Here is a 71230-nt window from a genome sequence, read left to right as displayed (position 1 = left end):
AGAGGTTTGCTCTCACATGACTCCCTCTTTTCCTGGATATTCCCTTCAATTTTCAGCCGTTCTAGCAGCCCTAAACTCCAACCTCCGCAGCCTCAGTCCATTTGGAATTCTGCATGAGCTCTAATACATTAAGCAGTGTGGAAAGTGCTCTCAAGGGGGAAAAAAAAAAACACAGATAAATGGGGATCTCACCTGGGATGTTCACCTTTTTTTTAATGGGTAGTAGCCCCTCTAGTTTCTGCCTGCTTTTGGTCACTCTATGGTGCCTTCAAACAATTATTTTTTGTATTTTCCAAAAATTTTAAATTATTGTCACTGGGAAAGTTAGTCTGATATAAGGTCCTCTGCCAGTATTTGAAGCCAGAAATCTCTTGAAATATTTATACAAACTGAGCAATATCTTAGTCAGTTGTCTATATATCTCACCACTTAAAACCCAGTCTTCCATATATCTGTCATTTATTTGGTGAGCATCCCAATATCCTTCCGGGTAAATCCATTTTGGTTTGAATTAGCCAGATTAAGTTCTGTTGTTTACAGTCGAGGGCTGGGACTAATACCTAGGGTTTATAGTGATTGCACACTGCTCAAATCTTGCCTACATGAGTGGCTTCAAAGACTTCTCTACAACCACTGGCTGTTCATGTCTCTCTGAAAATATCATCCCAGATCACTACCACCTTTAATTTTCTTTCAATTTTTCACTCTTTAGTTAACAGTTTGACATAAAGTATTTTATTTTTTTAAATATTTTATTTACTTCTTTGAGAGAGAAAGAGAGAGAGAGAGTGAGAGAGAGTATGAGAGGGGAGAAGGTCAGAGGGAGAAGCAGACTCCCCATGGAGCTGAGAGCCCAATGCAGGACTCAATCCCAGGACTCCGGGATCATGACCTAAGCTGAAGGTAGTGGTTCAACCAACTGAGCCACCCAGGAACCCCAAGTATTTTATTTTTATAATAATTCTATTTCTGCATATTACTAAATTTATTTCTTCTCAATACCATGAAATCCTTTTATGTCCTGGTTTGGACACTGCTTCACTAACCCCTTCAATCTGCACCCTATTGGTCGGAATTCCTCTCCTCTACATGAGTTCTAACATCCTCAACAACCCATCTGCTTTGCTCTCCACTCATGAATACACATGCACACGTGCCCACACACAGACACATACGTCAGATGTGTACGTAAAGGCAGATGTTCCAAACTTTCACACCCTTTCCTCCCAGTGACAGGCAGAGAAGAATTCCAGAAAATGAGTAAAAGAGAAAACGAGATGTATATTTGGAACATGGCGTATGACACCAAAGGCAGAAGTCAGGGAGAGAGAACATTGTAAGTGTAAGGAAGCTGATCTAGGAAATTTCAAGAAGTCCTCATGAGCTCATTTGGTTCTGCACTGTCCAATCATTTTCAGAACTCCAAAGTGCTACACTTGTTAATGAGTATGTTAATGACCCTCCAATTTACTCAGTAAAGACCAATTTCTAAAACACTCATGCTCCATTAGGCAGAATTTCCTCTGTATCTCTGAGGTGACTCTTTCTCTCCTGAGAGAGACCAAGAATGGGAATGGGCAAAGTCTTAACAACTGAGTTCCTGGATCACTTCCTGCTAAAGTCAAGAAGGGATGAAGAAAAGGAGAGATTTGGGTAGTACCTGCTCACTGGTTTTGTGGCCTTGGGCAAGTCAGTTATGAATAATAATAGCTAACGTCTTCAGAACATTAAGAGCTGTGTGTTATTCAAATACTTGAAAAGCTTTATTTCACTTCATCCTTCTAACTATTACTATTCCTATTTCACAGATGAGAAAACAGCATCTTAATAATGCGTCGTCTGGGCCCTGCCCTAGTGGACAGCTTTTATTCGTGGTGTTTGATCCTCGGTTTCATAAATGCTGTGCATCAGATGAAAGAACCAGCAGGACTGCAGCTGGAACAGTTTCATGGTAGGACAGATGGACAGAGCTCTTGGTTGTGTCAATTCTGGCTTTGTGGCTTTCAAGGTTAGGTCCCCGACCTTGAAAAATTCTGTAAGCTCATTAGTGTACTGCACTTGTTTTTCTCTGCTGGGTAATACATTGCCGCAAAGTTAGTGGCTTAAAACAGCCACTCATATTAAAACATTAATTATCAAAAAAAAAAAAAAACATTAATTATCTCATAATTTCCATAAAGCAAGAGTCCACCACATTTCACCAAGATCCTCTGCTCAGGACATCATGGAGATCAAGGTGACAGCCAGCTATGTCCTGTTCGGGAGCCTTGACTTGAAAGATCCACTTCTAAACCCTCTCAGGTTATTGGCAGAATTAATTTCCCCATGGCCATGTGATAAGGTTTCTCTTTTCATAACTGTCAGCCAGGGACCACAACCAGCTCCTAGAGACTGCTTTTGTGTCCTTGCCACATGGTCCTCTTTACAATATGTCAGTTTCCTTCTTCAAGGCTGATAGGAGGGCATCTGCTAATTCTTCTCGTATCTTTTAAGGGGCTAAAGAATTGGGTGAACTGTTTTGGTTTTGTTTTGGTTTGAATAAGATTTTTAAAACACTCAATGGATGGCCCATGGCAGAATTGGAAGACAATAATATAAAGATACCAATTCTCATCAAGTTGATCTATAGTTTAATACAATTCCATTCAAAATCCCAGCAGGAATTTTTATAGATATAGACAAGTTAGTTCTAGGGTTTATATGGAAGGCAAAGGAATTAGAATAGCCAAAACAATTTTGGAAAGGAAGAATAAAGTTGTAGGAATGACACTATCCAATTTAAAGGCCTAATATAAAGCTTTGGTAATCAAGGCAGTATAATAATAGTAAAAGGACAGACAGGTCAGCACAACAGAACAGGGAGATGAGAAATCAGCACACATATAGGGACAACTGATTTTTACAAGGGTGCAAAACTAATTCAATAAAGAAAGTATCTCATGCAACAAATTTTGTTAAAACAACTGGACATTCATGCTAAAAAAAAAAAAAAATTTAACTTCATTCTAAACCTCACCACATACCCACCCCCAATTTTTTTTAATGGATCAGAAAGCTCAACGTAAAACTTAATACTATAAAACTTTTAGAGGAAAACATCAGAGAAAACCTGGGTTAGACAAAGCTTTCTTAGACCTGACACCAAAAGCATGATCCGTAAAGAGCAATTTAGTTCATCTAAATTACAAACATTTGCTCTTTGGAAGGTATTGTTGGGAGACTGAAAATACAAGCTACAGACTGGGAAAAAATATGTGAAATCATGTGTCTGACAAAGGACTTCTTTCCAGAATACAGACAGCGTTAAAAACTCAATAGTAAGAAACCAGACAACTCAATTTTAAAATGGGCAAAACATCTGGACAAAGAAAACATATGGATGACAAACATGCACACAAAAAGATGAATATCATTGGCCCTTAAGGAAACACAAATTAAGACACACCTATTGGGGCACCTGGGTGGCTCAGTGGGTTAAGCCTCTGCCTTTGGCTCAGGTCATGATCTCAGGGTCCTGGGATCGAGCCCCACATTGGGCTCTCTGCTCAGCCCGGAGCCTGCTCCCCCCCACCCGCCTTTGCCTGCCTCTCTGCTTACTTGTGATCTTTCTCTCTCTCAAATAAATGAATAAAATCTTTAAAAATAAATAAATAAAACACACCTATTACAAAGGCTAATGTAAAATTCTTAAAAAACTGACAGTATCAAGCATTGGCAAGTGTGGGGAAGAAGTGAAATTTTCATATGTTGTAGGCAGAAATGCAAAATAGTGTATTGACTCCAGAAAACACTTCGGCAGTTTCTTATAAAATTAAACCTATATCTACCATGTGACCCAGCAACCCCACTTCTCAGGTATTTAACCTAAAGAAATGAAAATATACGTCCACACAGAAACCCTCGTGTAAATGTTTAGACGCGCTCTCCTAGTAATTGCCAAAATCTAAAAACAGCCAGAATGTCCTTCAGAGGTGAGTGGGCAAACAAGCTGTGCTACACCTACACAATGGAAATTCGTCAATAAAAAGGAACAGACGATTGATACATACCAACAATGCAGATGAATCTCAAGCATTAAGGTAAAGAAGCCAGTCTCTAAAAGTCAGATACTATATGATTTCATATAGATGACATCAGCAAATAACAAAACCACTGTGACAGAGAGCAAATCTATGGCTTCCAGGAGTTTGGCATGGAGGAAAGGTCAGACTATACAGGGACGTTACAAAGATTTTGGGGGTGATGGAATTATTCTATAACCTGACGGTGGCGGTATTTAAATGAATCTATGTATGTTAAAACTCACAGAATTATATACCCATAAAAATCAATTTTACTGTATGTTAGTTTTAAAATTTTTTTTAAATATTTATGACGAATATGTGTGGGAATGGAATTTCATGGACCTGGAACAGAGAGAGAGGAACATAATTTTAGATTAGGTTAAATTTTCAATGTGTGAACACCTACCAGAGATTCTGGATGCAAAATATTGACTCAAGCAACTGGGAAAGATTCCATTTATTTGCTTGGTTGATGGACTAAAACTAGAGTCAACAGTAGCCTATATGAGTTTGAAATGCCAGAAAGAACTTGATATAATATAGAGGAAAGAACCCAAAAAGCTGTAGGAGATAAGAACATAAGAGCAGATCTATCAGACGTTCACAATTCCTACCCCAAAAATAATCCACAAGAGGGTTCAGAAGGCAATCTCTTTACCATGATACTGAAAAATACATTGTCAATGAAAAGCAGCAACATCCTTTAAAATCACATTAGTTAGTAGCTATCCACTGTAGGTAAAATATAAAAGTAGGAAATGATGCCATTATGAGTTCCTTGATTTAAGTGACAGGATGGACATTTAGAATGACGAAGACCTAGCAGATGTACTCAACTACCAGAAAAAAACATAGACATGTTACCAAAATAGGCAGCAGAGCCAAAATAACAAACAGAATGGTTTTGCCCATAGATATGTTTGGAGGCAAATTAGACTTCTATGGCTGAAATAAATGGGCTATTTCCTGAAGTTTTACTTCATGTATATGACAAAAACAACAACAACAACAACCCTAGGCTTAGGGGCTTAGTAAACCCTAGGCTTAGTAAAAGCAGAAAATATTGACTTGAGCCACAATTATTGAGACTCACTATTTCACTACTATAGAGACTCTCCCAATTCCCAGACCCAAGTTAGTTCAAGGAATCAAAGCTTCCTGATTGAAAAGGAGATTGGGTACCTTCAAGAAAGAGTTATGTAGTAACATCACAAGCACGTACCGTCAAACTCTCACCAGACTATTGTCAAAGGGACATAAAATACATTTCGGGGTAACTATGCACTGGGGGAGGAAAAAAAAAGAAACTCCCAGGACTTTGGAGGATTATTTGACCCTGACTTCGAGCTAATACTAACCCCCAGCAACACAGAATATTGCTGTGGACCACTGCTACGGTAGGGGCTTGAAGAGGTAAGGGTGACTGGAGTGGGATGTCAGTCCTACCTGGGCTACTTCCCCAGGACATGACCGTGTAGATGAAATAGGTCATATCTATCCAGAAGGCTGCCTGCTTGGTGTGGGACACAAAGCAAGAGAAGGCTCTGTACACAGCATAAAACCACCACGAGGCCTACGTGACTTGGCAGACCTGGCTGACTGAGAGCGACATGGAGCCTATGGCCAGCTCCAAGAAGAGAACCACAGTTGAGGCAAAGCCATGCCCTTTCAGTGGGCAAATGAGCAGATCCCAGCTTGGTCTACACAGCTTCCGTGTGTTCTTGCCAGCCCTTCTGCTCAGACGGGAGGGCTACAGGTGCCTGGCCAGATGGCATCACTGACTTGGTTCTGCAGATGAGCAGAGTGCTGGTTGGGAGGAACCTAGTCTGCTTAGATCCCAGGGCAGGTTGCTGCCAGCCCCTTGCCACTTCTCAGCACTGTCAGATTCCCCAGGGGAGGCCTGAGGTTCCCCTATCATCTCTGTGGGACACACCTAGAGTAGGGACTTCCAAGAGGCAACCCATTATGCTGGGGAAACTGGGTGTCCCCTGGGGGCTCTCCTCCCCCACTGGAAGGACCCTGGGCTCCAGGGGACCTCTCTGTGGGGTGCTGAGCTGGTCTCTGCAGCTGCTCCACTTCCCCTCCTGCAATGTGGCTTGGTCTCTGTGATCCAGGGGTGCCTCACTCTCACCCCATGTCCTAGGATTCTCTCAGGGGCATCTTGCCCATGAAGTGTTGTTAGTTCATCTCATGAGGGAAAGCAAAGTCAGAACCTGTGACGCCATCTTGTTGACGTCACCTCAATAGCTCAGAGCTTGCTACTGGCAGAGGCAGAAAGTCCAACCATGAGAAAATTGGAGGCTTTCTAATGAAGCTGCTCATTGTGAACTAGAGATGGCCAAGCAGCATTAGAGTGTATTCAAAAACACTTCATGATCAGATAGAAGTGATAGGCAATGTCTAACCTCAGCTGATCCAAAAGGCACAAGAAATTTGCACAATTCCCAGGGTGTCCACCCCCTCCACATTCCCATCCTTTCTTCCACTGATGCGGTGGTCTTAAGAGGTGTTCCAAAGGACCAGGTGAGTGGAAAGGTAAAAACTAGAGCCCCACTTTAGGTAGCTCCACACACTCTGCAGGCATCAGATGAAAATGGGCTATTGCCCCATGTAGAGATAGTCTGAGGAAAAGAAATCTATCCCATTGGACAGACTTTTAAGGGCCCATCTAAGGCTCTGCCTTAGATGGAAAGAGATGCCCTGGGGTCTGGTCTTTAAGGCAGGAACTAATGGTTTGAGCAGACTTGGAGGGACTGGTGATGATGAGTACTAGAGAAGAGGTAAGTGGATGGACCTCTCAGAATGGACAGAGTGAGAGCACTTCGCAGTTCCTACGGGGGAGGAAGCTCATCATATAGGGGTGAACCGAATAAGCCTTTGTGTGGATGTCAAGGCCTCTTTCTTCAGCCACTCATGATGGCTCCACAGCTCACAGAAAACCTGGCCATGGTGACACAGATGGATATTATCCATGCACTCAATGACAAGGACTCCCTCTGATGGGGAAAGTGACACTGGTAAGCACACACAGTGGTAATAACCACCTGGGGTCTCAGGACAATCACACACCTTGGCAAACAGCCAACCACAGCTAGGCAGCCCCACTGCATTGCAATATCTTCTCCATGGAGAGGACAGTAATTTCTTCTTACTGGAACAGACACGTATTCTGGGTATGGGTCTCTTTGGGCGGAACTGTGTCTCTCCAAAATTCGCATGTTGAACCTGTAATGACAGCTACCTCAGCGTGTGACTCTATCTTGCAGATAACGTCTGTTAAAAGATGCTGAAGTTAAAATGAGGCTGTTGGGATGGGCTCTAATCTAATCTGACTGCTGTCCTTATAAGAAGAGGAAATTCAGACACACAAAGAGGCCCCAGAGCTATGTGAGCACAGAAGAAAAGCCATGAGAGGACACATTGAGAAGATGGCCATCTGCAAGCCATAGAGAGAGGCCTCAGGAGAAACGAAACTGGCTGACACTTAGGCTTTAGACATCCAGCCTCCAGAACTCTGAGAGAACATGTTTCCATTGTTTTAAGCCACCCAGTCTGTGGTATGTTGTTATGGTAGCCCTGGCAGATGCATGCATCTTCCTTGCCTACTATGCTTCTAAAAATCACATAATTCGTGAAATTACTGCATGCCTTATTCAAAATCCGGACATTGTTTAAGCACAGCTTAACTCTCTTAATTCCTTACCAGGGAATTCATGTACAGCAAGTTCATTGCGGTGATAGGGCTCATGTGTATAACATTCACTGCTCTGTCCAGATATTCCATCATCCAAAAGGAACCGGCCTCATAGAGTAGAGGGTGACCTGTTGAAGTGATGGCACCAGCAGACATCTGGTGAGGCTGGGGGTTTGCCCTACAAAATGTAGTCTGTTCTTTAAGTTAATGAGCATTGTCTCACCCCATGAAACAAAGGGTAAAAGGAAGAGTAGCTCCCTTCATTATGATGCCTGATGAACCACTTGTTAAATTTTTGCTGTCCATGACTTTAGGCTCTGTTGGTTGAAAGGTCTTTGAGCCAATGGGAGGGATACTTTGACCAGGAGACACAATAATGGATCCACTGAATTAGAGCCGGAGACTTCCACCCGGACATTTGAGACTTACCATGCCCTGTCGGACGAAATGACTGATCCAGATTATCAAAGTAGACTGCTGCCACCCATGTAGGCAGAAAGGACTATTTCTGTAAACCATGAGGGAATCCCTGGGGTACCTCTCAAATTGTCATGTCCAGTGATAAAAGGTTAACAGAAGGTAAATTCTAACCCCATTCAGGCAAAGCCAGGAAGCATTCAGCTTCCCCAAGAATGAAGATTGGGTCACCCCACCAGATAAAGAACCATAGCCAAAGGACACTTTTGCAGAGGACAAAGAGAGCAGGGATGGGTAGCAGAGAAAGGACATTATGAAGACCAGCTGCTGCCTCGTGGCCAGTTGCAGAAGTTAGGTCTGCGGTAGTACCCACATTTGCTTCTCTGTCCGCCGTGTCATATGCATATCTACGTATATTCAGTAAATTTTCTTCTTTTTTCTTCCTTCTCCCTTTCTCTATTCATTTATCATAGTCCATGTGTATTTTCGGTGTAGTCTACAGGCTGCAGACCATCAGTATGCTATCATGGCTGAACTACAGGAGAAATGGCTATCCTCCAGCAAACCGGAACTCGCACCTGCAGCAGCAACTCGTGAAACTTGGGTCCTTCCTTTGGGGAAGTGCGTTATCATTGTACAGGTGATCATTGTATGATATCAGGCAAGCACAGGTCACTGTTACCATTAGGGCTGGAAATGGAAGTATGAAAACTGGGCCCATGCTGATGCGAGGTGGCGAAGGAGTGGATCGTAATCACATCGACTTCCACGTTGCAAATCCTGCCTTTCGAAGATAGAGTCAAAACACTGCCTTTCAAGCCTCCCTTTTAAATAGGATCTAGACAAGAGACTACTTCCTGCCAGCAGGTGCATCCATATGAGACTCGGAAAACAGAGGGGCCACAGCGAGGCTACAGCAAGTATGAGGTCTTCAGCAGATTTGCAGGAGCTGTAACAGAGAGAGGTACACTGGAGGTCCAATCGGTGGTCTTGCAGGGCTCGAGCAGAAGGTCATGACATCTGCAGGATTTCTAGATGATAAAATAATGTCATCAAGATTTTGCTAGATCCATCTCCATTTGCAGGCACTGTTTTCCTCTACACCAGACCTCCTTGGATTGGGTTTCTCATGCAGGTTCTCGGCACTCCAACAGCGGCTTCTGGGCCCTCCAATCCAGTAGGGAGAGAGCTTCTCTTTCCAAAAAACAGAGTCCCTGAGTTGAGCCTCATTGATCCAATTTGGGTCACATCCCTAAACCAACTGCAACAGCCAAGGGGACGGCACAGGCCAGGCCTGGGGAATGTGCGGGAGAACAAGATGAAGTCTGAAGGAGGCCACAGATTTCTCCCATGTATTTCCTCCCCTGTATTTTATCACCCAAAAGCAACTGGCTATAGAACGAAGCAACTGCCTGTTGAAGTTGTGTCAGCAAAATGTGGCGTATGCTTAAAATTCACAATGACTACCCTGAGGGTAGCTCTCAAGCAGCAATTAGAAGGTAACTAAAAGAAAAGATGTTGGGTGGTGGGCCAGAAGCAATAGCTTCCACCAGACTGGAAGTTCTGGCTCCTTCTTCCAGCTACAAATGGGGTGGTGATGGCACAGCCTGCAGGCGAACGCCCCAACTCTTCTCACCGTGGGATCCCAGCAGCATTTCGGTTTGCTGGACCAAAATTCAGAGGGCCTGGTTTCCAGGTATGATGTCTATGAACTTGAGAATCTCCCTCAACTTTTCTGGGCCTCCATTCCCTTCTCTGCCAAGTGGAGAATTATGAAAGCCTGCCTGGTGAAGATTCAACAGGAAAAAACTCATAAAACTGATTCAAAATCTGTAAAGCACTCATAAATGTAATGGATCAACTTCATGTCTCCAAGGAAACCAAGGGTGACCCCGGAGTCTAGCTCATCCCATTTGCAAACAATGGGGAATGGGAAGTAGATGGAAGAGATAGGAAAAATAGAGGGGTTTAGGTTGGACCCACTGTCATATGCCCTTCACCACACAGACAAGACGAATCCAATTTTTCTTGACTATGGATCACATTTTTCTGAGCTCTTCCCCTTCCCTGGGTAAGAGTGAAAATAGCAGGTGAGCTGTGACCAAAGGCTTACACCACAAATTTGTTAGACACGGAATTCCTTAATGCGAACATTTCTTCTAGGAAAGTGATTGGCTAAAAGAGCAAAGATTCCTACAGGAGGAAATGTATTGCAGTAATTATTAGGATAACAAAAGTTTGAAAGTAAATGCCCTGAAATAAAGGATTGATTACATCATTACACAAATGGTGGGATTATCTCTCTTACATCCTACACAAATGATGGAGGTCAAGCATGATATGGATATTATATAGAAAGATAGCCAGGATATAATAGCTGAATAGAGCACCAACAGTAGGATCCTGTTTCCATCAATCAATCTTATCGATGTATTCATATGCAGAGACAAAGATTCAAAAGATATACAGTGGAGTCACATCATACACGCCTTCAGCTTCTCTGAACTCACTGCTGTGCACGCCACGGGGTAGGGGAGGGGCAGGGGAGGAAGAGACAGAACAACTTCGACAGGTAGCTGTGACCTGCCGCTCCTACTCGTTGAGCTCATGAGTCAGATGGGGACACGAGGCTGCTGACATTTCAGTCCCTCTCAGTTCCCATTTGCCTTCCAGAATGTGAGCATTGTCCCATGCTGAGTGGGACTCGAAGTTCAAGGGGTGCATTTTTCAGATGGCCTGTCCCCTAAATGCAAGCCGACCCCTTTTTCTGGGGCTCAGCCAACGAAACAGTGATCTGGTCCCAACCCAGAAGAAAATGGTTGGGTTGTATGGATGGAGAGATGGTGTGTCTACTGCTAACGAAACACATTCCTGGGCGCCTGGGTGGCTCAGTGGGTTAAGCTGCTGCCTTCAGCTCAGGTCATGATCTCAGGGTCCTGGGATCGAGTCCCACATCGGGCTCTCTGCTCGGCAGGGAGCCTGCTTCTCTCTCTCTGCCTGCCTCTCCAACTACTTGTGATTTCTCTCTGTCAAATAAATAAATAAAACCTTTAAAAAAAATAAAAACACATTCCTGAGGAACTGTCCACTCCTAATGTGACCTAATCCTCCTTGGGGACCACCCCCCCCTACCTGCCGGGGCCCAAGTCCTACTAGGCCAAGTCCTACTCAACAAAGTGTGGACAGCAGGGCTACTCTGGGTAAGGCTGGGGTTTTTTCTTTATGATAACCTAGATCTCCAAGTTCCCTAAAATGGACATGTATTTATGGGGTATATTTTTAAAGGATAAGTAAGGCCCCTTGTCCTCGTGGGTACTTGACCCAGTCCCCTGCAGAGAGTTCCATCGAGGGGCGTCAGCTTTGCCAGCACAGAAGGGCAGCCTCCTGTCAGGTCTCTGTAGACTGTCCTGCTGTGGCTTGCAAGGCTGCTCTCCCTTTCTCTTGGCCCTTATCAGTGAGGATCTCCGTGGCTGATAGCATTAGGCCAGGCTGTGCAGCACTGAGTGGCTTCAGGGCCCAGGGTGCCAGGCGGCTCGGGGCCATTTCAGCCCACTGCTCCCAGGCTCCATCAACCCTTGTTAGCCTGCATTACCAGCCCGAGCCCAGACAGGCTGCCTCCACGCTGGTCCTTGATTTTTCTATTTTGAGAGGGTTACTTGGGCCAAATCATCAAATGAAGTTAGGCCCCTGACGTCTTAGCTTTGCAGGGATCTGACAGTTCCCCTCCCACTGTCCCTGTAGACTAGGGACAGCCCTACCCTGGTCCCCAGCACCACAGAAGCACACTCTCTCATGAACCACCCCCCACCAAATGCTCACCTACACAGCCTCACACACACTCGTTCACCAGCACCACACAAATAATCGTAACAACATGAACATCCACATTCGGGGGTCCTCAGAGGTCATGAGAGACCCGGGCCACTTGCAGTTTTGAGGCTTCCAGAATATTACAGAATGAGAAATCGCTACAACCCAGTCCCCATATTCATAGCTGTCCTAAATGTTAACATTCAACAAATTGTCGTCACGTGTTTTAAATGCAGTGTAATTGTGCTATCCACAAAATAATCACGGGATTTATGAACTATTAATTCTTGGGGCACTGCAGGCAGTGCGCTGGGGTAACGCAATGTGCTTCGAGCCGTGTGATGAATGTCTTCTCCTCTCCATCTTGTCAGCATATCTTGGACCGCGTGTATAACCTCATTTGGGGAATAATATCAAGAGCCCATATCTGAAGCCCTTGGTGAGCCAGAGGCCCAGCCAAATAGCTCCTGTCAACTCCTGAAGACACACACACTGGGGAGGCCTTGTGCCTACACACGCTAACACCCACAGCAGCCAACCACACCTGCCAAGAGAAAACGCAGAGTCCCGTGGCTCGCCGGTCATCTCAGCTACCTTGTGACAGTCATGGGAACGTCTCAGAGCCGGGAGGGACTCTAGGTGCCATCGGCTCCAGCCCCTTTCAGAACAGAGGTTTCGCTAGTCACTGCCTGGGTGTCTGGCCACTCGGCCCTTTCAGATCAGTCCTGACACGCCAGCATGGACCAGCTCGAATGGGAAGGCCAGCCTGGGATTTCCAAAAATCAGCATCCTCATCCTCTCCCATCGCCACACCATCCAGGGCTCCTGTTCTATCCACCTGCATGTGGGCAAGTGTGGCACACACACACACACACACACACACGTTTGCTCATACATGTACACGTGCTCACACCCTCACCTGTACATACACAGTTTGAAAGAAGCAAAAAAAGGAAGCCCTTAGAAACAAAAAGCCACTGTGTACAGCTCTCCTCCATTCTTTATGAGTGGTCACTTAGAGAGACTCATTGGTCCTCCCTAAGCCTCAGTTTTCCGTGTCTTTAAAGTGGACCCAGAAAAATCCCAGGATCTCCCTGGGATATTTATAAGAGCACCGAGCACCCCACGGGAGCATCAGTTCTTTGCCACATGTGATGCTCTTTGCCACCAGCTCCTTTGCTCAGGACTGACATCAAGAAACGGCTATCCCTCTTAAAGCAAAACGTGTCTTAAATCCAAAGAAAAATTTGCTCTTCCATGCAATACGGGGCAAAGAGCATCAAAATGAGAGTCTAAGACTGGCTTCAGTTCTGCCAAAAATGAGTTGTGTGCATCAAATATGCTCAACCTGTTTTCCCATCCACAAAAGGGGTACTTTCGTACCTGCAGGAAATCCCTCGGGTCTTTTCCAGACTCAGTGTTCTAGAACTCTTCTCGGAGGCACCCAACTCTCTCACCCAAAGCGTATGCCCATTTCCCAAACTGGACTGGTGAAACTGGGGAACCAGACCTGAGAGCAGGCGTGTCTGAGCCTGTCCACCCTCGCGGCCCCTCAGCAAGACCACGTCTCTGGTATGGTACAGGAGGCCTTAACTTCCACGTCCCAAGCACCGAGCCACAGGGAGCCTAGTGGGTGTGCAGTACGTGCAGACTGCCCGGGCTGGAGGGGCCCAGGAGCTGCGGCAGGGCCAGAGTCAGCCAAGGAAGGCCCCAAAATGGAGTTGAGGAAAGAAGGAAGCCTGAACCTGCCATGTCAGAAATGGGAAGCTCAGGAGCTAGGACAAGCTCAACGGGTTGGCGTGTGGCATGTGAGCTGGCAAGGAGAGAGGGCTCCAGGCTGGTTCTAGCCGGTGCCAGCTTCTGGGACACCCCAGAGGGGCCGGCAAACCTGTGGACACAGCTCTGGATGTCACCAGGGTCAAAGCTCACACGGAGCGAGCCTGGAAGCGCAGGGCGGAGATGAGGAAATGACACGGCGCAGAAAGCTGGTCTACTTGTCAGCCTCTCCTAAGACACGCAGGGAAGTCTCAATACTGGACTGTCCCCAGCAGAAACTCTGTGCTCGTCCAGGGAACGAGGTAACAAACACAGGACAGAAGGCAAAGCCTGCCATTCCTTCAAATCCATTCTAGAGGCTCTGTGCACTACATCGTCTAAACAGATGCTTTTCAGCTACCAGCCCCGAAAGAAGGGGCCCACCATGAGCCATCACTGGCTGCAGCTGCAGGGGCCGAAGAAGGGGAGGCCTCCAGCCCTGGTCCAGCTTCCCCCAGCCAGGGGCTGCCGGAACCAGGACCAGGTTCAGGCTCTGCACTGTCTGGCTCTTCAATCAAGAGGGCCCATTCCTATCAGTTTTCAACACAACCACACCTACAGTAGAGCAGGTAGGTTCTCCCTCTCCTTCCGCCTGCCACTCCCCTTGCTTGGGCTCTCTGTGTCAAATGAATAAATAAAATCTTCCTTTAGAAAGATTTTATTTATTGATTTAAGAGAGAGGAAAAAAGCAGGAGGAGGGGCTGAGGGAGAAACAGACTCTCCGCTGAGCAGGGAGCCCAACATGGGGCTCCATCCCAGGACCCTGAGATCATGACCTGAGCCAAAGGCAGATGCTTAACCCACTGAGCCACGCAGGTGCCCCTTACTTCCACTCATTCTTATGACCTATGTTCAGAAACACTGGCAGATCTCAGCCCTGTCGTATCTCCCTAGGCTTTCTGTCCTGCTCTGTCTGGAATGTCTTCCGTGTCATCCTCCAACTCCTCCAGATTAGGAAGGCTTCCCAAAGGCTGGGAATCCTAGAATCAGTCTGGAGAAATGAGCTGCATCACCATTTACCTGGCGAACTCCTATGCGTTCCCCCAAAGCAGCGCACATAGCTCCTACCCCAGAAAGACTTCCCGAGGACCCTCCCCCCACCACAGTCGGGCCAGATGCTGCACCAGGTAGCCCTCTCCTGGGGGTAGAGTGCTTTGGCTTTGGTGTTGAGACCTGTATGGGGAAACAGATGGCATACTCAAACTAGCTAATTGAGAAAAGTTTAATAAAGGTACTGGTGACAAAGGTGTAGGCAGGGTTTCGAGAGAACAAAGAGAGACAGCGCCAGCTAGCAGCAGAGGGCAGCCTGAACCACATAGACACACACACACACACACACACACACACACACACATGGGCTCCATGAGACCAGCAGGGAGTGCTCAGCAGGACCAGGAGGGAAGGATGGAGGGAAGCAGCAAGGCTCGTGGGGGGTAATATCACATATCAGAGAGATAGTAGAATAATAATGTTTGTTTTGTGTTCATACCTTAATTAATGCTTTCAGTTGATGTCTTGTAATATGTTTATATATAGTTTATATTTGAAAGGGATTAAGGTTTTAGTGTCACTGATTATTTAAAAATGAATTTTAAATACTTGGTTTTAAAGTAGCAGGATTAACACTAGTAGTTCAGCTTCGCATGAAATACATACTAGGCCACGGTATGACCATTCTGTCCCCATATTGATCAGTATTCTGCTAGCTGCAGCGCTAAGAACCCAGCCCACGCTGACTTCCCAAGGCCAACAGTTCCAGGGGAGGGGGCCCGCTTCAGGCCCAGTTTGGTTGCAAGGGCCTGAAGAATATCACCGAGCTGGGCTGACTCCGTCGCTTGGCCTGGCTCTCTCTGTTCTCCTCCACGGTTGTCTGGTTCGCAGACAGGCTCCCCGTCGAGGTCACCAGAGGGCTGGGGCAGCTCTAGACCTCAGACCCACTCACCTTCACATCCAGCGGAGAGGAGCCTCTGCGCCAGAAAGCCACTGAAGGCTGGCTGCGCCTCATGGCTCCAGAGTGGTCTGAGTCCCTGTGCCCACTGCGGCCACAATCCTGTGACCTGGCTTGTGAGTGGGCCCAGCATGGGCTCAGCTCTGTCTGAAACATAAATATGGAGGATGGGAAGGAGGTGGTTCCCCCAAAGCATAAGAAGTTGTCCCCCCAAAGTGAGACCGGATGCAGAGTGAGAAACAGCAGATACCCACCTCAGGCGTGCCTCTCGACCTTTCCCTAGAACCCTAGACTTCCCTCTTAGATGACTCCATTCACACTCTTACAAACAGAACATGAATAAACAAAACAGCCCTCCAGACTAAGTTCCTGGAGCACGGGAGACCTCCTTGTCTTCCAGATCCCTAGGAGGTGCCTGGCGTCTGAACTGGCACCGTGCCTGTTTGTAGAGGGCACACACGCTCAGAAGTGCTCCCGAGAATGCCTCGCTGTGGCCTGCAGTCCACCAGGCTGATGGGACGGTGCTTCCTGATGGCCTTCGGAGCTCTGAATATAGACCTGAGCAGACCGGCGGACTGCCTGGGCAGTTTCTTCAAACACAAACTTCCAGGACCCAGTGCCAGAGACTGGAGTGAGTTTGAGATTTCTTGTCTCCAGCAAGCTCCCCCCAGGGTGCCACAGCTGGCCCGGGGCTCCACTTTGAGAAGCACCGCTCCACACCTGCAAGGGAGGTCTGGAACCTTCAGGGAAAGAGCACTGTTCAGCCAAGCACTGGATTACCCTTTGTGATGAAAAACAATATATCCAAGATGGTGTTCCCGTGACGGCTGTATTAACTGAGCAATTCCAAATGGCTTTGCTCGATGGGTCTTCTAATGAGAGGACTAGAATTTTCAAAACTATCTGGTAAAAGATTTATTCAATTAAAGTGATTCAATTTTTAAAGGTATTTGTCCCTTCGTGGAGGCAGAGCCATGTTTTTCTAATTAAAAGCTAATTACTGGCTAATATGCTGGTCTCACTGCTTTCAGCAGGAGGCCTGCGGGCTATGCTGGAAACCCCAAGGGTAAAGAAAGACCGGCACTTCTCCCCCATCCCCCAGAGGCCCTGCATAATGAACCTTACACTTAATGTCTTCATTCATTCAACAAACATCTTATGCTTTTTTTTTTTTTTTAAGAAAGATTTTAAGTGCCTATATCATCCACATCTCGGTCACTCCCCTGCTTAAGACCCTCAAAGTCTCTCAACTGCACAGGGGAGGTACAAGAGCTTCCTCATGGCCCGTGAGGACTAATCAGGCCCCTCTGCATCTCTCCAGCCTCATCTCGTACCACTTGATTCTTGGCTTGAAGACCAGCCACGCCAAGGCTTCTGTCTTCTGGTTCCTCCAGCACACCAAGGCTTTTCCTGCCTCAGAGACCTTTCATGTGCTGTTTCCTCCACCTGCTAGCCTTTGCTGAACAGTCACATGCTCACACAGACCTTCCCCGACCCCTCCTCGCTCACTCTGTCCTTTTAAAGAATCCAGCAATGAGACAGATTTCAGATTCCAGAAACATACCCAAATCTAGGTGAAAATATAGCCCAAGGTCAATGTGACATTTTGAATCAGTGGAACAAAGGACATGGTTTTCAAGAAGTGATGTTGGGATAAACTGTGTCTCTAGCTGGAGAAGAAAAGTTTGATCTCAACCTTATTTCTTATACCGAAATAAATTTCTGCTGAAAGAAAAGTTCAAGTGTGTAAAATAAAATCACAAAAGTACAAGAAAAACTTTTACACTCTTGGAGTGAGAAGGGCCTTTTTCAAGGTATGATACAAACCTAGGAACTATGATAGAAAAGATTATTACACTAACTTCACGAAAATAAAAATTTTCTTTCTGAGAAAGTCATAAGAAAAGTAAAAACTGAGGGAAATATTTGCAACATGTATCACAAACAAAAGGCCAATTCCCTTAACATATAAAGAGCTTCTACAAATCAGTAAGAACAACACTCCAGTAGAAAAGTGTGGACAAGATAAAACAGTTAACGGTAACTGAAACAGAATGAATTTTAAACATATAAAAAGATGGGAAAATTTAAATGAGGTACCATTTTTACCTATCAGGTTGGCCAAGTTGACAAAGCTTAAATAGCAGCTTGTTGGCAAGGGTATGAAGAAACTAACACTCTCATTCTGCGCATGTGAACTTTCTGGAGTCAGTAACCATAATATTTAAAACGTGCAGAGTCATTAACCCAGCAATTGCAATTCTAGAAGATGATCCTACGGATATTCTCACATGTGTGTGAAATAGCATATGCATAAGGGTATTCATTGCAGCATCATTAAAAATTCAAAACACTATAAACAAATGAAATATCCTTCAGTATCAGACTAGTTAAATAAATCATGAAACAATCCATATAATAAATATTATACAGCCTTTAAAATGAATGAGGCAGCTCCCATGAACTGAAGGGGAGCCTTCTCTAAGATGTATTATTCTGTGGAAGAGCAAAGCCATTGGAGAGGGTGTGTACCATGCAAGAATGTGTTTTAAAAATAAATACTACACATGCATATACTTACATATACTATTGATTAACTTTGGAAGGAAACACAAGGGGCTGGTAACTGAGGCTGCCTTCCAGGAAGGGAACAAGGCAGGGGTGGGAAGGGGGAGAACTTCTTTTTCACCCAACACTCGCTGCAACTTCTGAATTTTGTATATACTATGTATCCAAATGAATTTTTGATTAAGAATAAATGAATTAAAAGCCATTTCACAGTAGGAAAACACCAAGGGGGGAGGAAAAAAAAAAACAGAAACAAAATGTTACCAATGATTGCGTGGTGATACCAGGAGTGCTTTTCCTTGTTCTTTGTATTTTTCTATATTTAACCCTATTTCTTTAATGAGCATGTACTGATTTAAAATGGGGGAAAGAATCATTTTTTAAAAGCTTTGGCAGAGGCAGTAATCACCATCTTTCCTGTTGAGCTGCATGTGTTCCCAGCTGGATATGGCATGAGCTCCCCCAGCCGCATCTGTTAATCCTGAGCCATCCTTGTAAAGACCCTCTGAGCCTCTGCGTGTGGCTTTGGGCAAACAGGTCATCCCAGCTGCTTCTCTGGTCTCACTCCTGGCAGGTTGGGGGCGGGCTCTGCGTGTAAATGACAGCAGAGCTCCACCTCCAAGAGCCACTGTGGGCCCCCAAACTTGGAAAGACCCCCCCACACACACACACACACACAGTTACAGTTAACATTTGAACAGTGCCCTGGAGTTGGCTGAAAGCACCTTCTATGACATCTTGATTCTCACAACTGCAGTGAAATGCGGCTCTAATCATTTCCCTCTTCTGAAAGCTGGTGGAACCAGTGTTCTTGGAAAGTGACCAGTCCAGGCTCACACAGCTCTGTGTCCTAGGGTTATAACTCTATCCATGTCTTCTATTCCAAACCAGAAGCTCTTTCCACTTAATTAAGCTGCTGGGGTAAATACTAAATGTGCTCACCAAGATTGATCTCTTGGCCCTGGGCAGACAGCTAGATTCCATTTCCCTGCCTTTCTTACAGTAAACTGTGTCATTGAATTAAGCATGTCTTCTTATTCTGATGTTTCCACATCTGGAGCCTTAACTGACCCTGGGGGAACTGCCCTGTCAAGAGTTAGCAGATTTCTAGACATAGTCAACTCTCCCAAGAGCATGTCTGTTACCTGCAAACTAACCAGTCCAAACCCAAACCCCCAATCTCCTGTCTTCTTGGCTCTTAGACTGCGTGACCCTATTTCTCTGCCCTAATCACCCCAGGGTCAGGCATCAAACAGCTAGGGCCAGCCCCTACATCTTGAGCCCCTAAAATGATTCCAACTAGCCAATCCTAAAGCAGCTTACTCTGCCTCACCCATCCCTCCCCACGAAAAATACAATAAAGGCTTTTCACCCTCCCTCTGCCTCCCAACTGACCCTGCTGCTTCCCTGTGTTGTCCCCATGGATTTGGAGTAACCCCCCCACCCCCGCTCTTGGTAACTGTGAGTAATACTGTTTTGGTGGCAGACAGCTCCTTACTTGTTGGCCTTCCCAATGGAATGTGATCAGCAATAAAAGATAACACCTTCCAGGGCTGGCCTGTAGGAGCCCACCACACAAGCCTCTCAATCTGTCTCCTCCCTGACTGCCTCACCTTCTCTCTCCTTATGTATGAGCTGGACTAGAGCATCCCACCCAGCAGAGGACTCTGAGGCCCTGGGAGATGGTGGGCTATAAAACGAAAGGCGGCTGCATGCTTGAATTACCACTGGGAGGCCACCTCTCAGACACACATCAATACTGCGACCTGAGCAGACACTAAACCTCCATTGTGGTGAGACATGGCAATCTTGAGCTCCTTGGCTAGAGCAGCTGGTCCACCCTGATGAGTTCAGTTGCCAAAACATGTCTTTGGTTGCTTCCACCTCCTACCACATCCCTGCCTCCCAGACTTCTGTCCCCTCATCTCCAATTCCCCAAGGGCTTGGAGTTCCCCAGCTCCGTTCAGGTTGCCTATATCTCCCTAGAAGAGCATCCAATCTTATCAAGTATATTCCCCCAAATTCAATTCCACAAAATGTTGCCAAAGCACCTGTCACATGAGGGGAACAGAGTAGGATGAGAGACCAATGTTGCAGCCTAAGAGAGGACTTGGTACCATCTCCCTACCGGAGATCAGGAGGAAGGCTGTGCCCCAAGGATGTGAGGCTGAAGCAGGGAGTATATCCACATTGTATTACAGATTCTTTGACTGCTGGCTGTACAGGTTTCAACATCAAAAGAAAAGGAGAAGGAGGAAGAAGAACAGGAAGAGAGAGAATGACACTGCTGTTGATTGAGACAAAGAACAAGACTGAATGCAGCCAAGGGGGACTGAGGAGCAACTTGAGAACCTTGGGTCACGGGAAAGGGGAGGCATGAGGGCTCTAAAAGCATGTAGGTAACACCATTGCAGACCTGGTCCTGTGTGGTTCTGGAGAGGATGCTAGACTATTTGCTTTCTGTCCCTGAAACCAGGCCTCCCTTTAGAAAATCCTGGAGACACCCAGCAACTTACCCCTCCCCAGCATCCCTGGTCCAGTTAAGAAGCATTTGTGTCTTCCCCCAGTCTCTGCCCTGGGCCCGCCAGACTTGCTGATGTTCCTCCATCATGCACCACAGCCCTTGGAGGTGCACGTTTGCATTCAGCTAACAGGCAGGGTTTGCTGTGGGGAGCTGGGGATGCAGGAGGTGTGAGACACTGTCCTAATCAGGGAGCATTTGGCTGCAAGGACTAGAAATGCCTCAAATGAGCTCAACTACCCGAGGGATTTATTGAAGGATTATCAAGAAAACTCAAGGAAGTATTGAGAAGGAAGTGAAAGTCATGTTCACAGGAGTTGGAAAATCGTTTCCCCCACCCCCATGCAGAGCTTCTCTCTCCCTCTCTCTATCCTGCTTCTGGTGTCATGACTGTGTGCCCAGGTCTGACTCCACAGGAGCCCCAGCTCAGTGTCCCAGCTCATCAACTAAGCCCCCCAGAATCTTAATTTCAAATCCTTGAGGGCAGATCTGATCATGTTGGGTCGTATGTCCACCCCTGATCTAATCAGCTAAGGTCAAGGGAGAGAGACAACATGGAACAAAGAACTGCCCCTTCCAGTGAGTAGAAGCCCATGAGATGGAAAAAGTAGGTTATAGAGGCAGAGACACAAACTCACTCACATGTACACTGCAGACTGGCTCTGGCTCTCAAAAACCTCACCATCTCCTGGGAGAGCTTGACCTTAAGTAGACTCTCCTTCAAGGAGATGAGAGGGAAGCACAGTCCCATTTCCCAGAGAGGAATGAATCCAAAGCACCAGGTCCCTATGTCAGGAAAGGAACTCAGCTGGAGCCCTACAGGAGCAAACTCCCACATTTCACACTGACCCAACCCTTGTCCCCCAGTGACCAGCCTGACATTCGGTCTACCGGGGCCTGGGGCCCCAAATAGCCCCTCCATCCTCAGCCTATCATCACAAACTCCTGCTGTAATGTTACATGAGCAGACTACCATATTAGAGGTGGCTTTATGACCCAACCAAACAATACCATCCCTGCTCCCTAGGAGCATTGTCAACACACACCACACTGATCTAAAAGCAGCTAAGATCACTCATGATTCAAAAATATGGGATGTAAAGGAAAAGAAGCTAGTCACAGTGGTGGCAGGAGGGCTGAACTGGAAATGCAGAGACCTGGTTGCTTGCCTTGACCCTGAAACTAGCTCAACCAAATGAGGGTGGACAAGCCACTGTCTCATTTGGTATCTAGATGACCTCTATGGCCTGCCTTCCCAGCTTGTTTGGTTGAGGGTCATTCTTGACAGAGTTAGTGGGGTGGTATATACAAGGAAAGATGAGTCATACTTTCCCCTACTTAGAAAATATTCCCTGAAGGAGGTCAGGTCCCAGAATTGGTTAAAAGAGGGAGGGATGGGGGCGCCTGGGTTGGCTCAGTGGGTTAAGCCTCTGCCTTCAGCTCAGGTTATGGTCCCAGGGTCCTGGGATCGAGCCCCACATCGGGCTCTCTGCTCAGCGGGGAGCCTTGCTTCCTCCTCTCTCTCTGCCTGCCTCTCTGCCTACTTGTGATCTCTGTCTGTCAAATAAATAAATAAAATCTTTAAATAAATAAATAAATAAATAAATAAGAGGGAGGGATGAGGGCAGTAAACTGGGAAGAGTTTTCAGGCCAGATGCCACCTGGGAGAAGGGGCTGTGTCACTCTCATGGGACTGGTACCTGTGGCTGAACAAGGGACTGGTATCCTGCTGTTGAAAGATATGGTCAGCCATGAAAAAAGAAGGAAATGCTGCCATTCGCAACAGCAGGGATGGATCTTGATGGCGTTCTGAAGAGTGAAATAAGTCAGACAGAGAAAGACAAATATTGCATAATCTCACTTATATGCAGAATCTTAAAAAGCTGAACCCACAGAAACAGAGAGTAGAGAGGGGGAAATGGGGAGATGTTGGGGGATGGGGAAATGGTCAAAGAGTACATATACTCTGTTATGAGATGAATAAGTTCTGGGATGTGACATACAGCATAGTGATCGCCATTCAACAATACTGTATTGTATACTTGAAAGTTGAAAGAGTAGATCTTAAGCGTGCTCACCACTATAACAAAAAGAAGGTAAGTACATGAGGCAAAGGATGGGTTAACTAACTTTGTTGTGGTGATCAAATCATCACGTTGTACACCTTAAACTTAGACAGTGTTTTAACACCAACTATATCTCAATAAAGATAGAAAGGTCTTGATGTTGCCTCAAGTCTCCAGTGGGTGTGCGTACATATAGGGAAGAGCTGTAGCAGTAGGGTGCAGACAGGAAATGAAACATCTGATGTGCATGGTCTTCTCTACAAGGCGTCCAGAAAGTCTACTGGGGAGTCTTCCTGGTATTCCAGTGAGAGTTAGCGTCACAAGGCACAGAAACCCCACCCAAACAGCCTTAAGCCAAGAGAATTTAGCAACACATGGAACAGAAAAGTTCAGAATTAATGCGAGCTTCGGACATGGCTGGGTATTCAAAGAGAATCACCAAAACTTGGTTCTTCAACTCTAAGGTCTACTTTCTTTGGATAGGACCTACTCTCAGCAGGGCTCTTCTGACAGAACAACAGGTGACAACAGTGGCTCCCACACCACATACTTCTAGGTTTGAGACCTACAAGAAAATGTGAGTCTGCTTCCCCAGTACTGAAACAAATAAAAATCTTGGAGTTCAATTTCAAGGATTCTGACTGGCCTGCCTTGAGTAACAATTTAGTTTTCCAAAGTAGTCGCTGTCAGCAGGGAAATAAAACTCGGCCATTATAGAAGCCTGAGCCTTATGCCCCACCCCTGGGGCTGGGGATAGAGTCTACTCAAAGTAGAAAGAGAGGGAGAAGTCGACCCTCAGATGAAAATGAGAAAGTACTGTTACAAGAAAAATGGAGAGCGGATGCTTGAGAAGCAAATAACTTGTGGCCACTGCAGAAAATTATCCTAAACTGGACATCTTGTCAACGGGGCATTTCCATTGCAGACATAAATCCACGCAGAAGGGATCCCATCACAGATACTTTGGACATACTGCATTCTCTTCCCAAGGGCTGATTCATTTTTTTTAAGATTTTATTTATTTATTTGATAGGCAGAGGTCTCAAGTAGACAGAGAGAGAGAGGAGGAAGCAGGCTCCCCGCCAAGCAGAGAGCCCGATGCGGGGCTCGATCCCAGGACCCTGAGATCATGACCTGAGCTGAAGGCAGAGGCTTTAACCCACTGAGCCACTCACAGGTGCCCCCCAAGGGCTGATTCCTATCCAATCATTCTAACACCTGAAGTGCATAATATAGGACCCGTCTGGTAAACAAGAATGCTTAATACCTGCTTCTTGAACTGAATTGAGCATCTGCAGAGGACCTCGACACAGACCTGCACACAGCGCTGTGTGCAGCCTTTAGATAATTTACCAAGTTCTCTTGTATCCATTTACCCAATTTCATCCTCCCAAACACCCAGGAAAAATAGGCTTTATTGGCCTCTTTTTACAGATGAGAAAACTAAAAATCAGTGAAGCTAAGAAACTTGTCAACTCCAAGCGACTTGCCCAACTGATGAGTATTGGGGCAGAATCTCAACCCAGGGTTCTCATTTTAAAGTATGGGCTCTTTCCTTTCCACAGTGTGGAGGCAAGGAGGCAAGGAAAGGACATGAGCACCAAAGTTTGGGTCCCTGCTGCCCCAGCCCAGACAAGTTCAGATGCAATAAACCATTCTCCCCACCCCCCACCAAGCTGGCCACCAGGGTCTCCTTCCCTATGGATCTGGAGAAGGTCTTGCTACCATGTCATGTGTCCTGGGGACAACAATAAAGAGTCAGCTGAACTCAGTGATACTAGGTGACCTCATTGATCCTCTCTTAATGCCCCCACCTCCTGCCACCCTTCAGGCCTCTCCTGAGACTGGGGCCAGGGCAAGGCTGAGTTATGAACCTCATTTATTGACATATAAAATCCAAAGGTTTGTTTCCTTAAGATTCCGCTGAGCACACATTTTTAAAATATGAGTCCAGCCACTGGAAAACACGCTTCTCTGTTTGGTGATTGCCTTTGGAAGAACTGGTATGCTTCTGAGCATTTGTTTACTTAATATTTAAAAATTAAATTTAGAATTTTTACAGCATTGATATTAAATATGTGTCACCTATTTTGAACTGTATGTAAACTGTTTATAAGAACTGTATGCATTTCCAAGTATTTACTTAATCTCCTAAATTAACCTTTGAATTTCTGCGAAGTGCCTCACTAAGCGTGTCACTTCTTTTTCTCTTAATGTAGTACATAAAAATATGCACAAGGATTGCATTGTTTTTGAGCATTTATCTGCTTAATCAAAATTTGTGTGTTTGTGCATTCATTTAATTAATTGACAGTTTCTAATTTTCAAGAAGGGTAGAGATGGCTAGCCAAATGTAAGGACTCTGAACAACCACAAAGTAACTGCTTATACAGCTTTGGAGAAGCAGTGAAATAAAGGATAGTGCTCAGGAAGCAGAGGAGCAGAGGTGTGAGAGCAGAGAGGAAAAAAGAACTAGAAACAGGAGAAGAGAAAATGCTGCAGAACTGCTAGACGAAGAGATGTTCAGGATATGAGTCATCAATCAATGTCATGGGCTGAACAAAGAGTGTTTGTGTCCTCCCAAAAGCCACATGTTGAATACCCAATGTGATGGTATTACAAGGAGAGGCCTTTGGGAGATAATTAGGTTTAATTTTGAGGTCATGGGGATGGAGCCACCATGATAGCATTGGTCCCCTTAAAGAAGACAAACAGACCCCAGAGCTGCTTCTCTCCACCCTACAAGGACACAGGAAGAAGGCAGCCATTGGCAAGCAAGGAAGAGGGCCCTTACCAAGAACCAAATCTGCGCATACCTTGAGCTTGGACTTCCCTGCCTCTAAAACTGTGAGAAATTAATGTCTATTGTTTAAGCTACCCTGTCTGTGGTATTTTATATTTTGTGTTTTACAGCAGCCCAAGCTATAATAAGCATGCCTGGGCCTAAGATAGGATGTAACAAATAATGAGTATCACGGTGAACTCAGACAGTAATCACCTCTAACTCCCCCTTTTGCCCTACATATTCAAAAGGACAAGATCCTGGTTTATTCAATGATTGCAGGCCCAAAAGAAAAACTTGTGGTAGAACTTCAAATCATGAAGAATAATTGGCTCTTTCAAGACCTCGGTTATTGAGCTCATTAAGAGTTACATTTGAGAAGAATAAGATTAACTTTTCACAATGAGACAGATTTTTAAAATGTGATTTTATTAATAGTAGGTGAGATATGCTAGAATGAAATATGTTTGTGACACTGGGTATGGCTCACTTCCCATCAGCCCCTGACCCTGGAGCCATTCTCTACCTTTTGGGTCCTTCTGATAGACTTCTTAATCCAAGCCTTTGGTCTTTACTGGACTTGTAGAAAGGACAGCTTTGTATTCTGTCCAGGTAAGTGGGATTACACACCACATTGGACTTGGTGATTTGGATAGCCCTACCTAGCTAATTAGTTTCTCCAATTGCCAGTTGCTCCCTGCCACCACACATGAACACACACACAACACACACACACACACACACACACACACACACACACACACACACACAACCCTAGCAGCCTCAGTTCCTTCTCTTCTCCACTCCAGGAGATCCCATCCTGTTTGCACTCAAGGTAGGCCTTGTTATGATCCAAGGATTTAAGTGACTGAAGGACTATCAACCATGAGCACCAACAGCAAAAGCAAGCAAATTCTTAACATTTTTCACCATCATAACACCTGTGAAAGATGTGAAGAACTTAAGCATGATAGATTTTAATGAAAACCTCAAACGATTTTTTGGGGAAATAAGTAGGATATTATAGTAATTTATAGTTATTCTATCAATAATGATTTATTAATCAATAAATAATTTTAGATCAGAGCTACAAACACAGGCTAAAAGCAGTCTGGCTTACAGAAATATTCCTTCAGCCTTCATAACATTTTTTAAATATTGGGATTTTTTTTGCTACCTTGATAATGAGATGATTTCACACTAAAGGAACAATCATCTGGGCTTCCAGTTAAGATGGAGGTCATGAAAGATAATCAACCTTACCTTAACAATGAGAAAACATCAAGTAAACCATAAAATCATATTTTGTAATCCAACAAAGAACTAAGGATGCAAAGAAATCTAAACGAACTAAATCCTAAAGAGAGATAAGTCTTTAATAATTGAATAGAGACTAGCAGCTACTTTTATTCTTGGGGACATGCGGAGGCAGAGAAGCAAATCTGCAATAGAGAGGGGTACTTTGCTGAATTAAGATGAAATTGGATTCACTCATAATGACATATAAGGTCTGACATGATGGATTGGATTCTAACTGAGTCCTCATGTAGAGATGGCACCCACTGCCCACCAATTCTCCCCCAAAAGATGTTTATGAAATATACAGCAGCATGTGGACCTGTGCTGGACAGCAGAGCAAGATTCTCCCACAGAATGAAAATGTGAAAGCATGAAAGGAAATCAGAAAGGGATCTTATAATCATTTAACATTTAGATATCAAGGAGAAGCCTGATCCTATCCTTAAGGCTTTGAAACCAATGATGATGAAACTGTTATTTTACTGCTGATAGAAGAAAGGACATCACATTTCTGGGGATAAATATTACCTACTTCAGGTTCTTCTGTCCTTTTACACAGAACATATAGTTTGTGATCCAAAATTACAATAAATGCAGAATGACAACTCTAATCAAGAGGAAAATGGTCAATAGAAGCAGACCTATAGATGACCTAGATAATGAAAATTTCAGAGAACTCTGAAATAATAATTATAAATATTTTAAGAATAAGTGGAAAGTATAAACACAATGGCTAAGAGGATAATTTCATCAGAGAAAGAGAAATTCTAAATAAGAACCAAATGGAAATTTCAGACCTAAAATATATATATATATATATATATATTTTTTAGGTCTGAAATATATATATATATATATATATATATATATATATATGAAGAAATCACTTCATAATCAACTGGATAAAGCAGAGGAAAGGATCAGTAAACTCAAAATTAGGTCAATGAGAAAAATTGTAAAACTAAATTATTTTTTCTTAAAATGGAAAAGAATTTTAAAAACAGAATGCAGCACCAGAGTGCTGTGGGGGGAAGAAAACAAAAATAAAATAAACAGCATACACAAATGCAATTATCCAAAAAGGAGAGGAAAGGGAGAATTGGAACAAAAGAAATATTTGAAGACAAAATGACCAGAATTTTCTAAATTTTGTGATACACACCAACCCACAGATCCAAGAAGATCAATGGATCCCAAGAGAGTAAATACAAATAACACAACTAAGCAAGTTATGGTAAGACCACAAAAACAAAGATGTGAGAAAAATTTTAAATCAGCCATAGAAAAGAGGGACATTAAATTTGAAGGAATAACCCTAAGATTTATAGCAAACATCTCAACAATGTAAACATTGTTTGCAACAATCAGTGGGTCTCAGAAAACAATGGGATGATATTGTTTAGATGCTACAAAAAAATGGTCAATCTATAATTCTATATGCTTTGAAAACATTATTCAAAAATGAAAGCAAAATAAAGACATTTTCAGAAAAACAAAAGAGAATATTCATCACCAGCAGACTGCACTAAAAAAAATACTAAAGGAAGCTCTTCAGGCTGAGGAACAGATGGAGGCCCAGATCTTTAGGAAGGAATAAAGACTACAAAGAAGGATAAATATTGGCAATCATACGTATATATATGACTATTGAAAGCAAAAAAATAATAGCATTGAATTGTGGGGTTTATATTGTGTCCAGATGTAGAATACATGAAAAATAGCAGAAATGTGGGAGAGGAAGTAAATGGAATCATAGTTTCTAAGATTCTCATATTGTTAAATGTAATAATACTGATTAATATTATGATTTATTAAACGTGAAAAAATTAAGTATGATTATTATAATTTCTACAGTAGACATTTAAAATAATACAAGAAGGTACAGTTTAAAAGCCAACAGAAGAATAAGATGGAATAGTTAAAAAATGCTTGATTTATTCAAAAGAAGGCTGGAAATGAGGAACAAATATATAAGACAGAAATTGGGACACGTAGTAAAAGGGAAAACTTAAAGCTAGACATATCCTTAATTATACTAAATGTAAATATATGAAACAATTTAAAAAATTGTCTACATAAAGAATCAAGCTCAAATTATGCTACTTGCAAGAGACAAACTTTAAATATAAGGACACAGTTTGGAAGTAAGAAGATCAAAAAAGACATACCATATAAATGTTAATGAGAAGAATGTTGGTGTAGCTGTATTTGTATCAGAACAATAGACCTCAAGACAAAGAATATTACTAGAAATAAAAGGAAGATGTTATCATGATAATAGTGTCCATTCATCAGGAAGACTCAATAATCACAAACGCATATGCACTTAATAAGAGAGCTTCAAAATACATGAAGCAAAAACTCACATAAATAAAAGGAGAAATAAACAAATCCACAATCACAGATGAATAATTGATAGAATAACTAATAAAAAAACTTCAAGAAATATATGGATTTGAAATATTAACAAGTACCTTGGCCTAACTAATACTTATGGAAAATGATATTCAGGGGTGCCTGGGTGGCTCAGTCAGTAGAGCCTGCAACTCTTGATCTTGTGTCAGGAGTTCAAGCCCCACACTGAGGGTAGAGATTACTTAAATAAATAAATATGTTTATAAAAACTAAGATTCAGTACTACAGGTTATAGCTTTTGTTAAACTCACATGGAACAGTCATGAAAATAATCCATATGCTGGGACATAAATCAAGTCTTTATAAATTTCAAAGGGTTAAAATCATACAGAATCTGTTCACTGACCACAATGGATTAAAATAGAAATCATTAGCAAAGCAAAGCCTAAAAATCTCTAAACATGTAGGAACAAGTATTAATCTCTAAACACTTTTCATAACAACAGAAACAACTCCAAGTATCAAAGAAGAAATTTCAAGGAAATGAGAAAATATTTTGAACTGAAAAAACAGCATACTAAAATCTGCGTGATGCAGCTAGAGCAATGCTTAGAGGAAAATGCATAGCTTTAAAGGCATCTATTAGGAAAGAATCAAGATGTAAAAGTAATGGCCAACAAGTCTACCACAAGAAACCAAAAAATATATATTTAACCCAAAGGAGTAGGAAGAAAATAAGAGAGCAAAAAAATCAATGAAATTGAAAAAAGGAAATTAACAGAGAAGTCCAACAAAGCAAAATTTGTTATTTAAAATTAACAAAATTGGTTAATGTCTAGTAAGAATTATCAAGGCAAAAGGAGATAAAATACAATACTAATATGTGGAATAAAAAGGAGAGTATTATGACAGATCCTACAGGTATTGAAAAGATAATAGGGGGATATTATGAAAAACTTTATGCTAATAAATTTGATAACTTAGAAATAAAAAATATCCTTTGAAAAACACCACCTTTTGAAACTCATACAAGAAGAAAGAGAAAATCCCATCTTTGTTAGCTGAATTTGTCATTACAAACCTTGTAAGATTAAACTTCAGACTTAGATGGCTTCACTGATAGACTCATTTTTTTTTTTTTAATTTATTTGAGAGAGAGAGAGCACAAGCGGAGGGCAGAGCAGAGGGAGAGAAAGAAGCAGGCTCCCCACTGAGCCAAGAGTCCAATGCGGGGGCTGGATGTGGGGCTCGATCCCATGATCCTGAGTTCATGACCTGAGCCGAAGGTAGATACTTAACAAGCTGAGCCACCGGACGCCCTTTCACTGATAGATTCTACCAAACATTTAAGGAACAAAGAACGTAAAAAGGCAAGCCATAGACTGGGAGAAAATATTCACAGAACATATATCTGACAAAGGATTTGTATTTAGAGTATATAAAGAATAGAAAACAAATACATATAATACATGAAACATATTTTTTATGATACATATATATACATAAAATAGTAATAAGTTGTCCCAATTTAAAAAGAGGAAAAGGAATTGAAAAGGAACTTCACAAAACAAAATGTTGAATGGCCAACAGATGTATATGAAGGTGCTCAGTATCCTTATTCATCATGAAAATGCAAATTAAAACCATAATGAGGTACCACCATACACTCACTGGAACAGCCAAAAATGCTGGTGGGGATAGGGAGCCGCTAGAACTCTCACACGTTACTGATGAGAATGTAAATTGACATAATCTTCATGGAAAACTGTCCATTTCCAATAAAGCTTCATGACCTATTTTATGTCCTGGCGATACCTCTCCTACACCTGTGTGTTTCATATATATATATGTGTGTGTATATATATACATATATGTATATGTATATATATCTCATGAGTACATATGTCCAGAAAAAAGATGTACACATGAAGGTTCATAAACAGCTGAACTCACAATAGCCAAGAGGTAAAAACAATCCAAATATCCCTCAACAAGAGCATAAATAAGTAAAATATGGTATTTTGCATTACCCAGGAATAAAAGGAATGAACTACTGATAATGTGCAAGATGGACAATCTCAAAAGTATTATATTGAGAGGTGTGACACAAAAGAATTCACACTGTTAAAATTTTATTCACAGGAAGTTCAAGATCAGGCATACTAATTTATGAATATAGAAGTCACTGGTCAACTTTGGTGGGAAATAGGCAGCTATTGACCTGGAAAGGAGCACAGGAAACTTTCTGAGAGGCGTAAATGTTCCCTATCTTTATATGGGTGGTGGTTACATATGTAAAATGTATACACATAATAATTCCATAAAATGTGTGCATTTTCGGGGAAAAGACAGTTTCTTCAACAAATGGTGTTGGGAAAACTGTACAGCCACATGCAAAAGAATGAAACTGGACCACTTTCTTACACCATATGCAAAAGTAAATTCAAAGTGGATTAAAGACCTAAAGGTGAGACCTGAAACTCAACACCAAAAAAACCCCCACAGATAATCCAATTTTAAAAATGGGCAGAAGAAATGAGCAGACATTTCTCCAAAGAAGACAACCAGATGGCCTGCAGACACATGAAAAGATGCTTAACCTCATTCATTGTTGGGGAAATTCAAATCAAAAACCACAGTGAGGTATCACCTCACACTCTCAGAATGGCTAGAACAACAAAAAACAAAAACAAAACAAAACAAAAACAAGAAATAACAAGTGTTATTCTCTACCAGAGAAAGGGGACTGTTGCTGGGAATGGAAATCCATGCAGCCACTGTGGAAGACAGTATGGAGGGTCCTCAAAAGATTAAAAATAGGGATGCCTTGGTGGCTCAGTGGGTTAAAGCCTCTGCCTTCGGCTCAGGTCATGTTCCTAGGGTCCTGGGATCAAGCCCACATCAGGCTCTCTGCTCAGCAGGGAGCCTGCTTCCTCCTCTCTCTCTGCCTCCCTCTCTGCCTACTTGTGATCTCTGTCTGTCAAATAAATAAAAATAAAATCTTTTTTTAAAAATTTAAAAAAGATTAAAAATAGAACCAACTCTATGTCCAGGAATCACATCATTGTGTTTTTACCCCCAAAATAAAATAATAATAATAATAATTCAAAGAGATGCATACTTCCCTATGTTTATGGCAGCATTATTTACAATAGCCAAACTAAGGAAGCAGCCTAAGTGTCCATCGATTGATGAAGGGATAAGGAAAAAGCGGTATATAAATACAGATACAGATAGAACAGAATATTATTTATTCAGCCATAAAGAGGAATGAAATCTTGCCATTTGCAACAACGTGGATGGAGCTAGAGGGTATACTGCTAAGCAAAATAAGACGCTCAGAAAAAGACAAATACCATATGATTTCACTCATACGTGGAATTTGTGAGCAAAGAAAAAAGAGAAAGTGACAAACCAAGAAACAGACTCTTCCTAGAGAACAAACTGCTGGTTACCAGAGGGGCAGTGAGGGGGAGGGCTGTAACAGGGGATTCGGATAAAAAAGTGCACTATTCATGGGGCGCCTGGGTGGCTCACTGGGTTAAAGCCTCTGCCTTCGGCCCAGGTCATGATCTCAGGGTCCTGAGATCGAGCCCCACATTGGGCTCTCTGCTCAGCAGGGAGCCTGCTTCCCTCGCTCTCTGCGGGCCTCTCTGCCTGCCTCTCTGTGTGCTTGTGATCTCTCTCTGTCAAATAAATAAATAAAATCTTTTTTTAGAAAAAGTGCACTATTCATGAGGGGAAAAAATTACATCAAATTAAATTGAAATTTGAAAGTATAGCATTCATCATGAAAAATTGTGCAGTTTATTGTACATAAAGTGTGTCTCAAAAACAAAACCCCACAAATATCTCATTTCTTTTGAAAGCATGAGAAAATCTGGCAACACAGAGCCCACATTTGGCCACAGTTAGCAGAGGGAGAGCACAGGCCACTTAATCACAGACCCCACCACTCTCCATTGCTCACCCCCATCCATCCCCCTTATTTCTGCTGCCTGCCTGGGCCCAGATCCAACCACTTTAGCACACGGGTCAAGACCGGAGCCCTAAACAAGGACACCACAGCGACCGCCTACCCAGACCGCCAGCTAGCGGACTAATCAGACTCTGGTTGTTTTCTGTCCGGCATTAGGAAGTAGGTCTCCTTCCTTCATGCTGAGCCAATAATCCAAAGGGGGCAGAAAGCCTCAAAAGAGAGATCCTAAACTTCAGAATAAGAAAGGATGCTCAAGCAATTAATTGGAGAAATTAAAGAAATGTGACAGTATTTGCATTCCAACCTGGTGAAGCCGTTCATATCGATTACATTTCTTTTTTTTTTCTTTTTTTTTTTTTTTTTATTTGACAGGCAGAGATCACAAGTAAGCAGAGAGGCAGGCAGAGAGAGAGAGAAGAGGAAGCAGGCTCCCTGCTGAGCAGCCAGCCAGATGTGGGGCTCCATCCCAGGGTCCTGGGACCATGACCTGAGCCTAAGGCAGAGGCTTTAACCCACTGAAATACCCAGGCGCCCCTATCCATTACATTTCTTAATCACTTAAACAAATCATATGCAAACGCGATTTTGTCGGTAATGGGCACTCCCTGTTGCCCAGTTCAACCTCCAAATACAGAGCCTCTGTCTTTGTGTCGTGGCCGTGCGGGGGGCACCGCGGGCAGGAAGCTGACAGTCGTGGGCCGGGGCATCACGTCCACGAGGCAGGGTCACTCAGCCTATTGGCCTGGTGCCTCTTGCTTGTGGAGTTGTGATATTCAAGTGGTTTTCCTACTGGTCAGGCCCAGCCTTGACCGTTCAGAACGGATCCGGCCAAATCAGGGGGACAGGGTTAACCGGCTGGTGGGAGTCTGCGAGAAGCGTGATGAAAGGGGCGGGGCTAACGGATTAGGAGGCGGGTTCCCGAGGCAGAACCTATTTACCTGCCAGTGTGAAAATGTGTAGTATCTATTAAACAGCCTCATCCTACCACTGGTCCTGGGCCAGAGCTCCCGCCAACCCTTGAGAGCCAAATACGGGCACCACTTCCCATTCCTTCGTGGCTCCAAACTGACCACAGTGGGAATGTTTACACCACGGAGATTGGCGGGAACTACAAAGCAGCACTCCCGCCCCCACCCCCCGCCCCCCCGGCCCACCACCTCCAAACACCTCATCGCCTGCACACTGCTGGGAGTGACTAAGGAGCCCCACAAGTGTGTCCTCTTTATATTCCCATTTTGCAGGGGAGGAACTGAGGTGCACAGAAGTCAAATGACTTGCCCAAGGCCACTTAGCTATTGGTCACTCAGCTATTAAGTGGCAGAGCTGAGTTCAAACTTGATCGTTTAGGGGCGCCTGGGTGGCTCAGTGGGTTAAGCGTCTGACTCTTGATTTCACCTCAGGTCATGACCTCAGGGCCACGAGATCGAGCCCCATGTCTGGCGCCATGCTGGGTGTGGAGCCTGCTTAAAATTCTCTGTCCCTCTCCCTCTCCCCTCCCCCACTTCCCTCTCTAAAACAAAACAGAAAACTTGACCTTTTAGAGCGAGAGTCCATGTGCTTCACCTTAGGACCCTGTCCTTTTGCACTTCTTCCTCCCTCAAAAACTTCGGTGGGCTACGGGCTCTCTGTCAGCCATGAAGAGACCAGACTACTAGCTACAGAAATTCTGACGTCCATTCCTCACAGGCAAGGAAAGCCCAGGCCTTCGGAAGCACACTCCATTCCTGGGGCCACATTTCTTAAAGAGGACAGGAGTCTTTGGCATCTCATTGAGGAAAATCCCCCTCCCCCCCACCCTAACCCCAGAAATGTGCCTGATGATGCCTTCTACAATGCAAGGTTGAGTTTTCATAACGCGAACAGGTGGGCCACCCACACGCGGTGTTGCTGGTAATGAACGGGCACCCACAGCCCTGCTGGAGCTGCCGCTGCCCGTCCTGCCTTCCTCACTCAGGTACCAGGTGCAGAAACCCATCCAGACCCCTTGGACAATCCTGGCCTGGCGCTGGGCACAACAATCTCGTCCAGCCCTGCACGGAGACCTCAGAAAGTTTCTGGGAGATTCTGGCTAGCGGCGCCAAGACCAGATGGCCAGAGAGATTACTACAATTTGATTTCCACAAAATCCATAAACTTGGATGAGCTAATGTTCCTCCATATGCATTATCTTGTAATCCCAGGGAAAGCTGTGCAGAGCAAAGAGCCTGGCTCTCGCTACCTCCACAGGTGCTGGTGTGCTGGGTAATCCCTGCTCTCCTGGGAGGGGGTCATGAAGGCCAAGGAGCCCTGCCAGGCAGCTGGGGAAAGCCTGTCACCATGGCCCTGCTGACTCCTCGGAGCCTGGAATTTGAGGACAAGAGGGGAAGTTCCTTGGTTCTCAGAGCCTTCCAGAAGGAACTGGATGTCATGCTGTGGCTAGGCAGACTCCACATGGTGTCTAGACATACGTCCCAGGCTGGGAGGCAGGACTCCCTGGGTCTCCTCCCTTTGCCTCTGGCTCTGCATGAGACCTAAAAGCAGAGACCCCTCCTCTGGGCCTCATTGCCCTAAATGTAAAGGAATTCACCTGCTCCGCCCACTGCTATGTGAGAATCCTGCCGGCACCCCCTCCTTGCCCCATGTCAGGAGCTGCTGCTGGCCAGATAGGATCGCTGGAGCCCACCCAGAGGCAGGTGGCCGCCCTACTGACTGTGCCTGATACCCAGGGCTGTCCCTTGTGACTCACGAGGACTTGGATTAAGTCCCAGCTCGACCCTTTATTCCCCAGCTCTTGGCTCCCCAGTCTGTCCATTAGGAATACCGATATGGCCCTGCCCTCCCCAGGCATGTTGTAAAGGTCACACACGTGTAGGACGCTGGACAACAGAGGATGTGGCGTAACGGTCTGCTCAAAGTAAAAATAGGTTAAAATGAATCAAATACCTGTGAAAATGTTTGGATGCTGGCATCATGACCTTTTCCCCCATCTCTGTCTTCCCTTTCGAATTTCACCTCCCCTGAGTTCCCACAACCTCTTCATAATTCTGTCTAATCCTATGAGCTCAGGCTAAGGTGTGAACGCCTTAGTCGGTGACTTCTGCCTCCCCATTATCATTGCCTATTTGCATTGGCCTTCAGCGCCTTAACTCAATTTGCAACAGACAGTTGGCCACTCAGAGGCCCAGGGATGCAGGAAGGCCGTGCGGAAGGGCACCGCCGGCTTTCTGAAGCCTGGGGCAGCATAGCTTTAGCCCTGGAAGGTCTGGGGCTGTGCGTGCATTTGAGTGTGGAGCCCCCCTGTGGACAATACGGGTTCTGCCTGGTCAGCGGCGCCTCCTCACCAGCCCAGGACCGCCCAGCCCGCCAGCATTGTGAATCCAGCCTCCTAATGTTGCCACAGAGAAAGCCGAGGTTCGCCCGAGGGCATCTGACTTGTCCAAAATCAGACAGTTCCTTAGACATTCTGTAGACAGGAATAAGTGCTGGGTAACAGTTGCTCCCGATTCCACGGCAAGAATGCCGAAACAAAGAGCAGCGTGCCCGGCCAGTTTCTGAGCTAGGAACTTAGACCTGGGGGCCAGTGCTCAGAGCTCAGGTGCGCCCAAACCATTAGGGAAAGAGAGATCTCCATTCTCTCCTATTTATCTCAGACCCTGAGAGTCTCCTCTGTGTTTCCGAAACCGTATCTATCTTACTGATGCAAAACCTGGTTACACCTTGGGCAACAGGAAAGTTTCCATGACTCAGTCAAGGGCTGTCCACACTCCACTCTCCAAATGGGCTCTGGCTGGGATGATCAGGATCCCATGAGGCTGGGCTCACTGCTGCCATTGGTGACCCAACCAGAGGGGGTGAAGATGCCCCCGAGCCACGCAAATCAGGAATACCACAAGCTGCGACCTCAAAATATCCTGGAACAGGGAAGAGGGGCCACCGTACTCATTGACTCCACAAATACCGAACACCTACTCCGCGCGAGGATTTGATCCAACAAAGATCCATCCGAGCGCAGTTGGAAGAACGTCTGTTGGTCAGGGAAGAGAATATTCTCCAATGCAAAGCGCACGCGGGTCCAGTTAGGGGAAGTCGCCCGTGCCAGGGGGTTAGGAAGAGGGAACGTGATCCAGGGAACTAGTTAAACAGGGGTTTGGAAAGGCTGAACAAAAACGGGACGGTGAAACAACCCAGAGATGAGCCAGAGTAGAGGCCACCACCACCCCCGGGATGGCGGGACGGGGGGGGGGGGGGTGTCCTGCGGGAATTGGAATCAAGAAGAAGGCGGCTAGTGGGAGGCGGGACCGCAGAGGGGACAGTGCCACCTAGGCAAAGGAGGAGGAGAAACACCTGGCCCTTCCTCCACCCTCCCATCCCTCACCAGTACCACTCACTGGCCAAACCCAACTGGAACCCAGTGGCAAGGAAACCTGGAAAATGCAATCCTCAGGGGTCAGCACCGGCCTCGATGCGTGCGTGCATACGCATGTGCACACGCACGCTCCAGAGCACCACGGGGGAAGAGTGAGGAGCGGATTGGAGAGCAACAGGCAAGTGACCCGAACAGCATGTGAGGTGAATATTCAAGTCTGTGCGTGATGTGAATGCTCCAGAGTGCGCATGCGCGCTGGCAGGTGCGAAGGGGGTGTGTGTGTGTGTGTCTGTGTGTCTGTATGTGTGTGTGTATAGAATGTGCCTGTGCGTCTTTTAGTGCTGCTCAGGGGTGTGTGTGGATCAGATGGATTTCGAGGGTTTGTATGAATGTGTGATAGGAGGCAGCCTCCGAGGGTTTGTGTGCGATGTGAGCGTTCAAGGGTACGTGTATATGTGATGAGAATATTTAAAGCTCTTGGGGAGGGGGCTGTGCTGGAAATGTTCAAGGAGGGGTGTGTGTGTGAGAGAGAGAGACTGGTGAGAAGTGGGGATAGGAGGGAGGAAGTGTTCAGAAATGTTCTTTGTGGGCGTGGTAGAAAGTGTGTGTGTGTGTGTGTGTGTGTGTGTGTGTGTCGGGGACAGATATGTATACAAAACTTGTCATTGTCACAGACGCACACAAAATGCCCAGGAGGAAGGATGGGGTTCGGAGAGGGATATATACAAGGTGGGACTATAAGAAACATCAATTTTTTTTTCTTTTTTTTTTTAGCAAACATAGTTTTCCATCTGAACAGCCCCCAACCAATCACCTTTTATAAAGTTGAAACTCTTATTTTATTGATGCAGCTACGGCTCAGGGAAGTTTTAGGACCTGCTTTCAGCCAGTGTGTGCACCGTACGTAAAATCTACAATCATTGCTACCGTCACCCCACTTCTTACTGGCTGGGGTTACAATTACCCAACTTAATCACTTACACACTCCCAACTCTGGCTTAAGAACTTTGCCAAAAGCCAAGTCTCTCTCCTTAAAAAACCAACCAAAAAAAAAAACAAACTGTGAATTTGTCACCCTTAAGGCCAAGTCTCTTCGGGGAATAGGAGTTAAAACATACGCTTCATTGCTTGATAATTAGCCACTGCAGAGAGTGTCCAGGGAGCTACAGAAACAACTGCGAACCAGATAAATACCATAGAATCACATCATATAAACCTTTGACTCTTAAGAATTTGAACTACTGCTCAGGGATTTTTAAAGGTGAGACTAATAATGTGTAAACAGTGCAGGCATTTCCACCCACCATAAATGAGCCTCCTGCTCCCACGGGCTCCTGCTCTGGAATGAGCCCGAGACGGGGAAGCCAACTCCATCTTGGATCCTGCACACCCGTCTTTGTGTGTGCATCTCGTGATGACCAGTGGGGGTCTGAATGTGTTCATCCCAACTGCCCCAGTTTAGGCTTTTTCTCCCAAGAAAGAGCCTGCTTCTCCCTCTGACCTTTCCCCTCTCATTCTCTCTCTCTCTCTCTCTCACACACACACACACAAATAAATAAATAAAAATAAAATTTAAAAAAAAAAAAAAAGGCTGTACTAAACCAAACCAACGATGATTGGTTCTATCACACGAGGAAACTCCCAGGAAGTCTTTCCAAAGGATAGTTCATTAGTAACTTTGCACATGATGTGTGCACCGGCCTTAGAATCTCGCCTCCAGGGAAGATGTGGCTTCACTGTGACAAGAGATCATGGAACCCGTTCTCTTGGTTGGAAGGATGGAAGGGTGGACGTCATCCTTCAGACAACACAACTCTTAAGAATATTCAGGACACTGTAAAATAATCCCCGTGTGTACTGCACTCTAGCCTCACAGGGCTTCGGGCCTCTGTGGGCACAGGCTCCCCCCTCCTCCTACTCCCCCAGCTCACCCCTCCTTGCTCTTTAGGCCTCGGCTTAGCCATGTGTCCAGGAGGCCTTCCCTGAACCCCAGACCAGGCTGGGGGCACAGCACTCGCGTTCCCATGGCACACTTGCCCTTTGCTGGTTGATGGGTCTGTTTCCTGCCCCCACTCTCAGCCCATAGAGACAACGTTGGCCTGGAGTATTTTGATCATCATTTTATCCCCAGTACTTGGCAGTCAAACCACCTCCTCCACAAATATTTGCTGAATGGTCACTGGAATGTTTCAGGAATTCACTCCGATGTTTAATAAGCCTAAATGTCAAGGAATTCTTCTGTTGTCGTCCCCCAAATCCTTCCTGCTGCATTCCAAGCTTACTGCCTCTCATCCAAAGGACACTGATCAACTTCCCTTGGAGAAAGGGACCATGACTCTTTCATTCTCCAAGTTCAGGGGCTTCAGCCTCTTCATTCTCATTGTTCTCAACTCCAAATCCTCTTCCCGTGCTCCTGAACCACACCCGTTCAGGCCCTTCCAGGCCCCCGTGGGCCTGCAGCAGACTGGCCCTTGGTGACAGGTGCGGGAACTCGATGATGCAAAGACAACTGTCTAGGCAGCACGGGCCAGTGGGCGGCCCCGGGTTCAGTCTTGGCTCCACCACACATAATCTATGAGGTCTTTGTCCCTTTACTTTCCCGAACTTGTCTGTTGACCAAAACGTGGGGCAAATACAAGCCGCTGTGTAGGGCTTCCGGGAGAACCAGGTGAAGCAGAGGATGTGAACATGGCCCACACCTGTGCTGGCCGGTGGCACGTCGGCTCAGGCTGCCCCTTGACCCCAGGGGACGTGGCACTGGGGGTTCTGCAGAACCTAAGCGGGGAATCTCTCCAAGGCGGTGGCCTGAGGCCAGATGCTGTGAAATTGCAAGAAACAAAATGGTTGTCAAGCAAATTCTGCCACCTTGTGGTACTCATGCATAAGATCCAAGCCACCCCGATCCAAAAGCCCCACCTCAGCCCTCTCCACCCCACCCCCACCCCCAGGCTGCTGGGGGGGGAGGGGTCCTCTCTTCTCAGCCCTGTCTACCCCAAGTGTTCCTGACCTAGAGGTGTCCTGGAGGACCCGAACCCTATAGCCCCAGCATGTCCCCTGTTTTGTCTACCAGTCCTGTTCTCCACGGTCCGTGTCTGGCTGTGTTAGGGCTGTTTTCCCCCTGCTGGGCCAAAGGAGAACCCCGGGGGGTCTCGCCTTCCTCCTCAGTCCCTTCTCCTGCCACCCACAAGCTACTCCGGGCCTGATTCTTCGGCAGTTAATGTTGTGTCTGTACTTCCAAATCTCAGCCAGGCCTGCTGCTGGCTCCTCTGGCCCATCTGAGGATGACTTGGGTCAGGAGAGCTGGCAGTGAGCATACATGCACACGCACCTATTCCTTGCTCTGGACTAGTAATGCCCTCCCTGGCCATCTGTAACCCGCAGTGCCAGGACCTCAGCTGAGGCAGTGACTCAGCTGCCTGGACCCACCTCTGAGCCTGTGTATTCTGGACATCTCTCCTGGAAGCAAGCAGAGCAAGTCCCCCCTTCCCTTTCATGGGCCTCAGCACAAACATTCCAAGGTAGGTGGGGGGGTGCCTCATAGCCCACAGGGACTGGCTATCACCCAGCCTTCTAGGAAATACAGCAGAGAAGGGGGGACAGAGGCTGCCCCAAGATTTTAGGCAAACAGCCTTTATCTTGCTGTGTGTGACTGCAGCTTAGTAATCTGTGAACTCTTAATAATTGGGTCACTGACCTTTTAGCTCTGCTTTTCCCCCTTCCGGGGTAGTGAAGGCGTCCACGAGTCCATTCCAGTGTTAGTACTCCACTGGCAGGAGCCTACCAACAGCTCTGGATTGCCAGGCCCTGGTGGGACGGGGCTGGCGTGCCCACCCAGCTGGATGTGGTTAGGGGACTGACCTGCCACCCCCCCATGTTGAAGGAGGCTGCTGGAATCCATTAATCTACGATTTCCCATGTCCCTGTCCAGGTAGGTCAGAAACGCTTGGTTGCCGCAAGGTTTCACCTGGAAAAGGTGAGGATGATCCAGGTGGGTTCGGGAGAAGTCAGGAGCCTAATGTGTTGGAAGGGGCGAACATCTGCTCAGTGTTCACAACAAGCCACGCGCAGTGCGAGGTATTCTCACTAAATGATCACATTACCGGAGAAAGACGATCATCTTCCTCTGACAGGTGAGGAAGGTAACGTTAAGAAAACTTAAGAACTGGCTTTGTGCACAGATCTGAGTTCAAACGCTGACCCCACGCCTTACAGTGAGTGAGTCACCCTAAGCAAGTTAACTAACCTCTGTTTTCTCCTCCATAAACTAAGGCTAATGTTGCCTGCCCTACCGGTTTAGATAGAAACGTATGCTGTGGGCAGGGGTCCTAGCACTGTTTCTCTGCTCAGCCAATAGGGCCAGTACTAGTAACTTGTGTAAAAGATTCAGGATGGAGCAAGCAAGCCTAGTTCAGAGAATGTCTTTTTTTTTTTTTTTTTAAGATTTTATTTATTTATTTGACAGAGAGAGATCACAGGTAGGTAGAGAGACTGGCAGAGAGAGAGAGAGCGGGAAGCAGGCTCCCTGCTGAGCAGAGAGCCCGATGCGGGACTCGATCCCAGGACCCTGAGATCATGACCTGAGCCGAAGGCAGTGGCTTAACCCACTGAGCCACCCAGGCGCCCCCAGAAAATGTCTTTTATTTCTCTGAAGATTTCATTTATTTGCGAGAGAGAGCGAGCACGCGAGAGCAGGCATGCACACAGGGGGATGGGGGCAGGAGAAACAAAGGGAAAGGGAGAAGCAGACTTAGTGCTGAGCACAGAGGACCAGGTGAGGCTCCATCCCACACCCCCCACCCCCGCCCGAGATCATGACCGGACCCAAAATCAAGGGGTGAGAGTGAGAGGCTCAACCCACTGCCTAGAGCCTTTTATCTTTTTTTTTTTTTTTAATTTATTTATTGGACAGGGATCACAAGTAGGCAGAGAGACAGGCAGAGAGGGCAGGAAGCAGGCTCCCCGCTGTGCAGAGAGCTCGATGCGGGGCTCGATCCCAGGACCCTAAGATCATGACCCAAGCAGAAGGCAGCGGCTTAACCCACTGAGCCACCCAGGCGCCCCTAGAGCCTGTCTTTTAAAATAGGAGAAGGGAGTTGAGGGGAATTAGAAGGGGAGGTGAACCATGAGAAACTATGGACTCTGAAAAACAACCTGAGGGTTTTGAAGAGGGGGGGGGCACCAGGTGGTGGGTATTAGAGAGGGCACGGATTGCAAGGAGCACTGGGTGTGGTGCAAAAACAGTGAATACTGTTAGGCTGAAAAAAAGAAATAAATTTTAAAAATAAATATATAGGGCGCCGGGGTGGCTCAGTGGGTTAAGCCGCCGCCTTCGGCTCAGGTTATGGTCTCAGGGTCCTGGGATCGAGTCCCGCATCGGGCTCTCTGCTCAGCAGGGAGCCTGCTTCCTGCTCTCTCTCTCTCTCTCTCTGCCAGTCTCTCTACCTACCTGTGATCTCTCTCTGTCAAATAAATAAAATCTTTAAAAAATAAATAAATAAATAAATATATAAATAAAATAAAATAGGGCTGGGAGGCCACAAGGGTGGAGGAACTTGGGCCCGCCCTCATCCCTCAGCGGAGAACTAGAAACTTCTTCCCAGCTACAAGCCTTGGGCCTGGACTTCCCTTACTCACCACCCCTGAATCATTTCCATTCTTCACTTTGAAAAGAGCCAATTCAATCCCTCATTTGCATTAACCTAGTTTCAATCCCCGATTTGCATAGAGGCCCTGAATGAGAGCGGCCCTTGCCACCTTTGGCCTTTTTCCGCTCAGCCCCTTCCTTGTCTTCCTTAGGATGCGCGGTGAGGTTTTGGCCTGAGACTGGGCATCCCAAATGGCAGAACTAAATGCCCAACCAAAACTCCCGTTTGTTTCCGTTTTCAGTGAATGCCTTCTCGGCTGACACTTGCCCAAGGTCATAAAACAAATTCAAACCCAGGTTTCCTGATTCCCAAGTTCAGTGCTCAGGGGGATTTTTTTTTTAAAGTGTGGCCACTGAGGCAGGCTGTTCCCTAGGATCTGGAAGTTTTAGGTGTGGGAGCCAAAGAACTCATTGTCCTGTAAAGTGCAAAGTCTAGAAGCATGTACTTGGTACAGAAAAGGCACACCGGAGGTACTCTTGCGGCGAAGTTACCAGAAAAACAAGTCCGAAAGAATGGTAGTATTTTTTTCCATGGTACCAGCAAAGGTAAAAAACAGAAGTGACTAGAAGTCACTTGGGAAGACAAGGACCAGAAGGGAGCTAAACTTTGAGAGGAGGCTTCTAGTGAGCTGGGTAGTATGATTTACGTGTCTTACACACACACACACACACACACACACACTGGCATTTTCTTCTTAGGGTGCACCAGCATACCTCAAACCGCAACTCCCAATTCCCACCTTTCACAACTCCCTTTTCTTCCTCCCACCATTTTCTTGGAAGGTGCCCATCCCCTGAAACACAGAGAACATCACCTCTTGGTTCCTGGTGATCTTCTCCCAGAGGATACACTAGAAACAAGTTCTTGGTCATGTTTGGCAGCCAGTGGAAGATTCGGGCGGGCATTCAGCAATATTCAGTCATTTTGACCATAATGCCAAACAAGATTGCATTCTGTAAAATCACACTCCAAAAATAGCAAGGCTTCTGGGAAAAGGGGGTTAGGGCAGACCACACAGAAACTATGGGATTTTGAGGCCAGAACACAAATAAAACAGAACCAAGCCCAGCGACGGAAATGCAGTTAAGCTCCCACTGGCCATGTGCACTGGTCCTTGTGCCTCTACTCCTGGGGCTCACGCTTCTTCCTGACACGCAGAGACTAGTTCTATCAAAATAAAAAACGTGATCCAGGAAGGGACCTTCTTCATCAATTCTGTAAAACAAAGGGGAGGGCGGTGCCTTCCCAGCATCTGTCTTTCCACTCCATTTCCCTAGACAGCCTAACACAGTGGAGATGCTAATAGTGATTTTTGAAGCTACTAAACCAGCCACTATTCGTAATAAAGGAAGGCACTTCTATAAAATGTGCAGCTTTTTTTCTTAAGGTAATTCAATCCGGTCCCTGACCACTTCAAAATATTAATGTTCTGGGGAAAATGTTACAGGAACTAACTTAATTTCTGGTTATCCTGACACCATTTCTCTCTTTACCAATTATATATGTTATTTCCCATTAAAGAAACAACTTTATACCCAAAGCATCTTAAAAACAGTCATTAAGATTCTGGTACCAATTCCAGTGTGTGAGTTCTTCCCACACACAAAGAAATTCTCAGACACTAGCTGGCTGTCCTATAATTCAGCTCAATCCTGGCACCATCTACCTGGAAAGACCCTCACATCCAACAAGTTTAGGGCTCAGTCCTACAAGACACACACCCCCACGCCATATGCCCCCCAACCCATCAGAAGCCAATCACCTGTCCAGGAACCTGTGCTTCTGAACAAGAGGTTCAATCGGAAGTTCCAAGGACCACAACCCCCCTCCAACTAGGGTTCAATTACTTTGCTAGAATGGCTCACAGAACTCAGAGAAACGTATTACTTACTAGAATACTAGGTTATTATAAAAGGACCTGACTCGGGAACAGCCAGATGGAAGAGATCCACAGGGCAAAGTGAGATGTGGGGGTGGGGGTGCAGAGCTTCCATTTCATGGCACTGGCCACTGGTGATTGAACTCAATCTTTAGCCTCTTCCTTCCCAAATCAGGGGGTTGGACTTGAGTCCTTGAGTCAAGGTTGGCTTCCCTGGCACCCACCCCCAATCCTTAGGTTACCAAGGGGCCTTCTAAAACTCACCTCGTTAACGTAACGCAAGACACCCTGATTGCTCTCAGCACAGGAAACTCCACAGGTTTTAGGAGTTTTGTGCAGAGACCAAATATAAATATCTATTTCTTACTATGTATCACAGTATCACAGTCTTGAAAATAGTCTCCACCTCACTCTGATGATTCCTTCTCTTCTAGACCGGAGGTCCTTGAGGCGAATACGCACTAGAGTTCACATCTATGACTCATCCGAAACCCAGAAAGAGAAATGTACCCCTGGCCCTATGTCTGCCGTCTCCTCGGACCTATGTTTCATTCCCAGGGCAGCCCGACTGCCCGTGAAATCAGCAAGCGTCAGCTCGGGGACGTCCCCCCTCTGCAATGAGCAGGTACAGGGGAAGTAGGGCATACCGGGACCAGGAACCTCAATTTTGATCACAGAAAGCAACTTCCCCAACTCTGAGTGAGAACACAAGGCTCCTTCTGAAGCAGAAACAGAAATTCCATTTCACCGGCTTCCATCACATAGGCCGCTGAGTGGAAACCAGGAAGCTGGGATCCAGGACGCAGCCGTGCTACCGGAACCACCATCCAGCAAAGACGCAGACGGAGGCAGGCCTGAGACTCTTGCTCCCTTCCACTCTTTTAGCAAACGTTCACTGAGTGCCTTCTGTGCCAGGCACTGGGACCAGTGAGGACTCCAGCAACTCAGGGAGGGATCAAGAGCCCCAGCCCAGAAGCGAGAAATCAGCCTTCTCCTCCTGTACCATGAGTGATGTAAGACTCTTAGCCAAGTCGCATCTGGCCATGATTCCCCCATTTGTAAAATGGAGAGGACAATTGAACCTGCTTATCTCACACAACTGTTTCAAAACAGATAGGACTAAATGCTTAAAAAGAAAAAAAGGAATGAAAAAAAGAAAAGAGAAGAAAGGAAGCACCTGGGTGGCTCAGTTAAGCAACTGCCTTTGGCTCAGGCCATGATCTTGGGTTCCTGGGACAGAGCCCCATACAGGGGTCCCTGCTCAGAGGGCAATCTGCTTCTCCGTCTCCCTCCACAACGCCCCCCACTTTGGTGTGCATGCTCTCGCTCACTTTTTCTCATAAAAATAAAATATATTTAAAAAAAAAGAAAGAGATGGAAAAAGGAAGAAATTATTTCCTAGGCTAGGCTGAAACACTTTCATGTCAAGTACAAAGGGAGGAAAATACAAAATGGTTCATGACTAAGGAACTACATAGAACTGGTTTCTTTGCATGAGTCTAGGAGCTTTCACAGAACTCCAGGCTTTTAGGAGGTCAATTCATTTCCTTCAGTTCTCTCTTTCTGCATCCAGGAAGCTGATTCACTGTGAAGCAATGCAACACTCAACTATCAGCTTGGAACAAGGGAAAGACACCCTAAGAGACAGCTCTCTCTGCACAGGGAAAAGCCAGTCATCCTTAAAGAACAAATCAGCCGAGGGGCGCCTGGGTGGCTCAGTGGGTTAAAGCCTCTGCCTTGGGCTCAGGTCATGATCCCAGGGTCCTGGGATCGAGCCCCACATGGGGCTCTCTGCTCAGCGGGGAGCCTGCTTCCCCTCCTCTCTCTCTGGCTGCCTCTCTGCCTACCTGTGATCTCTGTCTACCAAATAAATAAAATCTTTAAAAAAAAAAAAAAAGAACAAATCAGCCGAGACCCACACGATGATAAACTCGTTTATTTCTCTGCATTTAGTTGGCTGCGTGCTGTTCCCTACAAAGACGGGACAAGCACATAATGTCCACAGGCCGCACCACCCATCAGAGGTCCAAGAGAAATCTCCGTACCTGGGCCAGGTACTTGGGTCTCAAATAGTCGCCCAGCTCCTCCTTACAGACCCAGACGCGCTGGCCCTTCTTCCTGGGCTGGGAGAAGTCCCCAGTTACTAGCAGTGCTTTGAAGAAGAATATTTTGGCCCCGAGGCTACTCTCTGTCCGCATTGCTTGAGGGAACTTGAACTTGTAGTGGCCACAGGGGGCATTTCCCAGGAACTTGGCTTCCAGGTTGTTTTCTGAAGGGGAGAGGTGAACAGGGAAGTGAGGATGGACCCACCTGTTTACTGCGGCTCCCCCAGTCAGCGGGGGTCTGAGAGCCGTTTCCTGCCTGAGGTAAAGCAATCCCGGAGAGTGAGGATGAGGGCTGTTCCTGAGGAGGCTCTCCGCCTCTCCATCCATGGGCTCGCGGGCTCCACATTCCCTGGGTCCATCCGGTGTGTGAAGCTACTGCTCTCAGAAGGAAGTCAGCGATGCTGTTCAGAGACCACTAGCTGGAGTCAGAGCCCCAAGTTTCTAGACTCAGCCCGGCCACCAGGCACCGGCGTTGGTCTGCTGATGAAGGACCAAGACGCTCAGTATCTGTAAAGCAAAGCTCATGAGCCTTTCACAGGGACTGTCCCTTGAAAAGCATAAAAAGGACCCAATTTGACTTCTGTGGGGTGAAAACATCATAACCAAAGTTAAAAGACAAAGACAGATGGTTGGATGTTATCTAGAATCTCTAACAAAGGGTTAACCACAACCAAGCCATTTCAAAGGAAGGGGGAAGGACAGATCAGTCCAGCACTTGGGAAGCCGCCCGCTAAACAGAAAAAATAAAGCTGGAGTCCACCCACCTCGGTCCTCACTTCCGAACGGATACCACACGGATCAAAGACGGAACAACAGAAATTTCACTTTCATAAAAAGGCTGAGTATTCTGGATGATGGTTTCATGGATGTTTAATACTTTCTGAATTTCTTTGTATTTTCAAATTTTTCATTAAAGGGAAAAAAAATAAACCTAAAAGAGTACTAGAAAAAATGCGGAAAAAAAAATAGAAAAAATGTGGGATACTCTCTGGATTGTTTTTGAGAGGGAAAGCCCTCACCAAGACACAAAATTTTTAAAACCAGTAAGAGAAAAAAGTGTTTATTTACATAAAACTAAATCTTTCTACAAGGAAAAACGAAGCGTTAAGAAGTCAAAGACAAAACGGCACACTAAGAAAAATATTTTCAACACACTCCACAAAGGAAGAGTGTCTTCAGGTGTAAGTACGAGAAATCAATGAGGAAAAAGTTTTAGAAGGAAAACTTTCGAAAAGAAAAGTGAACTAAGCATATGAACCTACAGTTCACAAAAAAATAAACACCACTGACCTATAAACTCATGAAAAGATGTTCCATCTTATTAACAATTTAAAAAATATAGATTCAGACATGTCATTATTACTGAAGTCCCAAAACTCTGAGCTGTCCTCTGCTTGTCAAGGACAAGAGGAAAATGGGCCCTCACACACCATCACGGGGGGAGAGGTTAGCGTGAACCGCCCTCTTTGGCAAGAGTCACCAGTTTTAATTCTGTGAACCCTTTCCGCCAGCGACTCTGCTTCTAGAACCTGAGCCTCCCAGATACGTTTCTCTGCCTGTGTAAGCTGAGTACACAAGGACGCTCATTACAGCGTATTTGTAAAAGCAACAAGACAGGTGAACTGCAGCACACGCATATTATAACATCTATGCTGGGGTTAGAAAGCGTTAAGGTATGGCTTCACACGCTGATACAGAGAGATGCTTAAATGCCGCACAGAAGAGAAACAAAGGTATATAACCAGGCTCCATATGGGGGAGAAAAACCAGATGAAGTATGTATGTGCTTGTAATTTTTAAAAAGATATACCAAAAAAGAGAAAAAAAAAAAAATATATATATATACCCCCAAAATTAAATGAATAAAAAAATAAAAGAATACACCAGAAACTGTTAATGAAGGATGCCTCTGAAACAGGAAAATCACTTCTCGCCCTATCTTACATTCGCTAAACACTATATTGATAGTTTTTTTTAACCATATATAACGAACTGCTTCTCTCAGTACTAACGAAAACAGAAACAGAACCGAAGCAAAACTACTATTGGCATCAGAGAAGGAACTGATATGTGAGCTCACCTACAACACAAAATGCCAGCAGGGGTATCTGTGAGTGGTGGAATTACACTGGCAAGTTTCTTTATACTTTCCTGAATTTTCCTCTTATTTCACTGAATATTTTTCTGTCTTCCCATTTTTTTTATTATGTGGAAAATTTTTTCTATTTTTCTATTTTTTCTATTATCTATTTTTCTTCTCTATTTCTTCTCTATTAAAATACAGTTAAATCAAGATGAAAAAAGGAACAGTTCGTTACAAACTGAGCAAAGAATCATGAAGAAATACACGTGGCCAATAAACACATGACAATATGGTCAATCTCACTAACAATCAGGAAAATGCGAATCCAAAGGAGATCATTTTGACTTGGACAGGCAAAAATTAAAAAGAATCGTCCATGTGTCGTGGGGTCGGGACAAATGCGCACTTCTCTATGGCCCTCCTGAATGGCCAACGGTATGTACATTCTGCAGGACAAGTGGGCAAGACCCATGGAAAACGTCAATGTGTCCCTCCTTGACCATTAATTCCACCTCAAGGAATTCCGTCTTGCAGGACTTAGGAAGAGAGGTGCCAATGGGGACGAAATAAATGGACTCTTACACATACACACACACACACAGAGATGTACATATACACATTTTTACATTTCTTGAGTTCTCCTTTGCCATTTTAATTATTTTCTATTATTTGCCATTTTAATAACTCCGCAATAAATGACATGTTTTATTTGTTATCCTCCTGTTTAATGTCAAAATCTCTTTCGTAGCTTTCCTTTCGCATCTATTTATTACAGCGGGAACATTACAAGGACACTGGGTTCCGCGGTAGAAACCCTTTCCACGTGGCATACGGGAGGGACAGTGGAGCGGCCGTCGTGTGTGTGAGGGAAGCTGAGCATCTGAACAGTGATCCCGCCACCACCTAGAGGACAGCAGAGGCCACGGAAGCACGGGGAAGGTCCCCACCCACGCCATCGTGTCTCGCTCCCACTCTCACAGGCCACACAGGCCCCTTGTGGGCAAGGAGCAAGGGGGCACACAGCGGCTGCTGCTTTGTTAGCAGGCGCTTGTGCTGGCGACAGGGCCAATGGAGCAGCATTGATCCTGCCAAATCTACATGTCCGATAAACATTCCGCGAGCATCTACTGTGAGCCAGGCACTTTGCGGAGAGCCGGGATGATGGGGAGGAACAGATGCCGTCTGGACCTTCAAGGGAGTCAGAATTCTAGCTGGGAGGAGAAATGTGCCATACACCGATTACTGGACACTGCAGTAAGTGAAAGAGGTGTTCCCCCCTGGAACATGAGCTCCCACGGAGCAAGGGCGGCGTCCTGTTCATCTGTGACCCCACTGCCTGCACGGTGTCCAGCAAATGGGAGGCTCAGAGTAAACATTCATTGCAGAAGGTGAATAAACGCACACACAAATGCTGCAGGAACCTAGAGGGAGGAGTAGCTCTGTCTACCTGGAAGCTTGGAGAAGGTTCCAGCACAGAATGTATAACGTACAAGCTGAGTCTTCAAAACGGAGTCGTCAGACGAAGAAGGAGCAAACCGTTTTCAGAGGCCAGCATGCCACAAAAGAGACGCACAAACAACCACATTACTGGAGGAATGCAGAAGGTCTGCTCGGTTGAACTCAGACTATATGTCAGTGTGTGGCCAGACGGAAGACTGGCAAGCTCAGGACCAGAGCAAATGGATTTGTAGGCCGTGCTCGAAAGCCTGAACTTCTATGGGAAACCCTTTAGGCAGAGACACGACAGGGGATGTGTCTGAAAACTCACTCTGGCAGCGCTGAGGGGCACAACATGAAGGCAAAAGGGAACTTATTTGGCACCTACTTCAAAGGTCCAGCACCGTGGTTCTCAACCACTGTGACTTCACTTCCCAGGCAGTATCTGGCAATGTCTAGGGACAATTTTGGTTGTTACACTAGGGGGAGTGGAGATGGGCCAGCGCCACTGCTACCTAGTGGGCACAGGCTGGAGATGCAGCCGGCCTCCCTCAATGCGCAGAGCAGCCCCCACAAAGAATTACCTGGCCCCACATGTCAACAGTGCCAAGGATGAGAAAACTTAATCTGACAAAAGGGTGATAGCTAATGCTGTGGGAATAAAAAAAGAAATATTTAGAACCGACCAGGAGGGACTTGAGAACTTCAGGATGTCAGAATGAGGTCAAGAGATCCTGAGGTTTCTAGTTGGGTAAATGCATTGTCAGGCCAGTAAGCAAGGCCGCGGGGACAAGCAGAGGCACAGGCTGCGAGTGGTAGGACTGTCAATTTTGAGAGTACACACTGGTTTTTCAATCTCAGCAAGGGACAGGGAGAGCATGGGGATGGCACCTGCCAGCCTACCTCCCCGGACAGTACTGTAGCAGACCCCAAGGTGTGTGCGGAACTGGATACTTGCCCCTCAAGCCAACCATTTTAAGAGAAGCAAATAAGCCTCTTTCATAGAAAGTCTAGGAGGCACCTTCCAGTTGGCTGCCCGCGCTGGGCCCTGGGGCAGAACCTAAATCAGAGCAGAAAGAGCTTTATCAGGGGTAACAGAGTGTCAAATACTGAGTCACCAAGACGTCTTCCTCAAAATGACACCAGACAGCCAAGAAATGCAAAATGTCCTCCTTTTCAAAGAGAGACTCAAAATTCAAAATCAGTTTGAGAAGGCAGTGGATTATCTACACAGGTGTTCTGAGACACCAAGTCCTTTTTTAGCATCTGAAGTATGGGCTAAAGAGAAATCAGGAGTGACGGGTCATATTCCATATATGAAAGAACTAAACACACTTTCAAGTTCTCAGTACAGTATGTTGCTTTAAAAAAAAAAAAAGGGTAACTCTATGCAGAGCAGATCGGGAAAAGAGCCATCCTATGCAAAGGTGAAATAAAATCCACTTCCTCAAGTAATCCATAGATTAAAGTAATCAAAAACGTGAGAAAAGATAAAAACCAAACAGCAAATCATGATCATTTTTACGAACAATAAATAACGAAGCTTTCAGTGGTATAGAAACTGGAAAACATTTTACTGTAAATACTGATGGTTGGGAATCCTGTCTGAACAGTTAGTTCCGCTGGTGTTCCAGAGACAGAAATGCCATTAACGGGAAGGTAAGTAGGACCCCTTGAGTCAGCAGGACCTGCGATGGCTACCCATGACAATGAAATATCTTACAATCACGGGCTCAAGGGAAGATGTGGGCCAATTAAACCGGAAAAGGTACTAGAATGATCCATTCCTATGGAATATGCAAAACTGTGGAAACCTGGAAATGAAAGTTTTGTACTTTGTCAGGAAGACACAGCTGACTGAGCAGAAACTGAAGCTCTCCATCCTTCAGGTAGGACAGCAGCTGCTCAGTGAGGCAGCCACAAAGGGCCCCTAAGCCACAGTGACCTGCTTAAAGAGAGGCACGGGAGAAGGAAGAACCTAAAACCACACTCTTCAATTCTGCACAGGAGGTAAAGGCCCAACAAGAGGATCTCTTCAACCAATCCAGCAGCTTCGCCAACGTCCCTGGGCTTGGAACTAAGACCAAGCAGAGTCTTCCTGTAAAAGGAGCCATTGACTACAACTTCCAGATCAAAACCTATTGACAGACCTCCTGCTTTCCTTTCAGAAGCAGCAGCTGCCGCTGTGGTGGATATTATTACTTGGTGAATGAAAAAGTAGATTAAGTGGGGCGGGGGGGGGTGGGCTCAACTCACACAAAGGATGGGAAAAAAAATACAGAGTTCAAAAAACATATATTTTTTATAATGAAAGAATTATTTTTTCTACCATCAATAAGACCCATGTGCTATATTAGAAAGAAAAAAGAAAATTTAAAAATCTCAGTGGAACAAAGATTCTCACCTGACCTAAAATTTTTTCTAGGTGAAATTTTTATAGATATCAAAGTTCCCATTAAGACCCCCGTCCAATCCTTCCAGCCTTCATCACAAGCCAGTCTGCAAATTCCAAGGCTGAGTGTGAAAGGAGTCTTGTGAGGTTCGGAGAGAGGCAGAGAACTCACCTGAGAGCGTGGCCAGGGTTCGTTCTGCTGTTCCTCGGAGGGTCTCCCCGGGCTGCCACTCTGCCTGGGGAAGCATCCAAACATCCTGGTCTCCAAGCTTCTCTTTGACCAACAGAACAAGGTTCCTGTCTAGCTTCCGGTGCAATGAAGTTCGGTCATTCTTTTTATCGGCTTCTATGAAGAAAAGGGGATCAGAGAAGACAAAAAGACTGTGATCTGCCAGAACCAAGGAGAACAGTTTTACAGTCTTCCTTTAAGGTAGAGCTACAACCTTTACCATCTTAAAATCAAATTACGACCCTGACCCATCTCTCTAATTCAGACCTCTTTCGGGGTAGAGTCTCACAATCTTAAGAAAACTACAATGAAAGAAGAGAAGACCAAAAGCTGAACTTCTCCTTTGAAGAGCACTACCTTGTGCAGGTACTTTGAGCCTTTGGAAAAGAAGCTATACCCAAACTACTTCAAACACTACGACTTCACTCGTTTTGACACTATTACTGACTTAACTTGGCCCCACTTTCTCTGTTCTTCGGTCTTCATCTGAGATAAGAGAACTCAATCCTCTGCTTTGGGAGAAATTTCAGATGACACACAGAAAACTAGCGGGAAAGGCTTGATTTTCCTCCCACTCTCACCCCCACACTAGGAAGTAAACTCAGATACATTCATGAAGTTTAACTGAGAAAGAATAGGTTATCCCAACACCCTTACCTCCCACTCAAAAATAGCACTGGCCTTTAAAAATTATATTCAGCTGGAAATGAGGAACAGGGAAAAGATTTTATTTTTCTCCCACCCAAAGAAGCTTTGCAACCATTTGCTACTTAAAATACAAAGCAGAGGCTAAGCAAATGTCCTTTGAGAACCAAAATACCCCTTTTCCTTTTCTCCTGCTGGCCTAAAAAGACCACAAACCTGTTATACGAGCTCCAGGTTTGAACTGTAGGAACTTCTGCTCCCATGCATCTTCCATATCCTGCGTCAGCAGTACATTCTGTTCATCTCCTTCTTCATCATACAAGTCAGCTTTCTTCTTTGCCAGTTGCTGGGCTTCATCTAAAGCACGAAGCTCATGGTCTGAATACAAACTTCTCTCTACTTCAATCTGAGAAAATTAAAAGGACAAGAAAAACAAAACAAAACAAAACAAAAAACAGGCAAGAATAGAAAACAGAGCTATATAGCACACTTGACATACCACCCAGCATAACCAGACGTACAATTAAAACACCACAAGAAAATAAAAAGAAAGAAAAACAGTCACCTGCACTTTGGGCTTGAGTTACATTTGCTAAAATGATAGAATGTGATTGGAGGGCAAGCTGCTACAAAGAACAGAGAAATGGGACAGGCACCGCCTGCCCACTTAACCACACTCCAGCCCTGTCAGCCCTTGATCTCACCAGACTCTCCTGCCTCAGGGACTTTACAGATGCTGTTCCCTCTTCCAAGAATGTTTTCCCTCATGCTCTTCTCCTAGGAGATTGCTACTCATTCTTCAGATTTCAGATTTAAGTACCACTTTCTTTGACACCAGCCACAAAATCAAATTAGATGTCCCGGTTAAAACCTTTATTGTACCCTGTGTTTTCCTTTATTTCACTTACCAGGGTCTGCAGTTATACAGTCATGTGATTATTTGGTTATTGACCCGCCCACCTCCACTAGACTGAACACTCTGAGAACCAAAGGCTTATCTGTCTTACTGGTCCCTAGCACTCAGCACAGTGTCTATACAAAATAGGCGATAAATGATTATCTATAAAATAATTAATCAACTATTTGCAGAATAAGTTAATGAGCCAAGTAAAAAGCAGGAAGTGAAGTTTGGAGCTCCCAGCAGCCAACACAAAAAACATCTCAGATTCTAACCAAACAACCTTCAATCGCCGTCTATGGGGATTTAAGCCCCTCACAGCCCTCACATTGAGTATTTGCCCCTGTTTCCTCACTTGCCCCTCACACACAGACTTTATCACAGCCATCTTATATGTTTGCCCATTATATTCTCCTAAAACACTACATCAGACTCTAAATTTCAGACATTCAGACTACCTGCGATAGGAACTAAGCCGTCTTGTTCAGCACCGCGTACCTACCATATTCAGCGAGAGAGAAAAGCAACTCTAAAGAGCTGCCTGGCGCGACAACAAAGAATCCCAGTGAAAACAAACTTTTACTGAACACCTTCTATGTACCAAACCAACCCAGTAAGGTAGATACCATCGCGCAGGTTGAGTACGCTGAAGTTCAGAGAGGTGAAGTGACTTCCCCAAGGTCACTGAGACTGGTGCCGGAGACGGGATCGAACCCTGGCCCACGGTGCTTCTCTTGGTTCCCCAACAGCACCTTGAAGCCGCTAGCCGCACTTCAATCCTACCTGCTGTAATAGAGCCGCCATCTCTTCCTGCAATGGGGTCAGCGGCTTCGAGACCAGCGGTGGCCGCTGCAGGCACACCGCGCCCAAAAGACGCCATGGAGACCCGCTGATCGAGGGTGCAGCCGCAAGGGCTAGGCTGCGAGAACCCAGGCTACCGGCCCAGAGCCCCTCGAAGCGCCACCTGCCCTTCGCCACCCCAAACAGAGACTGCCTTATGGGCGCCGCCATGCTTCTGCCCTCCCACAATGTACCGCGGCTCCCTGCGGGGTCCTGGACCAATCCCATGCTCCCACAAGGCAGCGCGGGAGCGGCAGGCGGAAGAGGTCTGTCCCGGGAACCACCAGAACGAACCACTCCAATATGGAGGGGTAGGCGAAGGAGTTTAGGGGAAAGGGAAGAAACTCCCAGTTAGCACTCGAAAGGACAATTATTGCAGAGCATTTAAATGGGAATAAAGAATCTTTAATGGACCTCAAGGAGTGGAATGAGATGATTTTCCTTGTAGCCCCCCCCACGAGCACTCGAGGTGCTGGTGCCTCTCCAGCTGCGCCAACCTCCGAGGTCGCCGCGGACGGAAGCTGACGGGGGTCAATCCAAGTCATGCAGGTGGTACGAAAGACGGGGTCTTGGCTCTTGCGGTCTTGGGGTTGGCCACCGACGCCCAGGTAAGAATGATCACCACCTCCTCCCCGAACGCACGGCCATCCCCGCGACTGCGCTCCTGCCTGTGTCCCTGAGCCGCCTGCACCTCACCGAGCTTTCCCTCCCCGCAGGGTCGTGGCCGGGGCGCCAGCCTCCACCATCCACACCGGCGCCCAACAGCTGCAAGACGCGGCGGCCAAGCAGGAGGTTGAGGAGAAGGCGGCGGATCCGGCTCCGAGCCGCAGCAGGTTCAGGTGAGGGCCTCTTAAGCCCAGCCCTCGGGACACCGGCACTGCGGTCCGGAGCCCGACAACCAGTGAATTCCCAACTCTGCCCTTGACGTCTTTGAGACCCTAATGCAGATGAGCCTCTGAGCCCCGGCTTTCTCGTCTACAAATGGAGAGGATGCCGAAAGAGTTTGCGAGGATCCAATGAGATGAGCCTTGGCAAAAAGTGGGCGCTTGTGAACGGTTAGATGAATGAATGAGTTAATGTCGGAAGTGTATAGTAAATACCACCTTCTTCCCTCTGAGAGGGGTGTCACGGCAGACTAACAGCCTTCTCTTAGATATAAAATGGGAGTTGGAGCAGGGGCTGCTACACCGCGGTGTAGATTATTGAGTTGGGGCAGGGGGGGGTTTGTGCTCACCCCTAGGGACTGGCCCCTTGCTTTCCATCAGTGCTGCTACCCCTATGTTCATTCGCATCCATTCAACAAATGTTTACTGAAAACCTGTTTGGTGCCAGGTACTGTGCTAGGTGCTGGGAGTACAAATACAAAAGATCATTCTTTCCCCACCAGTAGGTCACAGGCTACAGAGGAAGAAGACAGTCATGCAAGCATTTTCGGCATAATTTGGTCAGTAGTGTGCTGGACTAAGAACTGGTTGGTAGGAAGTATGAAGGACTGAGTGTCTCACTCCTGAGGAAGTCAGGCAAGACTGCCAGGTAATGTAGAGCTAAGAACTGAATTGAACGGGAATTAAGCTGGTCAACATGAAAGGCATAATTTTAGGCAAAGCTAATACTCTGTGTAAAGGCATGCAGTGTGAAAGCACATGGTATATTCAGGAGTGTGCCTGATGGCAGATGAGGCCAGCAAAAGAAGGAATCGGAAGGCTGAGGGTCTTATCTGTAACAGTGCTGCTTTCAGACTCTTCCCCCTATAGACAGTGGGAAGCTGCTGAAACAATTCAAGCCAAGATCCTGTTGGGGTCATTCAACAATGTCAGGCACTGTTTAAGGCATTAGGGACACATCAGTGACCATACACCCCAAAAACCCTGCCCCTGTAGAACTTAAATTCTAGTGGTTAGGGGGCAGTAAAGAGAAAACATGTAAAACGTGAGGGTATGACAGATGGTGAGAGTGTGTCTGTCTAGTGTTTGGGAGGAATAGCGAGGTCAGTGTGGAGTGAGGAGTGCAGGAGAGGATGGGGAGGAATCGTGCAGCCGACACCTGGGGCTGCATCTGTTCCAGCTCGTAGGACCTCGTGAGGACTCCAGCTTTGACTCTGAGTGAGATGGAAAGCCGTTGGAGAATTTTGAATAGAGACTTGAAATGATGTTGCTTCATTTTAAAGAGTCCCTTTGGCCGTCGTGTCGATATCACAGTGCAGAGAAGGAAGGATGGAAGCTGGGAGACATCTTCTAAGCAGTTCGATATTTGAAACAGTCCAGGCAGGAAATGATGGTGGCCTGGACCAGGATGACAGCTTTCCATGTAGGACATACAGAAAGTGGGACCAACAGGATGTGTTTATGTAAGGTGTGAGAAAAAGAGAGGAAGGAAGGAACACTAAAATTTTTGGCTTAAGCAGCTGGAAAGGTGGAGTCGTCATTTCCTAAGATGGGGAAGGCTGCAAGAGCTTGGCTTTGCTCGGTTAACATCCAGTGAAGGTACAGTGTCGGCTTTTGGAATGGAGTTCAGGGGACTGATTGGGGCTAGAGACACACATTTGATTCATCATACAGATGATGCTTAAAACCACAAGACTGTACAAGATCATCGAGACAGTAAGTGTAGATCAAGAGGAGCGGTCCAAGGACTGAACCCTAGAACCCTCTAACATTTAGAAATTTAGGAGACCAGGGGAATCATCAAAAAAGACAAGGAAATTCCTGAGAGGTAGTAAGAAAACTGAGAGGGATTTTTTTTTTTTTTTTCAATGTAGTTCAAGGCTGGAGAGATCAGCTGTGTCAGATGTTTTATGAGAAGTTACCGGGCTGATGATGGAACTGCTTATTGGTTTTAACATAGTGAGTTGGTCGATGACCTTGCCTAGAGCATTTCTGGCAGAATAATAGGGCTAAAGTCTGATTGGGGTGGGTTCAAGGAGAATAGAAGACAGAAAGAAACATCAAGTGTAGTCAGTTCTTTGAGAGGGAATCAAGAAATGGGCAATAGCTCAGGGAGGCTTTGAGATAAAGAGGGTTTTGTTTGTTTTTAGGTTGGGGAATTGAGGACATGTTTTGCTGATGGGAATGATACGGGGGTGGAAACATCGCTGGAATGATGTCCTTGAGAGGCAAACGCAGGTGGAACATCACAAGAGGAGAGAAGGCAGAGATTGTGGGCACAGATGTTTGGTAGTGGAAGCTGGGAGAAACTGATTGCTTGTATTTCTCTGCGAAGGTCATCAGCTGGCCGTGAGGAGACAGGAAGGAGGTAGAGGCTTCAGGGGACAAAGGAAGGCATAAAGTAGTCATCCAGGAGCCTGGAAGGATGATTGAATTGGGGACATGCGTACAGTGCTGAGGGCCCACTTGATGTCAGAAGTCATTAAAATAAAGCAGTAGTTCTCAGCTGGGGCAGTTTGGCCTCGAAGAGGACTTCTAGCAACATCTGCAGGCATTTTTGCTTGTTACAACGCAGGGCAGTGGAGGGACAACTAGTGGGTAGAGGCCAAGAATGCTGCTGAACACCCCACAAGGCACAGGTCAGCCCCTCACCACCAAGAATTATCTTGCCCAACATGTCAGTAGTGCTGAAGTTGAGAAACCATGATATGTAGAGAGACCAGTCGACACTGGCGTGGATTTTTCTCTGGCCAGCTGCATAGAAGCATGCCCAGGCTTGATGAGGCTGGAGGGATGGATTCAGCCGGGGTTAGGGTTTGCCGGGAAGGTACGATGAAATAAGAGGAGGCAGAGGACTGAGGGGGTATGCAAGGGAGCGATGATAATGATTGGTTATGAAATTTACTGGAGGCCAGGAGAGAGGTGAGGGCCTGGGGGCGGGGAGGGAAAGTGAGCCAGCAGGAGGGTCGGTGGGCTGGGAAGGATTCCTGGAGTAGGGGTCGCATGGGTGTGCCTGAAGGTAGGTGGCCTGAGTGTGCTGCTTAAAACCAAGGTCGTGAGGAGGTTGCAGACCTGGCAATGACAAAGGCCAGGAATGACCACAGGAGGAAGCAGCAGGCCAGGATAGAGGACACAGGATCGCTGGAGAAAAGGAGGTCAAGAAACAACGCATACAGCTGGAAGGATCTTGTGGACGCCACACGTCTCATTGTGACAGGAGTGGTGAGCCAGGAGCTCTCATTGCTGCATTTTTCTACATTTATTTGCATTGTTAAACAGTCGTCTCTAGCCACCATTAGCACGTGGGTTGCAGACTGTGCGGCCAGGCTTTCTTTATCTGGAAGTGGAACTACAGCACACCCGGCCCAGGTCCCAGTGTCTGGCGCACTGTCAGGGGTCGTTCAGGGTGGTCGCCCTCCCTCCCATGCCTGAGCTGCTTGCGGTAGACATCAGCCTTCCCTTCCAGCCCTTCAGCAGCAGAGAGCAGAGACTGTTTGCAGTGCTCAGCCCTTCCGTTTTCCCGACTCTGAGGACGGGTATGAAAAGGCAGCAGACCCCCCATGGCTTTGTCTTTCCTTTGTCTGGGCTTCCCTTCGGGGAACCACTCGCTCATTTGTACTTGAACCTGCTCAGTTTCGAGGCCTGATCTTTTCTGTGCCTTCAGTTAAGTGGTTCAAGTTCCAAATCCTCCCGAGTTCAAAACCCTTACTGTATATGAAGGCATGGTATTAGTATGGTCACCCTTGAGTAGGCTTAGTTCTTGGACCCCCTGAGTCAGGAGGGAAGTGATCCATGGGGAACTCATGTCCTCTGAGAGCCTCAGCCGCTCTCCATCTTGGCTTGTAGGTTGAAAAGCCAGCAGCCTGCTCAGGGCACCATCATCTCGACATCAGGCCTAGCAGGGAGGAACACACTTGTAACTCTTGATGACCATTTGGGTATATTCTGTTTTGTTTTTGAAAAACATCTCTAGGAAAGCAGGTGGGGCTCGGCACCAGGATAGCGCTCTTATAATATTTTCTGAACCGCAGTCTGTTGAATTTCAGGAGGTGTGGGGAGGTACAAACACGGGTCTGGTCCATGCATATAGGCAGGACACGACAGCAGGCTTACTTGTGTCTGGAATGTTGAAGGACAACGCTGTGTTTGAGTACAAGGAAGCACAGCGTGGCAGACTGGGCCTTGAACGGAGGCAGATCTCCTAGGCACAAAGTCTGGCTTCCCTTGCTGACCCTGTTCTCCTATTTGTGCCTCAGTTTCTCAACCTGCACACTGACCTAGAGTACTGACCTAGAGGTAGCCAGAGGACAGATTAGACCAAGACAGAGAAAGATCTTGAACTCAACATAATGTCTAGATCAGTATTCTCAACCCTGGGTTCGCATCTGGTTCACTGGGGATATTTTAGGAATAGATTCTCGGACCCCATCCCGAAGTGAGGCATCAGGATTGAGCATCAGAACCACGAGATTCTGCCGTTCAGCCAACACGGAATGCTACTGGTTTAGGATAGAGATTGGCAAACTGGGTCCCTACCCAAATCTGGCCAGGTGCCTGGTTTTTTGTAAATACCGTTTTACTGAAACATAGTCAAAATAGTCACACCCATTAATTTACCGTTGTCTGTGGCTGTCTTTGCACTTGAGGCAAAACTGCCTAGTTGTAACAAAGACTCCGTGGCCAGCAAACCCTAAAGTATTTACTATCTGGCCCTTTACAGAAAAGACTTGCTGACTTTTATCATGGGGGATACAGGATTTTTTTTTATAGTAATGATACTACAAATATTATTAAAATTATTTTGTATTTTGTCCTTTTTTATAAAATAGTCAAGCTATCATCTGAAACCAGAAATAGAGGTTTGACTTTATTTTTTTATTTTTTTAGTCGCAGAAAGAGTGGCCCATAGAGAATTGAAAACAGTGATCTGAATGTCCCAGAAGGGACACAGGAAGGTAGGGAGGGTGGATTAAATGCTCTTTTTCTCCTAGTGGAAAGTCACTAGGTGTGTCCATAGTTGACACTTAAGGAAAGAATGCCTCAGCCCAGTGTTCGTGGGAACAGCAGTAGCACCAGATGGACTGGGGACAGCTATCCCGGGAGCAGGTCCGGGGTCCAGGGCTGTTGGTTTTCACTGACTTAAAAAAAATCGGGATTGGGGCACCTGGATGGCTCAGTGGGTTAAAGCCTCTGCCTTTGGCTCAGGTCATGATCCCAGGGTCCTGGGATCGAGCCCCACATCAGGCTCTCTGCTCAGCAGGGAGCCTGCTTCCTCCTCTCTCTCTGCCTGCCTCTCTGCCTACTTGTGATCTCTGTCAAATAAATAAATAAAATCTTTAAAAAAAAGAAAAATCAGGATTTACCTAAAGTGTTTCTTTAATTACAGCATTTACCCTCCAGTTCCAGGACAGGAGAGCCCTCTGAGATGGGCAGGGAAGAAATTCGAGGAGATCCCAATCGCACACATCAAAGCATCCTACAACAAGTAAGAGGAAGGAGCACCTGGGAAGATCTCGGGGGGCTTCTTTCCCCTTCGTGGGGGAGGGCAAGCCCAGGGGGCCACGTTCTGCATGTTAATGTTGATGTAGGGGTCCCCCAGCGCCCCTCCTCCTTATTTTGGGAAACCACCTCTGCCTTTATAAAATTTCATTAGATTTCATGAAAACATTAACTAGGTTGGACAGATCCTAGTGTTAAGCTTTCTCAGCCTGCCTTAGGACTAGTATTTCCTGGTTCTCTGAAGTCGGAGAGCAGTTATTAGGGTGCGTGTGTTAAGTGTTATGGATACTGGGGACAGAGGATGCGTGAGATACACGTGAGACTGGTGGCTTCAGAGTCTATGATTTACTGACAAACTCACCAAAATGTAAATCTGCACGTAAGTATTGTCCCTTGGAAGCGACCTCCAACCTTGAAGGGCTACGCAGAGTCGTGATTTAACGGGTGACTTCCAGATGAGTGTCGGGGCCTTCCCAGCTGCATGTTGGCAACAGAAACCTTGCTGACCGCGGGGACAACTTTGCAGATCAGCCCCCACTGCGAGCTGGGCTCAGCCTGCCTAGGAAGCGATTCAGAGAACCGTACAGGGGACTGTGGGTCGGGGATGGCATGTGCACAGCTGAGATGCCATAGGATTTGTCCAGCATTCATGTGATAAGCTCGAAATGAGAGAAACTGGGTTTCTTTTTCTTCCCTTCTCAGACTGATAAGGACACAGGGTAGCACGCTCTGTATAAGCGCCGATGGCCCACCCCACGTGTCTCTATTGAAGTTGTGTCGGGGACAAGCAGTTCTCCTGTGCTTTATTCGGCACAGAAAACCTGGGAGCCCTGCCAGGGGGAAAGGGCAGTAGTAGCCAGACCAACAAGCCGATGGTCTGGACCCGGGACCACCCACCGGCCTCCCCGGAGCTGCTTCTCCACCTCCCTCTTTACCGGGAGTCCGCAGGGAGCTCCTAGACCAGAAGATAGAGAGACACTGGCCAAGGGGAAATGACGAACGTATCTTAAGTATTTCTTGAAGTCAGTTGGGGATGACTAGAGAAGTTTCACTTAAAAAAAGCTTTTTGATCGTGGAACAGAGTGTCATTAGCATTAAAATGACCCAATAGCGACTACTGCTCACTTTTTTTAGGTATGAGAATGGTTTTATGGGATTTTTTTAAGCCAGCATCTTTTAGAAATGTGTACTGAAATACTTCCTGATGAAATGATGGGTCTGGGATTTGCTTCAAAACAACCCGTTGTGGGGGAAGAAGGGAGTGGAAACAGTTCATAGAGGAGACTAAATCGGATCGGAGCTAATGGTTCCTGAAGCTGGGTCCATGGGTGTTCATATCCTCTTCTCTTCATTTTTGGGTATATTTGAAACTTTCTCTAATGAAAGCCTTATTTTTTTAAATGACCTGATGTGAAACATCTAACTTCTTGGGGAAAAAAGCCTGACACGGGTATCCAATCTAATTTTAAACACCAGCCACAGGGAAGACACCAGGAGGAAAACGTGCCAGACTTCTTCTGGATTGACATTTAACCACTCAGCTTGTCCTAGCTCAGACCCCTAAAACAAAATACCACAAACGGGGGGCTTAAACAACGGACATAGATTCCTCACAGTTCTGGAAGCTGGGTGCGAGGAGCCAGCATGGGGGGGTTCTGGTGAGAAGTCCTCTGAGTTTCAGGGGACCGGCTTCACGTTGTGTCCTCTCATGATGGAAGAGGCGAGGGAGCTCTCTGGGGCCCCATCAGCCCTGCCACCTACTCCTCTCCCAGAGATGACTTTTGGGGGGACACAAGCATGCAGTCCATAACGGAGCGGTCCTCAGATGATATGACGAGTCTGTTTTTGATGAGGCTTAGGGGGTGATTCTGACCTTTCCTGACACCTTCTGTAGGAGCTCAAAAGGCATTCATCGGAGAAGCTTAAAAGGAGAGCAGCCAAGCGAGGGCTTTTATCTTTCTCGCGAGGGCTTTTGAGGGCCCGGCTTAGTGCTCTAACTGCCCTGACCAGTCATTATGTCCTGCGCTCTCCCTGCCTCCCCAGCACACAGATCCAGGTGGTCTCCGCCGCTCACCAGCCCCTCGCTCGCACTTCTTGTGGCACCGAGGGATTCCGGAATGCCAAGAAGGCCACGGGCATCGCCGCACAAACAGCAGGCATAGCTGCCGCGGTGGTAAGTGTGTGTTCTTTCTGGCTCGCTCTGTGGTGTGTCCTGTTTTCTGCCTGGCTCATGGCCGTGAGGAAGATTCTCCTCGACGTCATTCAGAAGCAGTGGTGTCTGACAACTCCCGTTCGCTACTCCAACCCTGTGCAGTCTGAAGAGGTCTGTCTCTCTCTTTCTCTCATGCAACACCGATTTCACTGTGAGCTATTCAGACCTTTCTAGAAGCAAATTGGCAGTAGCTTCAAATTTTAGTATATTTATTGATCATCTGCTGTACGCCAGACAGTTTACGTTCATTACCTTAAATCCTCAAGACGCTCTGTATTACCCGTGTCTTTGAGAGCCAAGGAAGGTCCAGAGCGAGACTTGCTTTGAGTCCTTGGTCTGGGGCCCTGGCCTGTGTACAGTCTGCCATGCAGCCCACCTTACAGAGGCTCTGCTCTGCCAAACTGGAAGTACTTCCTGAAGGAGAACCTTGGCCTTCAAACAAAGCCCGATGCCCCAAAACATTATTTGCTGTATATTAATGATCATCAAAATATAGTACGGATTGTATACACTTAAAATGTCAGTCTTAACAGTGGCTTCTGTGTGTTTTCCAGACTTTCTGTAATGAACTGCTTTTATAATCAAGAAAGAAAATTTGAAATGATAACACTTAAAATTTTCAGTAATTTAAAACAATAACGCTTTTTTTTTTTTTTTTTTAATGGTAACGGTTTTTAAGTGGGTTATTTAAGTGAGGTCTTAAAATTCTGCCTTTACTGAGAAAAATGTGAGCGATGTTCAGGAATCTCCATCAGGTGGCAGTGCTGCCCTGGGTTAACAGGGGACACAGGCGGCTGTAAATCTAGAGTTGGACACGTTCCCATTCCGTGCTTAGCTGGTGTCTGCCCTGCACTGCATTCATCTGTCCTTTGCTGCCTTCTGTGTTTGCTGTCTGGTTACATATGTGGGTGCCTTTTCCCCCAGCACTAACCACTTGCTCCTCCTCTCCAGAAAGCTGCAGGAAAGGGTGTGACCCACATCCGAGTGGTGGTGAAGGGCCTGGGCCCAGGGCGCCTGGTAAGTGGCCGGGAGGCTCTGCGGCATGTGCACTTCCTTAGTGAGAGAAACGGGGCTTGAGCATAGAGTCAGGAGAGGGGAAGAACCCTCTCCTCGAATTCCAGGACTGCTTGAGTTTCTGTCTGATCTTCTAACCCACTGAGCTTCTCAGAAGCAAGCCCAGGCCACCGAGTCTAATTCATCAGATGCTTACGGCGTGCCTGCTGCGTGCCAGGCACTGGGCATGGGAAGGTGCTCCGTGGGGTTGTCACAGTGGGTACCCCAGTACAGACCGGTGGGTCCAGCTGGTAAAGCTCGTGCCCAGGGTGCTGGGAGCCCACTGGGTATATCCTCAAAGAGGTGACATCCATACTGATTTTCCAAGAACAGCAAGGCATTAGTTAGGTGTGCAGGGAGGGAGGGGACATTCCAGGCAGAGGACACTACACAGGGTAATGCTTAAGGTGTGTTGGGGTTTACAGGTGGTCCCAGTTTTCGGATCATAAAGCACAAGGTAGGAAGTGACAGGTGCTCCTGGAGAAAGGGACGGCCGTGAGGACACAGTGACGGGGTTTGGTTGGGAGTCCGTGGAGAGAGAAGACAGTCAGGACCATAGGGAGCAGAGCCCCCACCCCATCCCTCCAAGCCCTGCCTGCACGTGCTGGGCCATCGTGTCTGGGACCATGGCATTCTGCTGTTCCTTCTCTTTGCAGTCTGCCATCAAGGGACTCACCATGGGGGGCCTGGAAGTGATCTCAATCACAGACAACACCCCCATCCCGCACAACGGCTGCCGCCCCAGGAAGGCTCGGAGGCTGTGATGGAAAGGAAGCCTGTCCCTGAACTGTCCTCAAGTCCCATGTCCAGTCGGACGTCGTGGAAGGCACACGGAGCTCTTTCCGGAGCCGGGCTCGCTGGAAAACCCTCGGGGAGCAAGGGGGAGCTTTGCCCCCTCACGTGGTGGCCTTGCTTGTTCATTCAACTGGAGACCGGTGTCCAGAAGGGACTCGAGAGGACCCCCAGGGCACCTGCAGCCCAGACTCCGAAACCAGTAAATGCTGCCTCTGCTCTGCAGAAATAAAACACTTTCTACCACCTGTAGTCACCTGTGAGGTTTCTGCCTGCCGAGTTGCGAACAGTAATCCCCGCTGACTTCTGAATGTAAGGTGACTGTGAATGGAGGCGTGAGACCCCAGGCAGAGGGGGGAACATACACTCGAGCCGCCGCTTACCCAACAGCCTCCTCCCTGCTCCCAGGTGTTCCCTTTTGGGCCCCAAATGGAGAGCTTCTTGCCTCCTCCCTCTGGAATGCTCTGGTGGTGGGAATTCCGCCACTAGCAGGCATATTTTAAGTTTGTGCCAGCGGTGTGGGAGGACTGCCTGAGCTCCCTCGCGGTGACCTCTTCCCCTGCGCTGGGGGACTTGAGCAGTCCCCGCACCTGAGATCCAGGGACCCTGAGGTGGGGAGGGAGAGGGGAATAAGAAAGGATTCTCTCCAAACTGCCTGGATGGAGGGACGGGCAAGAGCAGTAGTTGGTGTGGAGCCGGGATGGTGGGGACACAGGTGGGCTCAGCTTGGGAGTCCCAGGCAGGACTAGCTGCTCACTGACTGCCTCTGAGCTCCCTGGACACCACTCAGAACCGAAGGCGAGGGTTCCGGAGACCTGACAGGAGGGACCCCACCTCCTTGGGCAGAAAGGGCCAGAACTGAGAGCACCACAGTCAGGAAGGAGCAGGCACATCCACAGGAGCGCCCTTCCTCCCACGTGAGCAGGGACGGGCCAGGTGAGCCAAGAGGCCGGTGGTCCACATCGGGGCCCAGCTGGCTGGGCAGTGCGATTGGCCTGGACTCCAGGGACTTCATCCATAGGTGCCCTTTTAGACAGGAAAGCTGCTGGGTTATGTGGGGTTGGAGCGGGGAAAGACCACAACTTGGGCATGAACTTGAAAGGGAAATGTCTCCCTACTGCCTTCTCTCCCATCCTTGGCAGGACCTATGAAGGTTCACTTGTGACCCTTGACTAAAACCCAGCTGGAAGCCTGTCGGGTTAAGGCCATTGCTGGAAGGAGTTACGCTGTCTCACCATCAAACTAACCCGTAAACATGATTCATGAAAAAACATGAGCGCTCACTCACACGGCTCCCGAGAACCACTTCACGATTTGATATGGTTTAGCCTTTATGGGGGCAACAGAGGACAGTCGGAGAGTTTATCCGGCAGGACCAAGCAAGATGGTTCCCAAGGTTGAGAAGGTTAATGAGGTTTTCTCTACAGAGGTGTGAGCAGGGTTGAGAGAATAAATAGCACTCGAGGACCAGCCAGAGCAGGAAGCCATCCCCTCCGTATCCCCCCTACAGGAGCAGGAACAGTTCCCAGAACTGGGCCACGAGGCCAAACCCTGGCCTGGCTGAGAAAGGAAGGAAATGCCCAGACTGTTCCCACCCTCCAATCACCTGCAGGCGTCCCGGTGGCTGAACCCTGAAGCCAGCAGGGAGGGGAGCAGGCTGGTGTGGTTCCGGAGGGTCAGCCTCCCAGGCCACGGAATGGTGGCCTCTCTCATTCCTGAAACCCTCCATACACTGTAGTGTTAGAAAATGTTCTTTAATTTACGAGAGGGCTTTGAAACGGAAGGGAATGCTCAAGCACGGACAGGACTCTGGGAGCCGCATAAGATCAACGGTCTCAGGCCCAGAAGCAGATGCCTGGCACCTCCGCCAGTGCCCAGGGTCAAGGTGCTGGAGAACACACACTGCCTTATGGTGAACTCTTGGTGCCACATCCAGGCTCCGAGCGGCCAGTGAGGCTGGGGTGCTCTGAAACGATTGCCTCTCCCTCATTAGGTCTTAGTCCATCCCAGGGAAAACTGAGGTACATTCGCCGGCCCCTGACCCACTAAGGCAGTCATCACTGACTGAAAATGCTGGCCACCCTGCCCCCTGCTGCCACAGACCCTCCCCTCCTCACAGCCTCGAGAACGCAGGGCCGTGTGCTTGCACCTGCCCGGGGCAGAGAAGAGGGCAACGAAGAGGCAGAGCTGGGCAGGGGAGCCCGAGTTTGCACAGACTGTTGGCATCAGCTTGCATAATACATCCCTCCCTCCCTCCCCGGCACCCGGGGCTCAGATTATTTCCACGAGTACGTGGGCAGCTTTACTCCTACAGGCTCGGAGCTGGTGGCCCAGGACTGGCTACATCAGGGAAGCCTCTACGTAAGCCATAAAGGACAAATACAGCTTCTCTCCTTTCTGCATTGATGCTGTGTTTTCCCTTCTTGGAGCCAAGGTCGTCACCTGACCCAAGAGTACCGTCACCACCAAAATAAGCCTGCTTACCACTAGAGTCCCTGGATGCACGTATCACTGCACATAAGGGGAAGCCCTTCTCCAGTCGCCTCTGCCTGCGACCGTGCTCTGACATGTCCATTCAACAAAAAAATTGCATAATCCCTTCCCCCTGGGCTCCTTTATGCTTTCTCTCAATTCCCTTCTTCCTGTACTGGCTAGACACATTGCTTTTTAAATCTGAGTAGTATCCGTGCCAGGTGATGGACAGCAGTCACTGCCAAGGCAGAAATTGTCCACTCAACCAAATTAAGCAAACATAGGTTATTTTGCACAAACAGGTTGGGCACTGCTTGACTGTCCTGTATGCAGCTCACAGTCTAAGGAAGCTGGACAGACATGGGGCCGAATTAGTCAGAAAGAAGTTCCAGGAAAGAAGCACGAATGGCCCCCTCAGCTTAAGGGATGCTGGGAAGGCTTTCTGGAGGAGGTGGCAGGCAAAAGAAGCAACTGGATCTGCGGGTGTCCTTAGGCTTGGAAGCTGGCGAAGCAACACGCCCAGGTGAAGGGGGGAGGGGTTACTGGCTTACGGGGTATGGCTTGGTTGGCATGGAGGGTCCCCGGTTCAGACCAGACAGGGAGACAACTGGAAAGAGAAGCTGACCGAAGGGTGAGAGAACAGGAAGGAGTCAAACACCGAGGATGAAGAGCAGGTTCAGCACATGTGGAAAAGGGGAGGTGGGTGTGCAGAAGTTTCTAGACAAGAAGGGACGGGAGCGTTAGGGACTTTGAAGCTCGCTCCTTTACAGGCGATGAAGTGAGGTATGTAGGCGTCTAAAACCAAGTGGGAATAGGAATCCCAGAGGTTTAAGGCAAGAAACCATGAGCTTGGGGAAAGAAAGCGGTTAGTCTTACTGCTGAAGCTGCAAAGGGAAGTCAGGGAAGGGGACAGAAGAAGGCGGCTGTGAGGTCAAAGGTCCCCAAGCAAAGTGGAGTGGCCGAGAGACAAGGATGGCGTGATCCCCACCCGTGGCCGCTGCACGTGGGTGGTGCAGAGCTGAGTGAACTGAGCTCTAGGGGCCGGGCGGGTAGCTAGAATCCCAGGGTGGACACAAGCTGGGGCAGGGCTGCCTGATGCAAAAAGGGGTGCATACAGAAGGGCCTGGTGGTACCTGGAGGGGGCGGGGAAGGGACCTGCCATAGCTCCAGTCTGCCCAGGAACCTAGGTCCCTGGCCTATACAGGAACCTGTTCTGCTTCTAACCTGCTTTGATAAGGAACACAAAGATCAGAAACTATGAAAACATGCTCTGTCTTGGGGTGCCAGTCAGTTAAGCTTTTGTCTTCGGCTCAGGTGATCCCAGAGTCCTGGGATCCAGCCCTACATCGGACTCTCTGCTCAGGGGGGAGCCTGCTTCTCCCTCTCCCTCTGCCTGCTGCTCTGCCTGCCTGTGCGCTCACTCTTTGTCTCAGTCTCTCTGTGTCAAATAAATAAAATATTCTTTAAAAAAAAAAAAAAAAGATGCTCAATCTCACTAGTAATCAAGAAACGGGAATTAAAATGCCCGTCATTCCCCCAAATGATGCCAATCAAAGCCACTGCAGGGGTGAGACTGCCCAGGAAAAGGAGAGGCTGAGTTACAAATGCCAGAGGGAGACAAGGCTGCAAACAAGGTGGGGACAGAGTGATCAGAGAGGCAGCGGGTGGTGTCTTGGAAGCCGAGGCACAGAGTGTAGGCTGTGGCTGAGAGCTCTAGCCAGATGGGGACTGGGCAAGGCCACCTGCACTTGGCAATGCAGAGGTCACCACCCGCCGAAGGGAGAGCGACTGGGAGAGAGGGGGAGGGGAGGAAAGAGGCCGTGTGAGCCTTCCTTCCAGTAAAGGCTGTGTCATGGTAACAGGGAATGTGCCAGGACACCAGCACTGTCCCCTGAGACGTGGCAGGGCCCAGGGCCGGGACTCAGGGTGGGGAGGCGCCCTGGCCTCAGGGAGGAGAGGGAGGTGGCTTGGATCTGGGAAGAGGCTGCCCTCAGCACAGGCAAAGGAAGCCAGGCCTCAGTGGGGAGACTCCCAGTGACAGGCGTGCCCCCTGGAAGCTAGGGACAGCAGGGTTCAACTGGTCACCAACAACAGGAACAGAACGTCCTTGCAAACAGCACCCAGGGGACATTGCTCCCCCCCCCCACACACACACATTGCATAGATGCATAGGTGCCTGAGCTCGGACTGCAGGGAAGAGGTTCGGCAGTGTCTGTCACCATGTGAGACGCAGGGATCCCCTCTCAGAGTTTATCCTACAGGGCGGCGCTGTCCCAGAGAACCCCCTGGGTTCTCTATGGGGAGACTCACAGAAATGAGTCTCCCCATAGCTGCCTCCTAAGCCAGCAGCCCCCGGGGGCTCAGGAGCACTGAGCTGTGGCCAGCATGACTGAAGAGCTGAATTTTCAATTTTCTTCCAGTTCACTGAAACGTAAATAGTAACACGTTGCAGTGCAGCTCGGACAGTGCAGCTCAGATACTCTTTCCAGTGTGGAGCAAGGA

At 46.9% G+C, this 71230-nt stretch overlaps 2 protein-coding genes across 6 annotated transcripts; one reads left to right on the top strand and one right to left on the bottom strand.

Moving 5' to 3' along the window:
• Nucleotides 1-47105: 47105 nt before the first annotated feature.
• Nucleotides 47106-56027, bottom strand: MRPL46 (mitochondrial ribosomal protein L46). Of its 5 annotated transcripts, none has more exons than XM_004763783.3 (4): nucleotides 55760-56025; nucleotides 54295-54484; nucleotides 53377-53550; nucleotides 47106-47456 (listed from the first exon to the last, which is right to left on the bottom strand). In XM_004763783.3, the coding sequence occupies exons 1-4, from the start codon at nucleotides 55985-55987 to the stop codon at nucleotides 47206-47208; spliced, it is 843 nt and encodes a 280-aa protein (XP_004763840.2). In that variant the 5' UTR covers nucleotides 55988-56025; the 3' UTR covers nucleotides 47106-47205. The 5 variants fall into 5 exon arrangements, with proteins under 5 accessions (XP_004763840.2, XP_004763841.1, XP_004763839.1 ...); XM_004763784.3 differs by lacking the exon at nucleotides 47106-47456 and adding an exon at nucleotides 47463-47799 and having other exon boundaries at nucleotides 55760-56026; XM_004763782.3 differs by lacking the exon at nucleotides 47106-47456 and adding an exon at nucleotides 47806-50586 and having other exon boundaries at nucleotides 55760-56027.
• Nucleotides 56028-56071: 44 nt separating this feature from the next.
• Nucleotides 56072-66508, top strand: MRPS11 (mitochondrial ribosomal protein S11). Its single transcript, XM_004763780.3, has 6 exons — nucleotides 56072-56424; nucleotides 56533-56655; nucleotides 62087-62185; nucleotides 64243-64372; nucleotides 65363-65428; nucleotides 66121-66508. The coding sequence occupies exons 1-6, from the start codon at nucleotides 56360-56362 to the stop codon at nucleotides 66226-66228; spliced, it is 591 nt and encodes a 196-aa protein (XP_004763837.1). The 5' UTR covers nucleotides 56072-56359; the 3' UTR covers nucleotides 66229-66508.
• Nucleotides 66509-71230: the final 4722 nt, after the last annotated feature.

Source organism: Mustela putorius, unplaced genomic scaffold, assembly GCF_011764305.1.
Source record: "Mustela putorius furo isolate JIRA1106 unplaced genomic scaffold, ASM1176430v1.1 tig00003875_pilon_pilon_pilon, whole genome shotgun sequence".
In the NCBI taxonomy this organism is placed as follows: Eukaryota; Metazoa; Chordata; class Mammalia; order Carnivora; family Mustelidae; genus Mustela; species Mustela putorius.
This window is presented reverse-complemented; position numbering and strand designations above follow the sequence as displayed.

Excerpts from the sequence above, each read along its gene's own strand:
- MRPS11 (XM_004763780.3), top strand. The coding sequence starts at position 56,360 with ATGCAGGTGGTACGAAAGACGGGGTCTTGGCTCTTGCGGTCTTGGGGT. Across the intron at positions 56,656-62,086 it reads CCGAGCCGCAGCAGGTTCAG|CATTTACCCTCCAGTTCCAG; the intron begins GTGAGGGCCTCT and ends CTTTAATTACAG. Across the intron at positions 62,186-64,242 it reads ATCAAAGCATCCTACAACAA|CACACAGATCCAGGTGGTCT; the intron begins GTAAGAGGAAGG and ends CTGCCTCCCCAG.
- MRPL46 (XM_004763782.3), bottom strand. The coding sequence starts at position 55,987 with ATGGCGGCGCCCATAAGGCAGTCTCTGTTTGGGGTGGCGAAGGGCAGG. Across the intron at positions 54,485-55,759 it reads TGGCGGCTCTATTACAGCAG|ATTGAAGTAGAGAGAAGTTT; the intron begins GTAGGATTGAAG and ends TAATTTTCTCAG. Across the intron at positions 53,551-54,294 it reads ACCTGGAGCTCGTATAACAG|AAGCCGATAAAAAGAATGAC; the intron begins GTTTGTGGTCTT and ends TTTTCTTCATAG.